We start from the raw sequence: 69,194 nt of genomic DNA, 5'->3' as shown, positions 1-69,194 counted from the left end.
GATGTGTGTGAGGAAATCAGTGTTCAGGGTCAGGAAAAATGTGGGTAATGTGTGTCAGTATTCTCCAATATTTGTTCAAGGTCAAACCTTGGGTTGATGGTGACATGCCATTGAGGAGAGAAGAAGAGATTTGGCAGGAATGTGCCATAAACCCTATAGCCTGAAAAAATCAGCCTGGCCTCAAGTTAACTTGAATTGGGGTGATCCTAAAGAGACAGAATTGGTCAAAGGATGGTTAGAAACTGATGGAAGTTGTCAAAGAGATAAGAGCCAATGGAACTAGAGTACAGAAATGTAGGCAGGGGCAAGAGGAACAGCCCAGCAGCTGCGAGGGAAGATTGCAACAGGCCTTGTGAATGCATGGGGAACAAATCTCCAGGGTTTTCATCATGAACTGGCAGCAAGTGTGTGTGGGGGGGGCTCAGACTCTCTCATCTCCATTGAGTGAGGTTGTTGCAAATGTGCTGGGGCAGAAAAACTTCTCTACACCAAGTCAGATCAGCAGAGACATCCTTTATGTGACGATGTGCCGGGGACACGGGATGGTTCCCAGAGAGGCTGGAAGCTCCTCGCTTCTGCTGCCATTGGTGCAGGGAGGGAAGGCCCGTGCAGGAAAAAGCCCCCGTGATCCCTTGTGCCCTGCAGCGCTGCTCCCGAGGGCCACCCCCAGCGACTCCTGGAGGGCCGCCGGCGCGGCGCTGCTGCCGTACCGCAGCTGGGCAGGGTCCCGGCACAGCTCCATCCGTGGCCTCCGCCGTGGCTCTGAGCCACGTTCAACGGGGGCCCTTTGTCCCTGAGGGCTTTAGTGCAGCACTTGGATGGTCGTCTCCATCCGGCAGATTTCCTCTTGTCCAGTCTAGGAGGGGGAGTTTGCGACTTGGTGGGCACCTGGCACCCAGCCAGGGCTAAAGCAGCACGTTTGATCACAGCCCCGTGCTGCAGAGCTGCTCCTCCTTCACTGCCTCCGCTGATGTTTCTTTTTGGCAGCCCTGAATATGAGAAACACATTGAACGTGATCCTGAAGGGCCCTGGAGCTACTTTGTTCCTTGGGCCTTCGTCATAACATGGAGGACTTGCTCTCCTCTTTCTCCTTGCTGAGCTGCAATAATCAGTGAACTCCACGAAACGGCTGCGGAGATCACGGCCCCGTGTCGCAGATCTGCTGCTCTCTCTCTGCATCTGCTGAGTTTCCTCCTTGGGTGTGGGAACCCCCATGGAGGGGACCTTGGAGGACCCTGGAGCTGTGTCATTGCTGGGAGCATGGCCAAGAATGTCAGGACTGCTCTTCCTCTTTCTCCACCTTCCTGCTGAGTGCTCATAGTCCCCAGGCTCAACGCTCCAGCTGTGATCACCGCTGCCCCACTGTGGGGATCTGCTGCGAGCCCTCTGCCTGGCGCTGCTGCTCTCATCGGGGGATGAAGGGCTGTGTGTGTGCTTCTGTCTGTTGCTGCCTGCTGTCTGCTGACCAGACAGCGCAGCACCAATGTGTTGGCCGGGGCCTGAGCAGTGGCATTTCCCGCTGCTGGGGGTCCGTGGCCAGGTGAGGTGCAGACGGCCTGCACGTGCCACTGGGGCAGCTGCCTGGCTTAGCTGGCTTCTGCTGGCTGTTGCAGGGGAGCTGCTGCCCTGTGCAGAGTGCACTGCCGTGTCCTGCAAAGAGAGCTGTGAAAAGGTCCTGTCCTTTGCTCCTGAAAGGACCACAACTGTGGGGACTCTCCAGAAGCTGTGCGAGGGGACAGCTCAGGCCCTCCCAAAGCCTCCCCTGGAGGGGGAAAGAAGGGTCAAAGGCCAACAAGCAGGATGCATCTAGGTGGGATGCTTTGAGAGGGAGAAGAGTTGTGGCTGTCAAGAAAGCTGCAGCGTGGGAGGGTGAAGAGTTGCAATGCAAGAGCCCAGAGAGAAACCCACTGTCCCTTTGGCGCCCTGAGCCACCTCACCAGAGTTACCTTGGTGTGTGAAGGCAGACCCCGTGCTCCTACAGAACCTGCCTTCTGGGTGCTAGACTGCAACAGCCTGAAGAAGGAAGAGATATATAATGCCATGATGAAGGAAGAAGCTCTTTCTGCAGGTTTCAAATCAGAGCTCCTGGGGAGAAGAAAAGACAAAGGATCTTGCTTTAGGGCTGTTCTGGACTGTTGAGTCATTTCCTTGGAGCAGCTTCTGCGACAGAGTGAAGACTTAACCAAGTCTACAAATGGGAATTGTGATTGGGGTCTTGCCACCAGTTCTGCCCCTGTCACAGCACGTCCTCATCTTTCTGCCCCCCACAGCCTCCATTCCTTAGACACATAGAATTACAGAAGGGTTTGGGTTGGAAGGGACCTGAAAGATCATGGTCCAACTCTCCTGCCACATGCTCTGGGCCACTTTCCTCTAGAAGAGGTTGATCAAAGCCCACTCCAACCTGGCCTTGAGCACCTCCAGTGAGGAGGCACCCACAGCTTCTCTGAGCAACCTGTGCCAGGGTGTCAGCACCCTCAGAGAAAGAATTTCTTCCTAATATCTAACATCAATCTTCCCTCTTTCCACTTAAAATCATTATTCCTCCTCCTATCACTACCTTCCCCAAGAAAGAGTCTCTCCCTGTCCTTCCTGTAGGCCCCCTTGAAGGGCTCTTCTCTACATTAGCCAGCTGCAGAGAGTAGACAAGTAGAGGCTGACAGCATGGCAACAGCCCAAAGTCCAGGAAGGGATGAGAAGGACTGCGGTGGGAGAGTTCAGACTGCTCAGCACTGAATGCTACAGGGAGTTAATTAGCTAATTGTCTCCTAGGACAGAAAGAGAAACACTCAAGGGGATAAGAAGAAACACAGCAAGGCTGGGGAAAGGAAACATATTCTGGACACATTCTTGTAAGACTTGCCATTACCTGACATAAAACAGTAAATAGGCTTGCTGCCTCTGAACTGTATTGATGTCACAAGGAGTCACAGACTCATCATCCATCTTGTACCACTGCCCATTGCCGTCCTGTGAAGAAAGACGTTGCTGTCTGCAGAGGAGCTGCAGGGTTTCTCCACAGAGACACCAGCAGACAGCTGTAGGAGCAAGAGGAGGACCAAGCAAATCCAACCCAGCTCCTAAGGAGTCCTTCTCCCCCCAGACCTGGGCTGCCAGGAGCCCTGCCCTGCCAGCTGCTCTTCATGGCACACGTCTCTCCCCTGCTGGGAAGGCTGTTGCTCGGTACCTTTGTGTAGCAGAAATAGTGTCCCGAGTCACACGTGGAACCGGCGTGCACCAGGACAGCGTATAAGCTGTAGACGAGCGGCTCTGCAGGCACCTCAGACACGTAGGGCCGAAGATCCAAGCGCTCAGGGTACCCCACAACCTACAGAGAGACCAAGAGGGATCAGAAATGATCCTGAACTACTAGATGCAATAGCCCCCAGAACGTCATGGTTTGGGTGTCAGCAAACTGCTCTGGGCCAAAGCCGCCCTCTCAGAGCAGAGGAGATGCTCATCTCCCCACGGGAACTCTGGTCTGCCCACGGCAACTCTCGTGTCCCCAGCAGGCAACGGCAAGAACCAAACACCAGCAACGTGTGCAAGAGCATCCTGCTTTGGGGAACCTGCTGCTCCAGGGAGAGAAGGTTGTTGCCCTCCAGTTGTGTACATGCCTTGCAGATCTTCCTGCCAGTGACAGCGTCAAAGCGTTTCAGGCACACTGTGAGAACCCTGGGTGCACGATGGACTGTGACCCTCTTGGAGGCGGCAGCCAGCTTGTCACACCTTGGAAGCAAGCACAGAGACCAGTGCCTAAATGCACCCACTTCTCCCCCAGGAAGGCCAGGCAAGCGCTCATGGCTTACACAGCCTTGTGTCACTGTCAGCCTTAGCCAGTAGCAGAAGGCCTGGTGACAAACAACCTGCCTCTCACTCCTGTGCAAGAAACCTACATGACAAGGCAACTTCTGCTGGAGGCCATGCAGCACCTTCACGGCAAACCTGCTGTTAAGATGGCATCAGGGATCATCTTACCTGCTACAGTGAAAGCAGTTTCCACCATCCAGCTGCTCTGGTTTCACAAAGTCCTTCAGAGCTGTGGTGACAGATGAGGCTGCCTGGAGGAATGAGAAAGGAGAGCCCTGGACTTGGAGCAACACCCTTGCCCAAACACTTACAAGAAGGTGACAAGGAGCCCCAGGCAGCTGACACAAAGGAGACCCCTTGGGAGCCCACAAGCAGTGTCCAGGGGAGGCAGAGAGAGGGTATTCTCCTCCCCAGAAGGACACAGCCGTTCTTCTTCCCATGAGCCACCAAGCTCTCTGGTGTTCACAGCACACGTTGTTGAGCCAACTGCATGGATTCCAGAAAGCAGCAGGGGCCTTGGGATACCCTGGAGTGCAATGATAAAGCCTCTTACCTTTATATCCACAGGGACATCCAGGAAGGCCTCGTAGGAATCAGAAACTGCATTGCAGCTCAGGCACGTGACTGGAAGGCAAGGGAAAAGGCTCAGCCATAGGGCAGGTCGAGCAAGGCTGCCAGTCCTTCCTACCCACTACGCCAGTCACACCAGCAGCTGTTCCTCACCAGCTGGCAGAAGGACACAGACAATCCCAAGGAGAGTAATAGTCATGGGAAAGTACCTCTGGATCTCATCTGTCCTCCAAAGATTTGATGGACGATGGTGGTCTCTTCAGAGGCGGCGTCCAAGCTGGAAAGAAACAGCAAGGGCAGAGAGTTACCAGCTGCGTGGGACTGGCTTTGTCTGAAAGCCCTGAGAGTAGGGTTTCCTTGACGAGAGCCCATCAAGGAGCCCAAAGGGGCTGGGAACGTGGGAAAGGCCGTTTGCTTGTGCTTACTCGCTGATTCCTCTCAGACAAACTTTCTGCATGGCATCGACAGCAGAGCGTAGGAACTCGTGGGCATCTTCCTGCCTGCCCCGCTGGAATTGTTCTCCTATCACTAAGAAAGAAGTTAGTAGTTCTCTCCTCCAAGAAGGGAACAAAACCTCTAAAAGCAGCTTCTGCCGTGAAAGGACTTACGTGGAAGGACATTGATGAAAGCCAAAGGCTGGAGCACCTTGCCTGAGGAATGCAGGACCATGTTAGCGTGGGCTTCCATTCTGCACATCATGCAGAAACCTTGCTGAAGACCTGAAGAGGGAGAGAAGAGGGAGGGCAGGAAGATCCTCAAGTCAGCCAAATCTCCATAGCAATGGGAAATCCGTCTGAGACCTGGGAGCTGTAAGGAGTCTCCACTCCTCCCCAGGTGTCAACATCCCCAGGAGCCCTGGACAGTTTAATGACTAGAAAACTTTCTTGAGAGAGATGCCAAACTGACACAAGTGTCTGTGCAACCAGACAAGAGAGTGGAAGTGAGAGGAACAAGAGAGCCAGGGCTAGAAAGAGGTGCCTTTCTGAAGAGGAGCACACCTAGACGGGAAAAGAGGCTTCTAGGCTTGAGTGTTCCAAGCACAGCAAGTGGTGACTTTGACCCAGCAGGGCTGCTTTTCTCCTCAATCAAATGCCAGGCTCTGGGAGCCCTTGAGAAGTGCCCAGGGGACTGCCAAGGAGATGTTCCTGCAAGTACTCACAGGACTGGCTGTGCTCCCGAGACAGCAGGTAGTTGGCCAGAGGCGGGGTGTGCGTCAGGCACTGCAGCACGGAGTTGAGGAAGCACGTGTTGCCCATGTTGTAGAGTCCTGCTCCGATGCTCTGTCCTGGCTGCCAGTCCATGCAAAGCTTCTCCGGGGGAAAGAGGATCCGTTCTGGTGGAGCCATTCCCTCGGCAATGACTGCACAGAGATGGAATTTGTCAGAGGATGTGACCACACTGTGACATCTTCAAGGCACATTCAAGGCTTTTGACACTGTCTCCCACAACATCCTCATCAGAAAGCTCAGGCAGTGTGGCTGGGATGAGTGGACAGTGAGGTGGATGGAGAGGTGGCTGAGTGACAGAGCCCAGAGGGTGGTGATCAATGGCACAGAGTCAAGTTGGAGGCCTGTGGCCAGGGGAGTTCCAAAGGGATAGATTCTGGGGCCAGTCTTATTTAACATCTTCATCAACCACCTGGATGAGGGGACAGAGGGACCCTCAGCAAGTTCCCTGCTGGCACCAAACTGGGAGCACTGGCTGATTCCCCAGAGGCTGTGCTGCCAGTCAGTGGGATCTCGACCGGCTGGAGAGTTGGGCAGAGGAACCTCCTGAGGTTCAACAAGCACAAGTGCAGAGTCCTGCAGCTGGGAAGGAACAACCCCCTGCACCAGGACAGGCTGGGGGTGACCTGCTGGAGAGCAGCTCTGCAGAGACAGACCTGGGAGTGCTGATTGATAATAAAATAAATATGAGCCAGCAATGTACCCTCGTGGGCAAGAAGCCAATGGCAGCCTGGGAGCATCAAGAAGAGTGTGGCCAGCGGGACGAGGGAGGTTCTTCTCCCCCTCTACTCTGCCCTGGTGAGGCCTCATCTGGAGTCCTGTGTCTAGCTCTGGGCTCCTCAGCTCAAGAGGGACAGAGAACTGCTGGAGAGAGGCCAGTTCAGGGCCACCAAGATGATCAGGGGACTGGAGCATCTTCCTCATGAGGAAAGGCTGCGGGAGCTGGGACTGTTTAGTCTGGAGAAGAGGAGACTGAGGGGTAATCTTATTAACATTAATAAATATCTAAAGGGTGAGTGTCAGGAGGTTGGGACATCCCTCTTTTCTACAGTAGCTAGTAACAGGACAAGGGGTGATGGGATGAAGCTGGAACACAACAAGTTCCACTTAAACATAACACTATTTCACCGTGAGGGTGAGGGTGAGGGAGCCCTTGCCCAGGCTGCCCAGAGGGGTTGTGGAGGCTCCTTCCTTGGAGGTCTTCAAGACCCGCCTGGACATTTTCCTATGTGACCTGATCTAGGTGACCCTGCTTCTGCTGGGGAGTTGGACTGGATGGTCTCTAAAGGTCCCTTCCAACCCCCACCATGCTGTGATTCTATGATTCTATGATCTTTGACAAGTCGAGTTCTGTGGAGTGGGACTTGGGGCGCCCAGCTCTAACCTCCAAGCCAGAAACCTTGGGGACACCTAAAACTGCTGTGGGCATTTACTGGGGAAGAAAGCGTTCTGGAAGAGAGTCTGTTCCCCTGCTGACGTTGCTGACAGTCACACCTCCCTTTTCCATCTTGTCTGCAGCAGTGACTGACTGTCAGCCTCTCCTTGAACAGCTGCCTCTGCCCTGCCTCTGTCTCCCTTCCAACCACCTCAGTCAGGGTGGGCTTCCTGCACCTCTTGGCTGAGCCCAAAGCCTCAGATGGTGCCGCAGCCCCACTTTTGACCTGTTCTACTCTGTTGTAAAGAAAGAAGGTTTAGCAAATAGGAGCTCCACCCTGGTCAGCCCAGAGAAATCTCAGCCTCGACATCAGGAGGTATAGACCAACCTCTGCTCTCACCCCCTGTCTACCTGCTCTACAGTCTGTCCTGAAAGTTAAATCATAGTTACCTTTGGAAGAGGATGGTAGTTGAGGAGAAGTGAGGAGGAAACAACAAACAGTGTAAAAAAGCTGGAAGGCGAGTAGCGAGGGAAGGAGCTGAGTTGTCCCGAGGGCAGCTCAACTGTCCTGCTGGGAGGCCCAACTGGCTCTGGCTGTCCCGCTGGGAGGCTTTATAGTCCCTGGCCAGCTGAGGTCACAAACGCCGGGTGGGGTCTGGAACAGCCCCTGTGTGACAGCAGCAGCGCCCAACTTTCTCTGTCTCCCTTGGTGACGGCCACAGCGCTGCCCCTCCCCTGGGATGGCCTCTGGAATCACAGAAGGGCTGCAGGGAGGAGGCAGCTGGGGAGCAAGAAATCCGCTCCACAGTGGCTCCCTGGGACACCAGCACGGAGGCTGGGACAGAGCAGAGACTGTGTGGGCAGCCCTGTGAGCTCTTGCAGAAGAAGGGAGCTGCAGGGTGCTGTGGAACTCACAAGCTGTATGTTTGTGATGCCAGGAAAGTGCCAACCAGGACTCAGCAGCCAATGTGACTGTCAAGCAGGTGTTTCTGGCAGCGCTGGGCACACAGGGGTGGCTCCACCAAGTGTGTGCCCTGCTTAGAGCAAAACTTTCCACATGTCCCAGACTAGATCTGCATGTTCATTGCACTTCTTCATGAGTTCCCCCCATTGTCCTGCCTCAGCCTGCCCAGGCCACAGCTCCCTCACGCCTCCTTCGCTGGGCCTCAGGGGCCATTGAGGATGAAGGTCTGAGTCTTCCTCACAGTGTATTCTTCACCTTTGGCTTCCTGGTGTTTGTCCATACATCAGGACAGGCTTGAGCAGTTGCTGATTCACTTCTCTCACTCTGATTGGTCCAGGATAAGTTCTGCTCTTGCCAGATAACAACAGGAGTGAGATGTGCTGCAGTGACGGCTTCTTGCAGCTCTACAAGATCAGCAATGTCCTGAAGCTTGTACTGCCACAAGGGAACAAGTTCCTAACGCCAATATTTCAGATACCAAACACTTACAAATGTGTTCTTGCAGATTTCTGGCTGAATGACGCTTCTGTGCTCTGAGGCTTCTGTAACATCTGCAATTCATTTGACACCTGGGCCAACAGCCTGTCATTGTCTGAAAAAACGCTGGGTTTTGGGTGAACTTTGCTCATTAGACTCTGATTATAACACCTAAACACAGCTCCATCCCAAAGCCCACACAGCTCCAAGGTGCCACCAGCCCTCACTCAGCATGTGCTCTGCATTCTCCTTACCTCACACCTTTAAAAGCAAAGTGAGAGCATTACACAGCAATCCAGATGAAGGTCTGTGTGACCAGAGTCACTCCAGCCCCACCTCGAAGGGAAAGAGAGTGTAAAAATGGCTTAAGAAAGGGGGCTGTTGGGGAAGACACCATCGTGAATCAGTCAGGGAAGGTTCCAGCTCAGGCTGCCTCTGACTCCTGGGAGCAGCTGACGGCTGCACCTCTCTGCCCCCACAGGGATGCCTCTGGCTCAGAGCTGGTTGTGCCAAGGGCTGGCTGAGGAAGCTCAGAAATCTCCCTGCACAGTCGCTTCTCTTCTCTCCTGCTGCACTATTCGCAGCCTCAACATCTGCACGAGCTTGGACTCGATCATCTGAGAGGCCTTTTCCAACCATAACAATTCCATGGTTGTATGACAGAGGTAGGAAAGCTGCGGCTGGGTTCTTCCTTGTGTGCCTCAGTGCCCACCCCATCTCTCTGGCCTGTGCCCTGCATTTGTTCATCTGGGCTGAGCAGACGAACTGCACACGACTGAGGGCAGCTCCCACACCTAAAGGGCTGGGAAGGTAGAACTTGGCTGGCTCAGTCCTCAGTCTGGGGCCCAAGACCTCCTGGTTGGCATCCAAAACCTCATTTTTAGCTTTCAAAGTGGTACTTTTTGGAACAAATCCTCATTTTCACCATCCAAAGCAAAAGGCTTTGCTTCCAAACCCTCCTCTGGGGGACCAAACTCTTCTTTTTTAGCTTCCAATGCCTTATTTTGAGGCCTAGGCCACCATGTAAATCTTTCAAACCTCACTTGGTGACCCAAACCCTAATTTTCTCCCAAAGCCCAGTTTTCACCTTCCAAACCTTGGGATTAGATTTCAAATCATCCTCTTCTAGGTCCAAACCATCACCTTTCTTTTCAAAGTCTCATTTTTGTGCACAAACCCACATTTCTTAGCTTCCAAACACTCAATTTTAACCTCAAAAGGCTCGTTTTGAGGCCCAAATGCTCATTTTGAGCTTCCAAAGCCTCCTTTTTGCCTTTTTCAACCTTATTGCTTGGAGCACAGTCCTCCAGTTTTTGATTCCAAAGTCTCACTTTGTGGCCCAAGTTCTTCTTTTTAGCTTTACCCTGTTCCTTTTCAGCTTTCAATCCCTCATTCTCGGGTCTCAACCTCAGTTATCAGCATCCAAAGCCTCGTTTTAGCTTTCTAACACACCTTGTTGGGTAAACCCCCTCCTTTTGAGCTGCCAAGGCCTCCCCTTGGAGGGCACAAGCAGGAGCTGGGCAGATGCTGCCCTTGTGTGTCTCTGTGCCCGTGCGGCCGCTGCGTGCCGCGTCCCCTCACACCCCAGGCTGCACATGGGCAGTGCCTGGGGGTACCCAGGGAGGGCCTTGGGTGGCCGCCCCTGTGTCAGCGTGTGCCCGGCACCCCGTGTCCCGTCCCTGCCCACCACACAGCACACACCGGCCCCAGCCTCTCGCCCCCCGCCCTGCAGGGAGCCCTCAGCGCTGAGAAGGGCCCCTGAGCTCAGCCTTCTCCTCTGCAGGGCCACAGCAGCTCTGGCTGGGATCTCTGTGCTGTCTCAGTGCCCCACAGAGAGCACAGACACACTGAGGCACAGACAGTGCTGCTGGGCGGGGAAAGGACCCCTCAGTGCCCCACGGAGAGCACAGACACACTGAGGCACAGACAGTGCTGCTGGGCGGGGAAATGAGCCGTCAGTGCCCTTGGCTGGCCGTGGGGGGCTGAGAGCTTGAGCAAGGGCGAGACACGGAGTGGTGTGAGGGGGATCCCTCTGCTCTCAGCAGGGGCTGGGGCTGTGCAGGCTCACAGGGGACGGGCACAAAGGGGCAGGAACAGGGCGCTGGGCAGCAGGCAGGGGCACAGCCCGGCTGCCCTGGCTCTACTCTCACCCACAGCCCGTCCTCTGGCCTCGCAGCCCTTGCTCAGTTCTCCCTAAGGGCAGCAGAAACGCTGAGGGCTCCTGTGCAAATCCATCCCTGCACAGACACTGCTCTCTCCTGCTACACTCAGTGCAACTGAACCCCCCTCAACGTCCCGTTTCTGCTCTGTCGCCGCTTCCTCTCAGAGATGCAGCGAGAGAACAGAGCAGGGCAGGAGCAACTCCTCAGCTGTTTGGTCTCTGCTGCACAAGTACCACAAAGATGAAGCCTGGACTACACTCCTTCCTTGAACCATCAGTCATCAGCAGAGGAAGACATCTTCAGCCAGTCGGTGCACCCCTGCTATTACATCCTTACACCAGAGACAGGACTCCAGTTTGGCAGCAAGAATCAGCTGCATTAGCTTATGGCAAGATCCTCCCCAGAAATGTGACACAGAGATGCCAGGGCACACGGCAGGCTACAGGAATGGCAGCCTTGGTGGTGACCTGCTGATCTGTGCTGATCCACCTGCTCATACACAGAGAGAAAGGGAACCGTCCTCAGGAAATAAAACCCCATCTGCCTGAGATCAATGCTGTAACCATGGCTCACAGAAATGCCACCATGAAGTACTCGGGTCACTGGGCCATGTCAAGCAACTCAGCTTTTGCTCTGGCACCAACACACTCAGCACGGGGCGGGCTCCCAGTAGCCCCCAGAAACCTCAGTGAGCTGCCCAGTAACGTCCAGTAACTCCCAGGACTTCCCAGTGCCCCCCAGTACCCCCCAGTTCACCCCTAAGGAGCCCCAAATAACTCCCCGGTAAATCCCAATTCACCCCCAAAACGCCACAAAAACCCCACTTTTTTCTCAAAACTCTACTGAAACCCCTTTTTTCCTAAAAACTCCATCAAAATCCCACTTTTTTTACTCTGATGCCCCCCAAACCCCCAGTTTTTCCCTCCAAACTCTGCCAAAATCTCACTTTTCCTTAAAAATTGCACAACTCCACCAAAAACCCCCTTTTCCCCTCAAATATCTACAAAACTCCCACTTTTTCCCTCAAAACCCCTTCAAAACTCAACTTTTTCCCACCAAAACATGCTTTTTCCTCTCAAACCTCCCCCCAGGAACCCCAAAGCCCCTCTCCCTGGGAAGCCAAAATCCTCTCCAGGTGTTGAACATGTCGGTGCTGGAGCAAATGTTTGCTTTTGGCTGGGAGTTTGGGGCCTTTTGAGGCCTTTTGAGTCCTTTTCAGACCTTGAGTCTTGGGGGTGTTGAAGACTTTTTAACTGGCACCTACTGGGGGCTACTGGACATGAACTGGGAAGCACAAGGAGTTACTGGGGGTGAATTGGGATTTACCAGGGAGGTTTTGGGATCTTAAGGGAGCATTTGGGGTTTTTAGGGCGGTACTTGGGGCTCCCAGCGGGTATTTGGGGTCCCCCTGTCCCTGCACAGGCGGAAGGTGAAGATGTTTCTGTTCCAGAGGCGCTGGCACATGATGTTATTGGAGACGGCAGCGCGGGGCTGGCAGCCGCCTCTGGAAATGCCAAACCCAACATCCCCTCCAAAGGGGTTTCAGCCACGGTGCAATTGTTCAGCTCCAGGGCCTGGGCAAACGTCTGGACCCGCACCGAGACGTTCAACACCTGGGGGGGAACTGGGGTGAGGGGGGTGGTGGTTTAGCCCTGGTTGTCAATAACCAAACCACACGGTTTGTTAACGGCTGCCCAGCTCAGCAGCACGGCAACGAGAACCAAGAGAGAGCTCTGGAGGCCTGTGGGTTGAGATAAGGACAGTGTAATAGAACACAGCCCGAGTGAGCAGCCACAGCCAGGGCCAAGGGACACAGCAATGAGCGCTGCCCGGTGTCACTGCTCAGCGCCCGCAGCCCGACGCTCAGCCCGAGGCAGCAGCTGCAGTTCCTGCACTCACCACAGAGCCACGGCCCCGCAGCTCCCTGAGACCCTGAACTCTCCTCAGAAAGCTCAGGCAGCGTGGCTGGGATGAGTGGAGGTGAGGTGGATGGAGAGCTGCTGAATGACAGAGCCCAGAGGGTGGGGATCGATGGCCTGGAATGGAGTTGGAGGCCTGTGGCCAGTGGAGCTCCACAGGGATGGGTTCTGGAGCCAGTCTGGTTCCACATCTTCATCAGCCACCTGTGTGAGGGGACAGAGGGACCCTCAGCAAGTTCCCTGCTGGCACCTGTCCTGGTTTGGCAAGGAGCTGCTTTTGCTTGGTACCGGGGGAGCGGGTTGCAGTGATGACCCGGTAAAGAGTTTGTGGACTCTCCCCTGGCTCCTGGATTCAGACCCACCTCCGGCCCGGCTGGGCCAATCCAGCGCCTCTGCCACAATATTTAGGGACGGGGATTGGAAATGCTGGGCAGGAGGTTTAAGAGTGATATAAGATAGAGGCGACCATGTGGATCCCACAGGCAGAGGAGGAGGAAGGAAGGAGGAGCAGACCAGAGACTCCTCTGCAAGCCGTGGTGAGAATGCAGCTGTGCCCCTGTAAGCCATGGGGGGCAATGGCAGGACTGAGAGCCACCAGCAGCTCCATGTGAGTGAGCCTGGACGGGCGAGAGACTGTGTGAGGAGGGGCCATGGCCCAGGCCGTGCTGGAGCCTGCGGGCCCAGAGCAGCCCCACACGAGAGGCAGAGAGGAGCTGGAGTAAAAACACTGGGATCGGGACTCTGAGCCCGGGAAGAGGGCAGGAGTGGGGAGAAGGTGGTCTTAAAGGGCTGGTCGGACTCTCCATCGTTGTACCACTCTGTGTTGTGTTCTCTTTGTTATGTTTTGGGGTTTTATGGTTTTGCTTTAGTTGGTGTTGCATTCAATTCTTTTCTGTTTCCTTCCCCAGGCCCAGCAGCCTGCTCGGTTTTGTCCTGGACCTGAAGCAGCAACTAAGCTCTCCCTGCCCTTTAGCAATCCTCAGGTCTTTGGTACCTGAAACCAATCGTGGTCTTTTGTTCCCTGATGGGCCTAAACCACAACACAGATGTGGGAAGTGCCCGACAGCAGCAGAGCCGCAGGGAAGGTTCCAGAGAGCAGCGCAGGGCCTGGCACAGGGACTCGTCCCCGCCTGGGTCCCCATCGCCATGGACACGGGGCCCCTCCCGCCCGGCGCCGTGTCACAATGGGCCCTGTGACACCCCCAGAGCCAGGGCAGCTGTGGCCCTGCAGTGTCTGAGGAGACAGTGACGGGAGAGGGCAGGAGCAGGGGGCTGCCCAGGAGACCCTGAGAGCAGCCCCTGGCTTTGCCTGCTGTGCCCGGCAGCCCACGCTGTGAGGTGTTCGCCTTCAGCTGCTCTCCCCTCTAACCCACACGTGCCTCCATCTGGCACAGAGACTCCCCAGCCGCCCCAGGATGGCTTGTGAAGAGGATGAGGCTCCCCTAAGGATGGTGGAGAGACCTCCTAGCCACCTCACGAGGGCCTGGGAGGACAGGACTCCCCAAAGGATTATGGAGACACCCCCCAGACACCCCAGGACGGTCTGGAAGAAAAACAGGGCTCCTCAAAGGATGGTGGAGACAACCCCCAGACACCCCAGGAGGGCCAGGAAGAAAAACAGGGCTCCTCAGGGGAGCAGCTCTCTGCCAGAGCCCTACGAGGTGATCCAGGGCCGGCTGCTGCAGATGGGTGAGTGAGGGGCCCCAGGGCTGGGCAGGCCGGGGCCAGCGAGCGCGGCCGGCTCGGTGCCGGGAGCCCGTTTCTTTGGCTCGCTGGCAGCAGCCGTCCCGTGGGCAGGGGCATGGCAGCGTTTCATCCCCCCACACAGCCTCCCCCTGCTCAGTCACGCTGGCTTCAAAGCTCTTCCCACCCTCTGGGGAGGTGGTTGGCAAAGATGATGCGTCCCACTGACTCTGCTGTTTCCCCTCCACGTAGATGAGACACTGCCAGAGCAGCATCCAGAGGGTGAGGAGCTGCAATTGGATCCTGAGAGCATCCCCTCTGTTTCTTCAAGCAGCAGCAGCATCAACTCTGGGATTGAGGTACTGAGCTTTGGCCTTGCTGGGACTCTTGTGTGTGGCATCTTCAGGATGCTTCTGTGAGCAGAGGGGCTCAGAGTCGCTGGGATCCTCCACCCTGCAGAGGCTGCAGCCCCTGCTTCCAGCTGTCCTGGGCGCTGCAGCCAGCACTGCCTGGCACCTCTTGCCAGAGCTGCTCGTGCTGCTCAGCCAAGCAGCACCATGGGGGTGCTGGGCAGGATGTCTCTTCATTCACTCCCTTCCTTCCTTCCTCCCTCCCTCCCTCCCTCCCAACCTGCAGGCTGCTCTGAGGAGAGACAGTGTCCTCGCAGCCATTGAGGCCTTAACATCAGCACAAGCCCATGACAGGCAACTGGGCAGCGACATGCTGGACGTGGCCATGAGTGACCCAGACTCCTGGCTGTGGGATGTAAGTGCCCTGGGGCTGGCTTGTCCTGCCCGTGAGCCCTGCCAGGCCTTGGTCCTCCTCCCCTCCCTGACCCAGCTCTCTCGGGTATCTGAGGCTGTTTCAAGGCAGCAGAGAGGGCTGGGAAGGGCAGAGGTTCCAGAGGCAGACGGTGGCACCACCATCCTCCCCTGTGTCCCCTGCAGGTGCCAAGCATCATGAGGTGCATCCACAAAGCCATGGAGCGTGTGCACACAGACACATCGTGGCACAGACTGAAGTCGCTCCTGCTCCTGCTGAGCAACAGGAACCCCAGCGAGGTGGGCAGGAGCCTGCTGAGCATCTCTCCAGCATGGGACAGGTACCGACCCCAACAGCCATCAGGGCTCGTTCCCCGTGGGGAGAGGGGCTGGGTGGCTGCCAGAGCCATGGCGGTGCCGAGGCCGGGCGGGCACGGCACGGTGGCTGCGGCAGCCCTGCTGACAGAGGCTCTGGCTCTGCAGCACTGCCCTGGCCATGCTGGAGGTGATCTTCTCGGCCCCTGGCCCTTTGCACGGCACCCTGAGGGTGGCAATGGAGGTGATGGACGCGCTGCAGGTGCGGCAGCCACACAGGGTGTTGGGCTCTGGTGTGGAGGACACCGGCATCTGTCCCTTTGCGGTGAGTGAGGAGTCGGTTCCTGCAGCCTCCTCTGCGGGCTGGAGCCCTGGGGCTGGGGCAGGGCTGGGGCTGGGAAGGGACGGGAGCCAGAGGCAGAGCAGCGGCTGGCTCTGGGGCACAGCTCTGCACGGCCCCTGCACAGGCCGGGACCCCGGACACTCGTCAGCACCCGCATTGGTGCCACCTTTGTGCCGGCTCTCGGGAGGGCAGGAGGAGCTGGACCAGACACCAGGTCCCATGGGCCCAGCCGCCCCCACGACGGGCTGTCTGCCCCGCTGCCCTGGCGCTGAGATGCCGCTGCGAAGCGGGAGCCGCACGGAGCCCGGCCGGCTCTGCCGCTCCCTCACTGCCATCTCTCCTGCAGCTGCTGGCCTACATCGACAGGGGCACAGAGGACTTGGCCAAGCTGTACAGAGCCTGGAGGTTCCTGAGGTGTCCCCGCACGCCGGTGCTCTCACTGCTGCTCAGAGGCCTCGTCACCTTGTCAGAGGACCCCGAGCTGGTGAGCAGCACATAGTTCAAGTGACCCCAGGGCAGGGAGAGTCTCTCAGCACTTCACAAAGACAAAACTGTGTGTTTCCTACAGGCCAGAAACATGCAGATGCTGCTGCCAGACATCATGGAGATCATGTCGCATGGCAGCGCTGACATCAAGCTGAAGGCTCTGGCTGTCTTCAGGAATGTGCTGGTGGCTGTGCAGGCGCACGAGGCCAGCCCCATCGCTCTCCAGCTCTCTGAGAAGCTCCTGCACCTCTTTGATGATGTAAGGAGCTGTGGAGCCTGAGCCCCACTGATGGCCCCTCTGGGAGGACGACTCTGCTCCCCTCCTCACTCCTCTTGTGTGGCCTTTCATGGGCCCGGGGCTGTTCAGCCAGGGTTGCAAATAGGTCCCACGGCTCCTGCCTCGAGGAGCTGACCCCAAAGCTTCTCCCTCCCCATGGGCCACAGCAATGCCCCGCTTGCCTGGGCAAGGGAGCGGCTGTTGCTCAAGTCCTCCTGTCCTGCTCCCTCCCAGGAGTCCAGCCAGGTGCGAGACGTCTCCATCAGCCTCTTTGGAGACGTGATGCACATGGTGAAGGGGGACAGCAGGAGTCAGCTGAAGCAGATGGTGAGCGAGAGCCTGATCCCGCTGTTGTTCCATATGAATGATGAGGACACGGCCGTGGCCATGGTACGGATGTCACAGAGTCCCAGTGGTGTGGGGAAGGGTCTGCTGGCAGCACGGGGCGGGCTGGGGCCTCGGGGGCTGGGGCTGGTGGCAGTCAGCCCGCTGGAATGTGTGTCACCTTGGGGTCCTGAGGCAGGGGGGACTCCCAGGATCAAAGCTCTGCTGCCAGCAGCCTGGGTGGGAGGAGCTGGGGCAGCCGCTGCCGGCAATGCCCATGGGGAGCTGCTGCTGCGTCCTGCTCAGGCTCTCTGGCATCCAGCCCTCGTTGCCTGCAGCCCTGGGCTCTCCTCTCCTGTGCCCTTGGGCCTGCCCCATCCCCAGCGGCAGCTCAGCAGCTTTCAGGATCCCTGTTCTGCAGTCATCAGCAGCAGATCCCGGAGGTGGTGGCTGCCCCGTATCCTTCCCTGCACCCTGCGCCCAGCTCAGCCTCTGTCCACCGCTGCCTCTCCTCACAAGGGGCTGGCAAGGGCTCCCAGCCTGGCCCAGAGGAGGAGGAGGATGACCAGTCGTCCCTTCCCTGGGCCCTGGTGCCATCTCTAGCCTCTGCTTTTCTGCAGACCTCCAAGGACACCCTCCTGGCCTGTGCAAGCTTCCTGGGCTGGAGGAAGCTCAGCTACTCGCTTGCAACAAGTCAGATGCACTGGGCTGCAGAGTGCTTGGTAAGGGAAACTCACAAGGCCCCGGCCAGGCTGGAGGGGGCTGCCCCACGGGCAGTTCTGTGGTGAGGGCTGTGCTGCTGTGCCTCGCCTGCCCTGCTCCAGCCCGGAGCCCACAGCCCAGAGCTGCACCCTCCTTCCAGCACAGGCCCACCAAGGACTCTTCTCTCTCCCCTCCCCAGCCCAGGGTGCTGAAGGAGACCCAAATGAGCCCTGGCAGTGGGACAGAGGGGTCTCAGTACCCCCAGACCCCCTCTGCCTGCGTCTCTTACGTCAGCCCCACAGGGCTCCTGGCTGGGAGACGGCAATCGCCAGGGGCCAGGAGGGTGCTGGGAGGAGGGATTGGTGCAGATGGCTGGGGAGGGTCTGTACCAGCCCCTGTCCTTGTGCTCTCTCCAGCTGGGGCAGGACAGCAGCAGGGCAGAGAAGTGCCTGCGTCGGAGCGCGCTGTACCTGGAGGACACTCAACCAACCCTGCGAGCGGCGGCCATCAGGTTCCTGGGTGAGCCACAGCCCCTGGGGCCCCTCTCCTGGCAGCCTGGCCCTGTGCCTTCCTGCCTTCCCCCTGCCCACACGCCTGGCTTGGAGGCTGCCTGTCAGTCCCACTGCCCTGCTCCCCCTTCCTTCCCTGGGGCCGTCCCTGCTGAGGGGGAGGAGGGGGCCGGGCCCGGGGCAGCTCTGACAGCAGCTCTGTCCCCAGGTGTTGCTGCACAGCACCCAAAGCCCCTGAGACGCCAGAAGCTGCAGGACATCTGCACCGGTGAGTAGGGCCAGTGCTGTGCTGGTCGGGACTGGTGGGGCAGGGCACAGAGCACGGCCCTGCTCCAGGAGAACACTGGAGGGGCAGAGAGATGCCAGGGGCACAGGGGGCACTCCTGGGCAGCAGCTTCCAGCAGGTCCCTTTGTCTCACCCGCTCCTCCTGGCCAGGGCAAGAGGCGGCTGGGTGGGCACGGTCTGGAGGGCACTGCTGGGGCTCTCTGCAGGCAGGGGGGTTCATGTCTGTGCTCTGCTCCCTTCTCTTGCAGCCCTCCAGCCCTTGACACGGGATGCTGAATGCTCAGTCAGCTCCCTGGCAACTCAGACCATCTCTGTCCTGGCATCTCTCCAGGAGAAGCCACCCTCAGGGTGGAGCCGGTGGTGGCGATGCCTCAGGCCCCGCTGAGCCTGGCAGAAGGGAGATTCTCTTCTGGAATGCAGCCACCTGAGAAGCTGTTGGTTTACATTAAAGCTGGAACAATCAGCCCTGTCTCCAGGTGTCCTTCCCATGGCCCCTGAGTGTGCTGAGCTGGGCCACTCCTGGCCTCTGCTGCTGCCTGCAGGATGGCCCAGCCGGACCCAGGTTGTCCTCACAGCAGAGCCCCAGCTCCCCTGCTGGAGCACGCAAGCTGGAGGGGAGCAGGAGAGAAGCTGTAGCCCACCCTGTCCCTCTGGAGACAGCTCAGCTCACACAAAGGCCCCCGCTCTCTGCCAAGCTGGCAAGCCATCGTTTGTGCCAGCAGCCAAATGCTCTCTGCTGCTGGGGAGCCCAGAACTGGCCACAGCCATCCAGGGGCCTCAGCGGTGCCAGGTCAGGCCAGGGGTCACCTCCTCCACCCTGCTGCCCACACTGTGCCGCCACAGCCCAGGATCCCGTCAGCTGCCTCTGTGGCAAGGGCACGGGGCTTCTGCCCCACTCCCGCTTGTGGCCCCGGGCACGAGAGATGCAGAGGAGCTGGAGGGGCTCTGAGGAGGGCAGCGCGGTGCTGGGGCTGCAGCAGGAGCTGCTCTGGCCAGGCGAGAGCCACAGCCCCACCAGCTCTCGCTGCCTGTCTGCGTCTGCTGGGGATGGAGTTTCATTTCCCCAGCGCAGCCCTCACAGGGCTCTGCTTGGTGTTTGTAGCTGGAAAGGTGTTGCTGACACATCAGCCCTTTGGCTCTGGCTGAGCAGGGCTGGCACAGCAGCAAAGCTCTTTCCAAGTGCCCTGAGCAAAGGCCAGTGGGCTGGGGCTGGGCCAGAGCTTGGCAGGGGACAAAGCCAGAAGAGCTGCCCCAAGCTGACCCCAGCGGGATTCCATGCCCTGGGGTGCCCTGCTCAGCAACACAAGCCCAGAGGAAGAAGGAGAAGTCATTGAGTCATTTGTCTTCCAAAGCAGCTGCAGGGCATCCTGAGGCCCTTCTTCCCACAAAGGGGCTGGGCAGCAGGAGTCAAAGGGAAGGAGAGAAGGAACTGTTGTTGTTCCCCTTTGCTGCCACACACAGCCTTTGCTTTTTTTCTCTGTTAAACTGTCTTTCTCAGGATATGGATCATTCCTGCTGTTGCTGGTGGTGTCTGTGCTTACAATGTTGCTCTGGAAATGTTTGGGTTCCTCTCCCTGCAGCTCAGGCCTGAACCTGCTCTGTCCCAGCTGCAGCCCATCGAGCAGCGTGTGCGAGGCTTCCTCAGAGCTGGCTCGCTCACAGCATCTCTCTGTTGGAACGGGATGCAGTGGGTTTGTGTGGGCAGGTTTGGCACTGGGGCTCCAGGGGTGGCTGCTTTGAACTAATTACTGCCAGGAGCTTCCCCTGTATCTGCCAGGGCCAGGGCCAGTCGGCTCTGGGATGGACTCGCTGCTGCCCAAGGCCTGGCCAGTGAGTGATGGAGGTAAGGCCTCTGTGATGAACAGACTGGAGAAGGGGAAGAAGCTGCTGCAGCAGAAGGGAGTGAGAATGTCAGAACAACATCTGCACAGACACCGAGGTCAGTGGGGAAGGAGGGGGAGGAGGTGCCCAGGCACTGCAGGAGATTCCCCTGTGAGCTGGTGAGGCAGGTGAGGCAGCTGTGCCCCTGCACACCCACTGATCTTGTCAATTCCCCTCTTTGGAAGCCGTTTCTCTCAAATTCCCTGTCTTCTTCTCGCTGCCTCTTTTCATCCACCCCATGCAAACTCTAACAACAACAGTGACTGTGACCACAAAGATGATTCCTTCCATCAGGGCAGCCAGCCGGGCTTTCAAGGACCATCCACCCAATTCCTGGGGCATGTTGTTCCATTCATCTCTGGGTGCTCTCCTGCCTGCTGCTGCTTTTCTCATCTCATTCAGCTGTTCCTGCAAGGTGCTGGTTGCATTTGGGAGCTGGATGCAGCAGTGGTCTTGGTCTCATTTAAGATAGCCACACATTCCTTGTTCTTTCACTAAGAGCAAAGCTAGGCCTGGCCTGTTTTGCAGTGTCGTTTTATTCTTAGCTTGGGCCTGTTTATTAATACTATGGAATCCCTTTTGAGTGGCTCCTGACACAGTTTTTTCTTGCCAAGTCACATTTGCTTTCAAGACTCGGTTTTCTAGAGCCCTTAGTCCTGGGAAGAGGAGACTCTGCAGTCCCCGACCAAGCTGTGCTGCTGTGCAAGGCCCTGTGCAAGGATCAGGGTCTTTGTCTGTTTCAGGAGCTCTTTTCATTCGCCCCCAATATTGGCCTTTGCCTGGACTCCTTTCCCATGCAGGACAGAGGGTCAATAACGCTCCAGTGACTTGTCTGGCTCCTGTGCTAAGCTGTAGCTGGCCAGTCCAAGATCCATCCGGCCTGACCCACGTCGTGTCACCCAGGGACGGAATTTCTTGTTCACAATGTTCATTTCAGAAATGGTGTTTCTTGCCACACCCATCACCATCAAAGCAGAGTTCGGGGTGGATGTTTTATGAGGACTTCACACACGGAGGCAGCTGCAGCTGGCTGTGCTGACGTTAGAAATGGGCTTCGTGCCCCAGTTAAAGCACCAATCTACAGCCCTGCACACTTCCAATGGCCTCCCCCAGCTCTGGGCTGAGTGTGGAGCTTCTCTCCAAGCTCAGCACACCCGGGAGTGCTGGACACAGTAGGGACTGTGCCCACAGTCACACAGAGTGTCCCTCATGCTGCAGCCCGTGCGTGGCCTCAGTCAATGGCAGCGCAGGAGGCGGGCACAGCCCTGATTGACGTGTGAGCAGCAGCCAGTCAGAGGCACAGAGGGAAGGTGAGGCCAAGGAGCCCAACATGGCAACAGGGGAAAAGAGGAGAGGAAGGAGGAGAGGTCACTTGTGAGTGATCAAACTCCAATGGGGGAGTGAGAGGAGAGAAGAAATAACTGCTGAGCCTGTCCTGTGGTTTGGCCAAACACCAGGAAGCCAAAGGTGAAAAACACACTGTGAGGAAGACTCAGATCTTCATCCTCAATGGCCCCAGGCCCAGCGAAGGAGGCGTGAGGGAGCTGTGGCCTGGGCAGACTGAGGCAGGACAATGGGGGGAACTCATGAAGAAGTGCAATGAACATGCAGATCTAGTCTGGGACATGTGGAAAGTTTTGCTCTAAGCAGGGCACACACTTGGTGGAGCCATCCCCTGTGTGCCCAGCGCTGCCAGAAACACCTGCTTGACAGTCACATTGGCTGCTGAGTCCTGGTTGGCACTTTCCTGGCATCACAAACATGCAGCTTGTGAGTTCCACAGTACCCTGCAGCTCCCTTCTTCTGCAAGAGCTCACAGGGCTGCCCACACAGTCTCTGCTCTGTCCCAGCCTCCGTGCTGGTGTCCCAGGGAGCCACTGTGGAGCGGATTTCTTGCTCCCCAGCTGCCTCCTCCCTGCAGCCCTTCTGTGATTCCAGAGGCCATCCCAGGGGAGGGGCAGCGCTGTGGCCGTCACCAAGGGAGACAGAGAAAGTTGGGCGCTGCTGCTGTCACACAGGGGCTGTTCCAGACCCCACCCAGCGTTTGTGACCTCACCTGGCCAGGGACTATAAAGCCTCCCAGCGGGACAGCCAGAGCCAGTTGGGCTGAGCTGCCCTAGAGAGGACTCAGCTCCTTCTTTGGCTACTCGCCTTCCAGCTTTTTTATGCTGTTTGTCGTTTCCTCCTCACTTCTCCTCAACTACCATCCTCTTGCAAAGGTAACTATGATTTACCTTTCAGGACAGACTGTAGAGCAGGTAGACAGGGGGTGAGAGCAGAGGCTGGTCTATACCTCCTGATGTCGAGGCTGAGATTTCTCTGGGCTGACCAGGGTGGAGCTCCTATTTGCTAAACCTTCTTTCTTTACAACAGAGTAGAACAGGTCAAAAGTGGGGCTGCGGCACCATCTGAGGCTTTGGGCTCAGCCAAGAGGTGCAGGAAGCCCACCCTGACTGAGGTGGTTGGAAGGGAGACAGAGGCAGGGCAGAGGCAGCTGTTCAAGGAGAGGCTGACAGTCAGTCACTGCTGCAGACAAGATGGAAAAGGGAGGTGTGACTGTCAGCAACGTCAGCAGGGGAACAGACTCTCTTCCAGAACGCTTTCTTCCCCAGTAAATGCCCACAGCAGTGTTAGGTGTCCCCAAGGTTTCTGGCTTGGAGGTTAGAGCTGGGTGTCCCAAGTCCCACTCCACAGAACTCGACTTGTCAAAGATCATAGAATCATAGAATCACAGAATGGTGGGGGTTGGAAGGGACCTTTAGAGACCATCCAGTCCAACTCCCCAGCAGAAGCAGGGTCACCTAGATCAGGTCACATAGGAACATGTCCAGGCGGGTCTTGAAGACCTCCAAGGAAGGAGCCTCCACAACCCCTCTGGGCAGCCTGGGCAAGGGCTCCCTCACCCTCACCCTCACGGTGAAATAGTGTTCTCTTATGTTTAAGTGGAACTTGTTGTGTTCCAGCTTCATCCCATCACCCCTTGTCCTGTTACTAGCTACTGTAGAAAAGAGGGATGTCCCAACCTCCTGACACCCACCCTTTAGATATTTATAAATGTTAATAAGATCACCCCTCAGTCTCCTCTTCTCCAGACTGAACAGCCCCAGGTCCATCAGCCTTTCCTCTTATGAAAGATGCTCCAGTCCCCTGATCATCTTGGTGGCCCTGAACTGGCCTCTCTCCAGCAGTTCTCGGTCCCTCTTGAGCTGAGGAGCCCAGAGCTAGATACAGGACTCCAGATGAGGCCTCACCAGGGCAGAGTAGAGGGGGAGAAGAACCTCCCTCGTCCTGCTGGCCACACTCTTCTTGATGTCCCCAGGCTGCCATTGGCTTCTTGCCCACGAGGGTACATTGCTGGCTCATATTTAGTTTATTATCACCCAGCACTCCCAGGTCTGTCTCTGCAGAGCTGCTCTCCAGCAGGTCACCCCCAGCCTGTCCTGGTGCAGGGGGTTGTTCCTTCCCAGCTGCAGGACTCTGCCCTTGTCCTTGTTGAACCTCAGGAGGTTCCTCTGCCCAACTCTCCAGCCGGTCGAGATCCCACTGACTGGCAGCACAGCCTCTGGGGAATCAGCCAGTGCTCCCAGTTTGGTGCCAGCAGGGAACTTGCTGAGGGTCCCTCTGTCCCCTCATCCAGGTGGTTGATGAAGATGTTAAATAAGACTAGCCCCAGAATCTATCCCTTTGGAACTCCCCTGGCCACAGGCCTCCAATTCGACTCTGTGCCATTGATCACCACCCTCTGGGCTCTGTCACTCAGCCACCTCTCCATCCACCTCACTGTCCACTCATCCCAGCCACACTGCCTGAGCTTTCTGATGAGGATGTTGTGGGAGACAGTGTCAAAAGCCTTGAATGTGCCTTGAAGATGTCAGAGTGTGGTCACATCCTCTGACAAATTCCATCTCTGTGCAGTCATTGCCGAGGGAATGGCTCCACCAGAACGGATCCTCTTTCCCCCGGAGAAGCTTTGCATGGACTGGCAGCCAGGACAGAGCATTGGAGCAGGACTCTACAACATGGGCAACACGTGCTTCCTCAACTCCGTGCTGCAGTGCCTGACGCACACCCCGCCTCTGGCCAACTACCTGCTGTCTCGGGAGCACAGCCAGTCCTGTGAGTACTTGCAGGAACATCTCCTTGGCAGTCCCCTGGGCACTTCTCAAGGGCTCCCAGAGCCTGGCATTTGATTGAGGAGAAAAGCAGCCCTGCTGGGTCAAAGTCACCACTTGCTGTGCTTGGAACACTCAAGCCTAGAAGCCTCTTTTCCCGTCTAGGTGTGCTCCTCTTCAGAAAGGCACCTCTTTCTAGCCCTGGCTCTCTTGTTCCTCTCACTTCCACTCTCTTGTCTGGTTGCACAGACACTTGTGTCAGTTTGGCATCTCTCTCAAGAAAGTTTTCTAGTCATTAAACTGTCCAGGGCTCCTGGGGATGTTGACACCTGGGGAGGAGTGGAGACTCCTTACAGCTCCCAGGTCTCAGATGGATTTCCCATTGCTATGGAGATTTGGCTGACTTGAGGATCTTCCTGCCCTCCCTCTTCTCTCCCTCTTCAGGTCTTCAGCAAGGTTTCTGCATGATGTGCAGAATGGAAGCCCACGCTAACATGGTCCTGCATTCCTCAGGCAAGGTGCTCCAGCCTTTGGCTTTCATCAATGTCCTTCCACGTAAGTCCTTTCACGGCAGAAGCTGCTTTTAGAGGTTTTGTTCCCTTCTTGGAGGAGAGAACTACTAACTTCTTTCTTAGTGATAGGAGAACAATTCCAGCGGGGCAGGCAGGAAGATGCCCACGAGTTCCTACGCTCTGCTGTCGATGCCATGCAGAAAGTTTGTCTGAGAGGAATCAGCGAGTAAGCACAAGCAAACGGCCTTTCCCACGTTCCCAGCCCCTTTGGGCTCCTTGATGGGCTCTCGTCAAGGAAACCCTACTCTCAGGGCTTTCAGACAAAGCCAGTCCCACGCAGCTGGTAACTCTCTGCCCTTGCTGTTTCTTTCCAGCTTGGACGCCGCCTCTGAAGAGACCACCATCGTCCATCAAATCTTTGGAGGACAGATGAGATCCAGAGGTACTTTCCCATGACTATTACTCTCCTTGGGATTGTCTGTGTCCTTCTGCCAGCTGGTGAGAACAGCTGCTGGTATGACTGGCATAGTGGGTAGGAAGGACTGGCAGCCTTGCTCGACCTGCCCTATGGCTGAGCCTTTTCCCTTGCCTTCCAGTCACGTGCCTGAGCTGCAATGCAGTTTCTGATTCCTACGAGGCCTTCCTGGATGTCCCTGTGGATATAAAGGTAAGAGGCTTTATCATTGCACTCCAGGGTATCCCAAGGCCCCTGCTGCTTTGTGGAATCCATGCAGTTGGCTCAACAACGTGTGCTGTGAACACCAGAGAGCTTGGTGGCGCGTGGGAAGAACGGCTGTGTCCTTCTGGGGAGGAGAATACCCTCTCTCTGCCTCCCCTGGACACTGCTTGTGGGCTCCCAAGGGGTCTCCTTTGTGTCAGCTGCCTGGGGCTCCTTGTCACCTTCTTGTAAGTGTTTGGGCAAGGGTGTTGCTCCAAGTCCAGGGCTCTCCTTTCTCATTCCTCCAGGCAGCCTCATCTGTCACCACAGCTCTGAAGGACTTTGTGAAACCAGAGCAGCTGGATGGTGGAAACTGCTTTCACTGTAGCAGGTAAGATGATCCATGATGCCATCTTAACAGCAGGTTTGCTGTGAAGGTGCTGCATGGCCTCCAGCAGAAGTCGCCTTGTCATGTAGGTTTCTTGCACAGGAGTGAGAGGCGGGTTGTCATCAGGCCTTCTGGTACTGACTAAGGCTGACAGTGACACAAGGCTGTGTAAGCCACGAGTGCTTGCCTGGCCTTCCTGGGGGAGAAGTGGGTACATTTAGGCACTGGTCTCTGTGCTTGCTTCCAAGGTGTGACAAGCTGGCTGCCGCCTCCAAGAGGGTCACAGTGCATCGTGCACCCAGGGTTCTCACAGTGTGCCTGAAACGCTTTGACGCTGTCACTGGCAGGAAGATCTGCAAGGCATGTACACAACTGGAGGGCAACAACCTTCTCTCCCTGGAGCAGCAGGTTCCCCAAAGCAGGATGCTCTTGCACACGCTGCTGATGTTCGGTTCTTGCCGTTGCCTGCTGGGGACACGAGAGTTGCCGTGGGCAGACCAGAGTTCCCGTGGGGAGATGAGCATCTCCTCTGCTCTGAGAGCGCGGCTTTGGCCCAGAGCAGTTTGCTGACACCCAAACCATGACGTTCTGGGGGCTATTGCATCTAGTAGTTCAGGATCATTTCTGATCCCTCTTGGTCTCTCTGTAGGTTGTGGGGTACCCTGAGCGCTTGGATCTTCGGCCCTACATGTCTGAGGTGCCTGCAGAGCCGCTCGTCTACAGCTTATACGCTGTCCTGGTGCACGCCGGTTCCACGTGTGACTCGGGACACTATTTCTGCTACACAAAGGTACCGAGCAACAGCCTTCCCAGCAGGGGAGAGACGTGTGCCATGAAGAGCAGCTGGCAGGGCAGGGCTCCTGGCAGCCCAGGTCTGGGGGGAGAAGGACTCCTTAGGAGCTGGGTTGGATTTGCTTGGTCCTCCTCTTGCTCCTACAGCTGTCTGCTGGGGTCTCTGTGGAGAAACCCTGCAGCTCCTCTGCAGACAGCAACGTCTTTCTTCACAGGACGGCAATGGGCAGTGGTACAAGATGGATGATGAGTCTGTGACTCCTTGTGACATCAATACAGTTCAGAGGCAGCAAGCCTATTTACTGTTTTATGTCAGGTAATGGCAAGTCTTACAAGAATGTGTCCAGAATATGTTTCCTTTCCCCAGCCTTGCTGTGTTTCTTCTTATCCCTCCCGAGTGTCCTAGGAGACAATTAACTAATTAACTCCCTGTAGCATTCAGTGCTGAGCAATCTGAACTCTCCCACCGCAGCCCTTCTCATCCCTTCCTGGACTTTGGGCTGCTGCCATGCTATCAGCCTCTACTTGTCTACTCTCTGCAGCTGGCTAATGTAGAGAAGAGCCCTTCAAGGGGGCCTACAGGAAGGACAGGGAGAGACTCTTTCTTGGGGAAGGTAGTGATAGGAGGAGGAATAATGATTTTAAGTGGAAAGAGGGAAGATTGATGTCAGATATTAGGAAGAAATTCTTTCTCTGAGGGTGCTGACACCCTGGCACAGGTTGCTCAGAGAAGTTGTGGGTGCCTCCTCACTGGAGGTGCTCAAGGCCAGGTTGGAGTGGGCTTTGATCAACCTCTTCTAGAGGAAAGTGGCCCAGAGCATGTGGCAGGAGAGTTGGACCATGATCTTTCAGGTCCCTTCCAACCCAAACCCTTCTGTAATTCTATGTGTCTAAGGAATGGAGGCTGTGGGGGGCAGAAAGATGAGGACGTGCTGTGACAGGGGCAGAACTGGTGGCAAGACCCCAATCACAATTCCCATTTGTAGACTTGGTTAAGTCTTCACTCTGTCGCAGAAGCTGCTCCAAGGAAATGACTCAACAGTCCAGAACAGCCCTAAAGCAAGATCCTTTGTCTTTTCTTCTCCCCAGGAGCTCTGATTTGAAACCTGCAGAAAGAGCTTCTTCCTTCATCGTGGCATTATGTATCTCCTCCTTCTTCAAGCTGTGGCAGTCTGGCACCCAGCAGGCAGGTTCTGTAGGAGCAAAGGGTCTGCCTTCACACACCAAGGTAACTCTGGTGAGGTGGCTCAGGGCGCCAAAGGGACAGTGGGTTTCTCTCTGGGCTCTTGCATTGCAACTCTTCACCCTCCCACGCTGCAGCTTTCTTGACAGCCACAACTCTTCTCTCTCTCAAAGCATCCCACCTAGATGCATCCTGCTTGTTGGCCTTTGACCCTTCTTTCCCCCTCCAGGGGAGGCTTTGGGAGGGCCTGAGCTGTCCCCTCGCACAGCTTCTGGAGAGTCCCCACTGTTCTGGTCCTTTCAGGAGCAAAGGACAGGACCTTTTCACAGCTCTCTTTGCAGGACACGGCAGTGCACTCTGCACAGGGCAGCAGCTCCCCTGCAACAGCCAGCAGAAGCCAGCTAAGCCAGGCAGCTGCCCCAGTGGCACGTGCAGGCCGTCTGCACCTCACCTGGCCACGGACACCCAGCAGCGGGAAATGCCACTGCTCAGGCCCCGGCCAACATGTTGATGCTGCGCTGTCTGGTCAGCAGACAGCAGGCAGCAACAGACAGAAGCACACACACAGCCCTTCATCCCCCGATGAGAGCAGCAGCGCCAGGCAGAGGGCTCGCAGCAGATCCCCACAGTGGGGCAGCGGTGATCACAGCTGGAGCGTTGAGCCCGGGGACTATGAGCACTCAGCAGGAAGGCGGAGAAAGAGGAAGAGCAGTCCTGACATGCTTGGCCAAGCTCCCAGCAATGACACAGCTCCAGGGTCCTCCAAGGTCCCCTCCAAGGGGGTTCCCACACCCAGGGCTGCCAAGGAGGAAACTCAGCAGATGCAGAAAGAGAGCAGCAGATCTGCGACGCGGGGCTATGATCTCCGCAGCCGTTTTGTGGAGTTCATTGATTATTGCAGCTCAGCAAGGAGAAAGAGGAGAGCAAGTCCTCCAAGTTGTGATGAAGCCCCAGCGAACAAAGCAGCTTCAGGGCCCTCCAGGGTCAGGTTCAAGGGGTTTCGCTCATCCAGGGCTGCCAAAAAGAAACATCAGCGGAGGCAGTGAAGGAGGAGCAGCTCTGCAGCACGGGGCTGTGATCAAACGTGCTGCTTTAGCCCTGGCTGGGTGCCAGGTGCCCACCAAGTCGCAAACTCCCCCTCCTAGACTGGACAAGAGGAAATCTGCCGGATGGAGACGACCATCCAAGTGCGGCACTAAAGCCCTCAGGGACAAAGGGCCCCCGTTGAATGTGGCTCAGAGCCACGGCGGAGGCCACGGATGGAGCTGTGCCGGGACCCTGCCCAGCTGCGGTACGGCAGCAGCGCCGCGCCGGCGGCCCTCCAGGAGTTGCTGGGGGTGGCCCTCGGGAGCAGCGCTGCAGGGCACAAGGGATCACGGGGGCTTTTTCCTGCACGGGCCTTCCCTCCCTGCACCGATGGCAGCAGAAGCGAGGAGCTTCCAGCCTCTCTGGGAACCATCCCGTGTCCCCGGCACATCGTCACATAAAGGATGTCTCTGCTGATCTGACTTGGTGTAGAGAAGTTTTTCTGCCCCAGCACATTTGCAACAACCTCACTCAATGGAGATGAGAGAGTCTGAGGCCCCCCCACACACACTTGCTGCCAGTTCATGATGAAAACCCTGGAGATTTGTTCCCCACGCATTCACAAGGCATTCATCTTCCCCTGCAGCTGCTGGGCTGTTCCTCCTGCCCCTGCCTACATTTCTGTACTCTAGTTCCATTGGCTCTTATCTCTTTGACAACTTCCATCTCTTCTATCAGTTTCTAACCATCCTTTGACCAATTCTATCTGTCTCTTTAGGATCACCCCAATTCAAGCTAACTTGAGGCCAGGCTGATTTTTTCAGGCTATAGGGTTTATGGCACATTTCTGCCAAATCTCCTCTTCTCTCCTCAATGGCATGTCACCATCAACCCAAGCTTTGACCTTGAACAAATATTGGAGAATATTGACACACATTACCCACATTTTTCTTGACCCTGGACACTGATTTCCTCACACACATCACACCAGAGGGGCTTCAAACACCCTGGACACTGATTTCCTCACACACATCACACCAGAGGGGCTTCAAACACCCTGGACACTGATTCCCTCACACACATCACACCAGAGGGGCTTCAAACACCCTGGACACTGATTTCCTCACACACATCACACCAGAGGGGCTTCAAACGCCCTGGACACTGATTCCCTCACACACATCACACCAGAGGGGCTTCAAACCTTTTAGGTTCACACACTGGGCACAAATCATTTCCCACAGACACACACTGGCTGTAGCAGAACAGTTGGGAGAGCAGCAGGGAGGGTGCTGCAGAGGCCGGCTCTGCAGGAGGCCTCAGTTTGATCCCTCCCCAGTGACCTCTCCTCCTTCCTCTCCTTTCTTCCCCTGTCGCCATGTTGGGCTCCCTGGCCTCACCTTCCCTCTGTGCCCTGAGGCGCCGCCGCCTCTGATTGGCTGCGGGGCTGTCCCTGCCCTGGCTGGGCCCGCCCTCCCTGAGGCAGCGTTTTCTCTGATTGGCTGAGGAGCTGTCACTCTGTCCTGGGCTGGGCCCGCCCTCCCTGAGGCGATGATGTCTCTGATTGGCTGCGGGGCTGCCACAGCCGTGGCTGGACCCGCCCTCCCTGGGGCGCCGCCGCCTCTGATTGGCCGCCGCTCACACGTCAATCAGGGCTGAGCCCGCTTCCTGCGCTGCCATTGGCTGTGCGGGGCTCTGGCTCCCCTGTGGGCAGCCGCTGCCAGTTCACCAGCTCTGCCTCTGGGCTCGGCGCTGCCCGAGCCAGGCTGTAACAACGACGCGATGGACACGGAGGGACAGGAGAAAGCCCCCAGCCCTTCAGGAAGGTCTCAGAGCAGCCTGTCAGGCAGCAAGGGCTGGGAGGGTGGAGCTTGGCTGGCTGACATGGATCCTAGGACCTCTCTACAAGGGTAGGACACCCGGGGCTGAGGGCTTCCTTCTGTCCCTCAGCGTCCTGGCGTTTGCAGGGTGGGCTGAGCAGACTCGCTGTGCACCATGAGGGACACCTCACACCGCAAAAGAGGGAAGTGAGGCAGAGCTTGGCTGGCTGAAAGGGTCCCCCGGCATCTCTCTGGAGGGGAAGGAAAGCTGCGACTGCCGGCGTTCCTCTGCCGCTCAGGCTCTGCCGCTGATTTCTTGTCTCCGAGCCCCTCCTTCTGGCAGAGCAGCCGTCCTGCATGCGACTGACACCCCTCCCGCAGCCAAAGGGACGAGCAAAGTCCCTCACAGCCAGCCAGACTCCACATCTTGTCCCACAACACTCCAGCAAAAGACACCTTTCCCCTCAAAAACCCACCTGAACCCCACTTTTCCCCTCAAAACCTCACCCAAACGCCACTTTTCCCCTCAGAATCAGGAATTGTTTGGTGGTTAAAGCCCCTGAAGCTGCTGCAGTCCCAGCGCTCCCCACACCCTGCCCAGCCCAGCACTGACCCACGGCCTCAGCACCTCAGCCCCACGGCTTTGGGGTCCCTCCAGGGCTGGGCACTCCCCCAGCTCCCTGGGCAGCCTGGCACAGGGGCTCACACCCCTCTCAGGGAAACGGTTCTGCCTCAGCTCCAGCCTCAACTCCCACCCAAACTGCACTTATTCCCCTCAAAACTCCACCAATAACTCCACTTTGTCCTCAAATCTCTATTAAACTCCCACTTTCTCCCTCAAAACTCCACCAAAAACCCACTTTTTCCCCTCAAATCCCCACTAAACTCCCACTTTCTCCTCAAAACTCCTTCAAAACCGCACTTTTTTGCCTCAAATCTCCACTAAACTCCCACTTTCTCCTCAAAACTCCTTCAAGACCCCCTTTTCCCCTCAAATCTCCACTAAACTCCCACTTTCTCCCTCAAAACTCCTTAAAAACCCCACTTTTCCCCTCAAATCTCCACTAAACTCCCACTTTCTCCTCAAAACTCCTTAAAAACCCCGCTTTCCCCCTCAAATCTCCACTAAACTCCCACTTTCTCCCTCAAAACTCCACCAAAAACCCATTTTTTCCCCTCAAATCTCCACTAAACTCCCACTTTCTCCTCAAAACTCCTTCAAGACCCCCTTTTCCCCTCAATTCTCCACTAAACTCCCACTTTCTCCTCAAAATTCCTTAAAAACCCCACTTTTCCCCTCAATTCTCCACTAAACTCCCACTTTCTCCTCAAAACTCCTTCAAAACCCCACTTTTCCCCTCAATTCTCCACTAAACTCCCACTTTCTCCCTCAAAACTCCACCAAAAACCCACTTTTTCCCCTCAAATCCCCACTAAACTCCCACTTTCTCCTCAAAACTCCTTCAAGACCCCCTTTTCCCTTCAATTCTCCACTAAACTCCCACTTTCTCCCTCAAAACTCCACCAAAAACCCACTTTTCCCCCTCAAATCTCCACTAAACTCCCACTTTCTCCTCAAAACTCCTTAAAAACCCCACTTTTCCCCTCAAATCTCCACTAAACTCCCACTTTCTCCCTCAAAACTCCACCAAAACCCCACTTTTTCCACTCAAATCTCCACTAAACTCCCACTTTCTCCTCAAAACTTCTTAAAAACCCCACTTTTTCCCCACAAAACCCCCAAAGGCCCACTTTTCCCCTCAAAACTCTAACAAACACTTTTTCCTCTAAATTCCAATAAATCCTTTTTTTCCCCACAATACTCCACCAAAAACCCCCTTTCCCCTCAAATCTCTACTACCACTTTTTCCCTCAAAAGCCCTTCAAAACCCAACTTTTTCCCACCAAAACGCACCTTTTCCTCTCAAAGCTCCACTGAACTCCACCTTCTCCCCTCAAAACCCCCCTTTTATCCCTTAAGACCCCAAAACCTCCCCTCTTTCCTCTCAAAACCTCCGTTTTTCCCCTCAAACCCCCCCTTTCCCCTCAAAAACCCCTCTTTTAACCCTTAAGACCCCAAAACCTCCCATTTTCCCCTCAAAACCTCAATTTTTCCCATCAAACTCCCCTTTTCCCCTCAAAACCCCTCTTTTATCCCTTAAGACCCCAAAAACTCCCCATTTTCTCCTCAAAACCCCCTTTTTGCCCTCGAAGGACCCCTTTCATCCCTTAAGATCCCCAAATCTCTCCTTTTTCTCCTCAAAACCTTCCTTTTTCCTCCTAAAACCCCGTTTTTCCTCTCAAAAACTCCTCTTTTAACCCTTAAGACCCCAAAACTTCCCCCTTTTCCCCTCTAAACCCCCCTTTTATTCCTTAAGACCCCCAAACCCCCCTTTATCCCCTCAAAATCTCCATTTTTCCCCTCAATGCCCCCTTTTTCCCTTCAAAACCTCTCTTTTATCCCTTAAGATCCCCAAACCTCCCTTTTTTCACCTCAAAACCACCTTTTATCCCTTAAGATCCCCGAACTCCCCCCCTTTCCCCTCAAAACCCCCATTTTATCCTTTAAGACTCCACAACTCTCCCTTTTTCCCCTCTAAAGTCTCCTTTTATCCCTTAAGACCCCAAAATCTCCCCTTTTTGCCCTCAAAACCCTTTTTCCCTTCAAAACCTACTTTTTCCCTCAAAACACCACCAAAACTCCCCTTTTCCCCTCAAAACTCCTCTAAACTCCCACTTTTGCCTCAAAACTTCACCAAAACCTCACCTTTTGGCTCAAAACTCCCCCCAAACCCCCCTTTTTCCCCTCAAAAGCCCCCTTTCATCCCTTAAGATCCCCAAATCTCTCCTTTTTCTACTCAAAACCTTCCTTTTTCCTACTAAAACCCCCCTTTTCCTCTCAAAAACTCCTCTTTTAACCCTTAAGACCCCAAAATCTCCCCTTTTTCCCCTCAAAACCCCCCTTTTATTCCTTAAGATACCCAAACCTCCCTTTTTTCACCTCAAAACCCCTTTTTATCCCTTAACATCCTAAAACTCCCCCTTTTTCCCTTCAAAACCCCTTTTTTATCCCTTAAGATCCCCAAATCTCCTGTTTTTCCCCTCAAAACCCCCTTTTTCCCCCTCAAAACCCCTCTTTTATCCCTTAAGACCCCCAAACCTCCCATTTTCTCCTCAAAACCCCCTTTATCCCCTCAAAACCCCCTTTTCGACTCAACCCCCCCTTTTATCCCTTAAGACCCCAAAACCCCCCTTTTTCCCCTCAAAACCCCTTTTATCCCTTTAGACCCCAAAACCTCCCATTTTCACTCAAAACCTCCATTTTTCCCCTCAGAACCCTCCTTTTCCCCTCAAAACCCCTCTTTTATCCCTTAAGACCCCAAACCTCCTTTTTCCCCTCAAAACCCCTCTTTTATCCCTTAAGACCACAAAACCTCCCATTTTCCCCTCAAAACCTCCATTTTTCCCCTCAAACCCCCCCTTTTCCTCTCAAAAACGCCTCTTTTAACCCTTAAGACCCCAAAATCTCCCCTTTTTCCCCTCAAAACCCCCCTTTTATTCCTTAAGATACCCAAACCTCCCTTTTTTCACCTCAAAACCCCTTTTTATCCCTTAAGATCCCCAAATCTCCTGTTTTTCCTCTCAAAACCCCTCTTTTATCCCTTAAGACCCCTAAACCCTCCCATTTTCTCCTCAAAACCCCCTTTATCCCCTCAAAACCCCCTTTTTCCCGCCTTTAGACCCAAAGCCGCCCCTTTTCCCCTCAGCGCCAGGCCCCGCCCCTCCCCTCGGCCCGTCCATTTCTCACGGGGGGGGGTGCGAAACAAACCCCCCTCATTTTATACAAAACCTTTATTCTGTAACAGTGTGTGTTGGGGTGGGGGGGTCCCCCAAACCTCCCCCCGCGACCCCCCAACACTGAGAGGGGGCAGCACAGCGGGTGCCAAGGGGGGACACACGCATAGGTGCCCCCCCCCCCGCCATCATCCCGAGGGCCACAATGCCGCCCCCCCCCGCCTTAAATCTCTTTATCTACACAATAAATACGGCGGGGGGCGGCTCAGGCGCGGGGGAGGCAGCGGGGGGGCGTCGGCAGCGGCGGGGCCAGGCCGGGGGGGCACAGGCAGCGGAACGAGCCCGCGGTGTTGAGGCAGCGGCCGGGCTGGCAGCGGGGGGGGCCCGAACACTCGTCCACGTCTGGGGAGGGCGGCGGCACAGAAGGGGTTAATGGGGTATTGGGGGGGGGATGGGATGGGGGTGGGGATGGGGAGGGCTCAGGGTGCTGGGGAGGGGGTTTGGGTGCTGAGGAAGGAGTTTTGGAGGGGGGCTGGGTGCTGGGGAGGGCTCAGGGTGCTGGGGAGGGGGTTTGGGTGCTGAGGGAGGGGGTTTGGGTGCTGGGTTGGGCTCAGGGTGCTGGGGAAGGGGATAGGGAGGGGGTTTGGGTGCTGGGGAAGGAGTTCGGGAGGGCTCTGGGTGCTGGGGTGGGCTGGGTGCTGGGCAGGGGGTTTGGGTGCTGAGGAGGGGGATAGGGAGGGGGTTTGGATGCTGAGGAGGGAGTTTGGGAGGGGTGTGGGTGCTGGGGAGGGCTCTGGGTGGTGGAGTGGGCTGGGTGCTGGAGGAGGGGATTTGGGTGCTGGGGAGGGGGATAGGGAGGGGGTTTGGGTGCTGGGGAAGGAGTTTGGGAGGGGGGCTGGGTGCTGGGGTGGGCTGGGTGCTGGGAAGGGGGTTTAGGTGCTGGGGGAGGGGGTTTGGGTGCTGAGGAGGGAGTTTGGGAGGGGACCTCGGTGCTGAGGGAGGGGGTTTGGGTGCTGGGGGAGGGGGTTGGGTGCTGGGTTGGGCTCAGGGTGATGGGAAGGGGGATAGGGAGGGGTTTGGATGCTGAGGGAGGGGGTTTGGGTGCTGGGGAAGGAGCTAGGGAGGGGGTTGGGTGCTGAGGGAGGGGATCAGGGTGCTGGGGAGGGGGAGTTGGGTGCTGGGGAGGGCTGGGTGCTGGGGAAGGAGTTTGGGAGGGGGTTTGGGTGCTGGGGGAGGGCTCAGGGTGCTGGGGAGGGGGATAGGGAGGGAATTTGGGTGCCGAGGAGGGAATTTGGGTGCCGAGGAGGGAATTTGGGAGGGGGTTGGGTGCTGGGGCGGGCTCAGTCTTGAAAGGGGGCTCCTGGTGTTGGGGGGTGGTCAGGGTGCTGGGGGAGGGGTCAGTCTGGTTGGGGGGGTCAGACTGATTTAGGGGAGTCAGGCTGGTGTGGGGGTGTCTGTGTTTTGGGGGGCTCAGGCTAGTTTGGGGGCTCAGGCTGGTTTTGGGGGGCTCAGGCTGGTGTGGGAGTGTCTGTGTTTTGGGGTGCTCAGGCTGGTGTGGGAGTGTCTGTGTTTTGGGGGGCTCAGGCTGGTGTGGGGTGTCTGTGTTTTGGGGGGCTCAGGCTGGTGTGGGGGTGTCTGTGTTTTGGGGGGTTCAGGCTGGTGTGAGGGTGTCTGTGTTTGGGGGGTTCAGGCTGGTGTGGGGTGTCTGTGTTTTGGGGGGCTCAGGCTGGTGTGGGGGTGTCTGTGTTTTGGGGGGTTCAGGCTGGTGTGGGGGTGTCTCACCGACACAGTCGAGCTGCGCCGGGTCCAGCCGGTAGCCGGGGTCGCAGCTGCAGGTGAAGCCGTCGGGGAGCCGGACGCAGCGCCCGTGGCGGCACCCACTGAGCACCCCACACTCCTCCCCTGGGGCTGGGGGGGTCAGGCTGGGGGTCAGCACCCCAAAACCCACCCCCTCCACCCCCCCTCCCCTCCCCCCACCCCCAAACTCACCCTCCTCCTCTTCCTCCTCCTCTTCCTCCTCCACCAAGGCTCCGTGGGCTTGGTAGGACCAGGGATGGGGGTCGGGGTGGGGGTCAGGGTGGGGGTCAGGGTGGGGGTCAGGGTGGGGGTCGGGGGGTTCATAACGGGGTCCCCGAGGTCGGTGAGGGATGAAAGGTAAAGGGGGCGCCTCAAAATCATCCCCCTCGTACCGGGGGGGGGGCGTAAAGAGGATCGTGAGCGCCGATGCCGCCAAGCCCCGCCCCGAAGGAGTAAGGGTCGTATTCGGAACGGGGGGGCAGAGGTGGGGGGACGAGGTGGGGCCCCCCAAAATAGTCGGGGCTGTAAGGGGGGGGGTAGGGGGGGGCGTAAGGGGGGGGGTGCTCGAAGGGGGGTGCAGCGTAGCCCGGGGGGCGCAGAACGTTGCACAGGAACTCGAAGTCGTCTGGGGAGGGGGGAGGAGAGAGAGAGGAGAGAGGGGGGTTATGGGGGACCCCCACACACAGTAAACGGGAATGGGAGGGGGTTGGGGGGCTGCGGAGGGGGTTGGGGTGGGGGTTTGGGTGCTGGGGGTGGGCTCAGGGTGCTGGGGAGGGGATTGGGGAGGGGGTCTGAGTGCTGGGGAGGGGGTTGGGAAGGGTTTGGGGGCTGGGGGTGGGATCTGGGTGCTGGGGGTGGGGGAGGGGGTCTGGGTGCTGGGGAGGGGGTTTGGGTGCTGGGGGAGGGCTCTGGGTGCTGTGGAGGGGATTGGGGAGGGAGTTTGGGTGCTGGGGATGGGGTTTGGGTGTTGGAGGTGGGCTCAGGGTGCTGGGGATGGGGTTGGGGAGGGGGTTTGGGTGCTGGGGAGGGGGTTGGGAGAGCTCAGGGTGCTGGGGAGGGGGTTGGGAGGGCTTGGGATGCTGGGGAGGGGGTTATGGGTGGGCTCAGGGTGCTGGGGAGGGGATTTGGGTGCTGGGGGTGGGCTCAGGGTGCTGGGGAGGGGGTTGGGGAGGGGGTTTGGGTGCTGGGAGTGGGCTCAGGGTGCTGGGGAGGGGGTTGGGGAGGGAGTTTGGGTGCTGGGGAGGGGGTTTGAGTGCTGGGGGTGGGCTCTGGGTGCTGGGGAGGGGGTCTGGGCACTGGGGTGGGCTCTGGGTGCTGGGAGGGGAGTCAGGGTGCTGAGAGGGAGGGGGATTGGTGCTGGGGGGATAACAACACCCCCCAAAGGGGTCCTGAGATGAGGGGGTGGGGGGCTACGTGCGACCTTCTTAGTGAGGCACTTGGGGTCCCATCATGGGGGTGCATGGAGGGGTCAGCTGGATCCCTCCCATCGCCACGGGGTGAGTGGGGGATGTTGAGGGGTCCCTGTGTTAGCGGGGGGGTGCCCCGAGGCTCCCACCTGAGCGGCGCTCGGGGCACAGGGCGCAGTCCATGCCCCAGGCGTGTCCGTACAGGCAGCAGCACTCGCTGTACGTCACCTGCCCGTCCCGCCGCGGCCGCCCGCACACCAGGTCCGGCCCCACCTCCTGCCAGCACACGGCCCGCGCCGCCGCTGCGGGGAGCTGCCGTCACGCAACGCCACCACCCCCCAGCGGCCCCGCGCAGCCCCAGAGCCGCGCCTGGGGACTGCAAAGAACCCCCCCAAAAACAACCCTTTTATCCCTTAATGCCCCAAAGCTCCCCCTTTTGTCCCTCGGAACTCCACCAAAACTCAACTTTTCCCCTCAAAACTCCTCTAAACTCCCACTTTTGCCTCAAAGCTTCACCAAACCTCACTTCTGGACTCAAAAGTCCCTCAAAACCCCCCTTTTATCCCTTAAGACCCCAAAACTCCCACTTTTCCCCTGAAAACTCTGCCAGAACCCAACTTTTTCCCTCAGAACTCCACCAAAACTCCCCTTTTCCCCTCAAATCTCCTCTAAACTCCCCCTTTTGCCTCAAAGCTTCACCAAACCTCACTTTTTGACTCAAAACACCCCCAAAACCCCCTTTTTCCCCTCAAAACCCCCCTTTTATTCCATAAGGCCCTTGAAACTCCCCCTTTTTCCCTCAAAACTCCCCCAAAACCCAACTTTTTCCCTCAAAACTCCTCTAAACTCCCACTTTTTTCCTCAAAACTTCACCAAACCTCACTTTTGGACTCAAAACTCCCCAAAACCTCCCCTTTTTCCCCTCAAAACCCCCCTTTTCTCCTTTAAGGTCATTGAAACTTCCCCTTTTCCCCTCAAAACTCCACCAAAACTCCCCTTTTCCCTCAAATCTCCTCTAAACTCCCACTTTTTCCTCAAAGCTTCACCAAACCTCACTTTTTTACACAAAACCCCCCCAAACCCCCCTTTTTCTCCTCAAAACCCCCCTTTTCCCCCTCAAGACCCCCAAACTCCCCATTTATCCCCTCAAAACTCCCCCAACCCTCACTTTTTGGCTCAAAACTCCACCAAAACCCCCCTTTTTCCCCTCAAAACCCCCCTTTTTCCCCCCCAAACCCCCCTTTCCCCTCCCCCCATCATCCGTCTCAGCTCCCCGTGGGGAGGGGGCTCCGGGACCCCCGGCCCGGCCTCACCCGGCTGCGAGTCGTTGGCGACGCAGCGGCGCTGGGCGCCGTCCAGGACCAGCGGCGCGGGGCAGGAGCAGCGGTACGAGCCCACCGTGTTCACGCAGCGACCCCCCTCGCACGGCGCCTCCTCCGCCGCGCACTCGTCGTTGTCTGCGGGGGCGGGACCGAGGGAGGGGGCGTCAGGCGGGGAGGGGGTGCGGGGGGGTTGGGTAGGGGTAGGGGTGCGGGGATTGGGGGGTCAGGTGGGGATTGGGGTGCAGGGGGAGCTCAGGCAGGGATTGGGGTGCAGGGGGGTTGGCCAGGAATAGGGGGTGCAGGGATTGGGGGGTCAGGTGGGGATTGGGGTGCAGGGGGAGCTCAGGCAGGGATTGGGGAGTCAGGCAGAGATTGGGGTGCAGGGGGGTTGGCCAGGAATAGGGGGTGCAGGGATTGGGGGGTCAGGTGGGGATTGGGGTGCAGGGGGAGCTCAGGCAGGGATTGGGGAGTCAGGCAGAGATTGGGGTGCAGGGGGGTTGGGCAGGGGTAGGGGGTGCGGGGATTGGGGTGTCAGGTGGGGATTGGGGTGCAGGGGGAGCTCAGGGATTGGGGGGTCAGGCAGATTGGGGTGCCAGGGGGGTTGGGCAGGGATAGGGGGTGCAGGGGGCATCAGACAAGGATTGGGGCATCAGGCAGAGATTGGGGTGCAGGGGGGTTGGGCATGGGTACGGGGTGCAGGGATTGGGGGGTCAGGTGGGGATTGGGGTGCAGGGGGAGCTCAGGGATTGGGGGGTCAGGCAGAGATTGGGGTGCAGGGGGGTTGGACAGGGATAGGGGGTGCAGGGATTGAGGGGTCAGGTGGGGATTGGGGTGCAGGGGGGGTCGGGCAGGGATTGGGGTGCAGGGTGGTTGGACATGGGTAGGGAGGGCAGGGATTGGGGGGTCAGGTGGGGATTGGGGTGCAGGGTGGTTGGACATGGGTAGGGAGGGCAGGGATTGAGGGGTCAGGTGGGGATTGGGGTGCAGGGGGGGCTCAGGGATTGGGGGGTAGGGCGGGGATTGGGGTGCAGGGATTCGGGGCCGGGTGGGGATTGGGGTGCAGGGCTGGGGTGCACTGAGCAGTGTTGGGGTGCCCTGGTCAGTGTTGGGGGGCCCTGGGCAGTGTTGGGGGGCTGTTCGGGGCTGGGGTGCCCTGGTCAGTGTTGGGGGGCCCTGGGCAGTATTTGGGTGCACTGAGCAGTGTTGGGGTGCACAGGTCAGTGTTGGGGTGCACTGGTCAGTGTTGGGGTGCACTGAGCAGTGTTGGGGGGCTGTTCGGGGCTGGGGTGCACTGAGCAGTGTTGGGGTGCACAGGTCAGTATTGGGGTGCACTGGGCAATGTTGGGGTGCACAGGTCAGTGTTGGGGTGCACTGGGCAGGGTTGGGGTGCACTGGTCAGTTTTGGGGTGCACAGGTCAGTGTTGGGGGGCCCTGGACAGTGTTTGGGTGCCCTGGTCAGTGTTGGGGTGCACTGGGCAATGTTGGGGTGCACAGGTCAGTGTTGGGGTGCCCTGGTCAGTGTTGGGGTGCACAGGTCAGTGTTGGGGGGCCCTGGGCAGTGTTTGGGTGCCCTGGTCAGTGTTGGGGTGCACAGGTCAATGTTGGGGTGCACAGGTCAGTGTTGGGGTGCCCTAGGCAGTATTGGGGTGCCCTGGTCAGTGTTGGGGTGCACTGGGCAGTATTGGGGTGCATTGAGCAGTGTTGGGGGGCCGTTCGGGGCTGGGATACACTGGGCAGTGTTGGGGTGCACTGGTCAGTGTTGGGGTGCACTGGGCAGTGTTGGGGTGCACTGGGCAGGGTTGGGCTGCCCTGGTCAGTGTTGGGGTGCACTGAGCAGTGTTGGGGTGCACAGGTCAGTGTTGGGGGGCACTGGGCAGGGTTGGGGTGCACAGGTCAGTGATGGGGTGCCCTGGTCAGTGTTGGGTGGCCGTTCGGGGCTGGGGTGCCCTGGGCAGTGTTGGGGTGCCCTAGGCAGTATTGGGGTGCCCTGGTCAGTGTTGGGGTGCACTGGGCAGTATTGGGGTGCATTGAGCAGTGTTGGGGGGCCGTTCGGGGCTGGGATACACTGGGCAGTGTTGGGGTGCACTGAGCAGTGTTGGGGTGCCCTGGTCAGTGTTAGGGTGCACTGGGCAGGGGTTGGGGTGCCCTGGTCAATGTTGGGGTGCCCTGGTCAGTGTTGGGGTGCACTGGTCAGTGTTGGGAGGCCCTGGGCAGTGTTGGGGTGCACAGGTCAGTGTTGGGGGGCTATTATGGGCTGGGGTGCCCTGGGCAGTGTTGGGGTGCATTGAGCAGTGTTGGGGGGCCGTTCGGGGCTGGGATGCACTGGTCAGTGTTGGGATGCACAGGTCAGTGTTGGGGTGCACTGAGCAGTGTTGGGGTGCACTGGTCAGTGTTGGGGTGCACTGGTCAGTGTTGGGATGCACTGGGCAGTGTTGGGGTGCACAGGTCAGTGTTGGGATGCCCTGGTCAGTATTGGGGTGCACAGGTCAGTGTTGGGGTGCACTGGGCAGGGTTGGGGTGCACTGGGCAGGGTTGGGAGGCCGTTCGGGGCTGGGGTGCACAGGTCAGTGTTGGGGTGCCCTGGGCAGTGTTGGGGTGCACTGGGCAGTATTGGGGTGCACAGGTTAGTGTTGGGGGGCCGTTCGGGGCTGGGGTGCACTGAGCAGTGTTGGGGTGCACAGGTCAGTATTGGGGTGCACTGAGCAGTGTTGGGGTGCACTGGTCAGTATTGGGGTGCACAGGTCAGTGTTGGGATGCACTGGGCAGTATTGGGGTGCCCTGGTCAATGTTGGGGTGCACTGGGCAGTATTGGGGTGCCCTGGTCAGTGTTGGGGTGCACTGGGCAGTATTGGGGTGCCCTGGTCAGGGTTGGGATGCACTGGGCAGTGTTGGGATGCACTGATCAGTGTTGGCAGGCCGTTCGGGGCTGGGGTGCACTGGGCAGTGTTGGGGTGCCCTGGTCAGTGTTGGGGTGCACTGGGCAGTATTGGGGTGCACAGGTCAGTGTTGGGGTGCACAGGTCAGTGTTGGGGGGCCGTTAGGGGCTGGGGTGCACAGGTCAGTGTTGGGGGGCCGTTCGGGGCTGGGGTGCACTGAGCAGTGTTGGGGTGCCCTGGTCAGTGTTGGGGTGCACTGGTCAGTATTGGGGTGCACTGGGCAGTATTGGGGTGCACTGGTCAGTATTGGGGTGCACTGGGCAGTATTGGGGTGCACAGGTTAATGTTGGGGGGCCGTTAGGGGCTGGGGTGCACTGGGCAGGGTTGGGGGGCTGTTCGGGGCTGGGGTGCACTGAGCAGTGTTGGGGTGCACAGGTCAGTATTGGGGTGCACTGGGCAGTGTTGGGGTGCACTGGGCAGGGTTGGGGTGCACTGGTCAGTGTTGGGGTGCACTGAGCAGTGTTGGGGTGCACAGGTCAGTATTGGGGTGCACTGGGCAGGGTTGGGGTGCCCTGGTCAGTGTTGGGGTGCACAGGTCAGTGTTGGGGTGCACTGGGCAGTGTTGGGGTGCACAGGTCAGTATTGGGGTGCACAGGTCAGTGTTGGGGTGCACTGGGCAGGGTTGGGGTGCCCTGGTCAGTGTTGGGGTGCCCTGGTCAGTGTTGGGGTGCACAGGTCAGTGTTGGGGTGCACTGGGCAGTGTTGGGGTGCACAGGTCAGTGTTTGGGGCTGTTAGGGTTGGGGTGCACTGGGCAGGGTTGGGGTGCCCTGGTCAGTGTTGGGGTGCACAGGTCAGTGTTGGGGTGCACTGGGCAGGGTTGGGGTGCCCTGGGCAGTATTGGGGTGCCGATAGGGGCTGGGGTGCACTGGGCAGAGTTGGGGTGCACAGGTTAGTGTTGGGGTGCCCTGGTCAGTGTTGGGGTGCACAGGTTAGTGTTGGGGGGCCCTGGGCAGTGTTTGGGTGCACTGGTCAGTGTTGGGGGGCCCTGGGCAGTGTTGGGGTGCCCTGGGCAGTATTGGGGTGCACAGGTCAGTGTTGGGGGGCCGTTCGGGGCTGGGGTGCACTGGGCAGGGGTTGGGGTGCCCTGGTCAATGTTGGGGTGCACTGGGCAGTGTTGGGGTGCACAGGTCAGTGTTGGGGTGCACAGGTCAGTGTTTGGGGGCTGTTAGGGTTGGGGTGCACTGGGCAGTGTTGGGGTGCACAGGTCAGTGTTGGGGTGCCCTGGGCAGTGTTGGGGTGCACTGAGCAGTGTTGGGGTGCACAGGTCAGTGTTGGGGTGCACTGGTCAGTGTTGGGATGCACTGGGCAGTGTTGGGGGGCCGTTCGGGGCTGGGGTGCACTGAGCAGTGTTGGGGTGCACTGGGCAGTGTTGGGGTGCCCTAGGCAGTATTGGGGTGCACTGATCAGTGTTGGGGGGCCGTTCGGGGCTGGGGTGCCCTGGTCAGTGTTGGGGTGCCGATAGGGGCTGGGGGGCCCTGGGCAGTGTTGGGGTGCACAGGTCAGTGTTGGGGTGCCCTGGTGAGTATTGGGGTGCCCTGGGCAGGGCTGGGGTGCACAGGTCAGTGTTGGCGTGCCCTGGTGAGTATTGGGGTGCCCTGGGCAGTGTTGGGGTGCACAGGTCAGTGTTGGGGTGCCCTGGTGAGTATTGGGATGCCCTGGTCAGTGTCGGGGTGCACAGGTCAGTGTTGGGGTGCCCTGGTGAGTATTGGGGTGCCCTGGGCAGGGCTGGGGCTCACCCACACACCGCAGCTCCTGGGGCTCATAGTAGTACCCGCTGGGGCAGTAGCAGCTGAAGCCGGGCGCCGCGTTGAGACACAGCCCCCCCTGGCACAGCCCCGGCGCGAACAGCCGGCACTCGTCCACATCTGGGGGGCAGCCGGGTCAGGGGGGCACGGGGGGGGGCACAGGGGGGCACGGGGAGGGGGATATGGGGGGGGACAGGGGGTGCAGCACACACCTGAGGGCAGCTCCTGGGGGCCGGCGGCAGCTTGGCCGTGCCCGTGGGGGCAAAGGGACGCGTGGGCAGCTGGGGCAGAGGGGGAGGGATCAAAACGGGGGGCTGCTGGTGCCCCCCAACCCCTGGCCTTGCCCCCCCCCAGTCCTGGCCTTGCCCCCCAACCCCTGGCCTTGCCCCCCCAGTCCTGTCTGTGCCCCCCAACCTCTGTCCTTGCCCCCCCAGTCCTGTGCATGATCCCCAACCCTACCCATGGCCCCCCAAACCCCTGCCCATGCCCCCCCCAACCCTCCCCATGCCCCCCAGTCCTGTGTGTGCCCCCCCTCCCCCTGCCCCCAACCCCTGGCTCTGCCCCCCAACTCTCTCCATGCCCCTAACCCCTGGCTGTGCCCCCCAACCCTCCCCATGCCCCCCAACACCTGCCTGTGCCCCCCAATCCTCCCCATGCCCCCCCAACTTCCCTGTGCCCCCCAACCCTCCCCATACCCCCCAACACCTGCCTGTGCCCCCCAACCCTCCCCATGCCCCCCCCAACTTCCCCATGCCCCCTCAACACTCCCCATGCCCCTCAACCTCTGCCCATGCCCCCCCCCAACCCTCCCCATGCCCCCCCCAACTTCCCTGTGCCCCCCAACCCTCCCCATGCCCCCAACCCCTGACTGTGCCCCCCAACCCTCCCCATGCCCCCCCCCAACTTCCCCATGCCCCCCTCAAATCCCCATGCCCCCCAACCCTCCCCATACCCCCCCAACTTCCCTGTGCCCCCCAACCCTCCCCATGCCCCCCACAACTTCCCCATGCCCCCCACAACCCTCCCCATGCCCCCAACCCCTGGCTGTGCCCCCCAACCCTCCCCATGCCCCCCCCCAACTTCCCCATGCCCCCCCCAACTTCCCCATGCCCCCCAACCCTCCCCATGCCCCCCCCAAACTTCCCCATGCCCCCCAACCCTCCCCATGCCCCCCCCAAGCTTCCCCATGCCCCCCAACCCTCCCCATGCCCCCCCAAGCTTCCCCATGCCCCCCAACCCTCCCCACACCCCCCAACCCCTGGCTGTGCCCCCCAACCCTCCCCATGCCCCCCCAAACTTCCCCATGCCCCCCAACCCTCCCCATGTCCCCCCCAAACTTCCCCATGCCCCCCAACCCTCCCCATGCCCCCCAGCCCTGTGTGTGACCCCCAACCCCTCCCCATGCCCCCAATCCCTGGCTGTGCCCCCCAACCTGTTCCCCCTTTCCTCTCCCCATGCCCCCTCCCCCAAACCAAAGAGGGGGTCCTAACCCCCACCCCCACCCCCAGGCTGTGAAAGGGGGGGGGTTTGGGGGTCTTTTGGGGGTCACCTACCGGTGCCAGGGGCTGGGCAGAGCTGGTCAGAGCAGTGGGTGCCCCAAGCCCAGCCCAGGCTGCAGCAGCACTGCTGGTGGGTGACGTTGGGTGCCAGCACCCCACAGGCTTTGCTGAAGCAGCTGGAGGGGGGCAGGGGGGGGTTGGGGAGGGGAGGGGGTGGGGTGGGGGCAGGGGGTGCCAGGCAGCGCCCACTGACAGGGTCGAACTCGTGGCTGGGGTCTGGGCACAGGCACAGGAAGGAGCCTTCGACGTTCTCACAGCGCTCAGCCCCACAAACCCCCTGCAGGCTCTGGCACTCGTCCACATCTGGGGAGAGGGGGCAGAGAAAGGGGTCACAGGGGGGGCTGGAGGGAGCTGTAGAGCTCACCCAGCCCAAGTCCCACTGCAGGAGCAGCTCCCAGCTAGAGCAGGGGCACAGGAACGTGTCCAGGGGGGTCTTGAAGAGCTTCAAGGACCTTTAGAGCTCCTCCACCCTAAAGCAGGTTCCTCATGCTCAGGGGGCACAGGGATGAGTCCAAGGGGGGTCTTGAGGAGCTCCAAGAGCTCCTTCAGCCCAACCCTCACTGCAGGAGCAGCTCCCAGCTAGAGCAGGGGCACAGGAACGTGTCCAGGGGAGTCTTGAGGTGCTCCAAGGACCTTTAGAGCTCCTCCAGCCCTAAAGTAGGTTCCTCATGCTCAGGGGGCACAGGGATGAGCCCAAGTGGGGTTGGGAAGCTCCTGAGGAGCCTCCAAACCCTCCCTGGGCAGCCTGGGCAAGGAGTTTCTCCTCCTGTGCCAGAGGAACCAGAGGATCACACAGTGATGGGGGGTGGGAAGGAAGCTCCAGAGCTCCTCCAGCCCTAAAGCAGGTTCCTCATGCTCAGGGGGCACAGGAACATGTCCAGGGGGGTCTTGAGGTGCTCCAAGGAATGGTTGGGGTTGGAAGGGACCTTTAGAGCTCATCCAGCCCAACCCTCACTGTAGGAGCAGCTCCCACCTAGAGCAGGGGCACAGGAACATGTCCAAGGGGGTCTTGAAGAGTTCCAAGAGCTCCTCCAGCCCAACTCTCCTGCAGAAGCAGATTCCCCTGGCTCAGGGGGCACAGGGATGAGGCCAAGTGGGGTTGGGAAGCTCCTGAGGAGCCTCCAAGCCCTCCCTGGGCAGCCTGGGCCAGGAGTTTCTCCTCCTGTGCCAGTGGGACCAGAGGATCACACAGTGATGGGGGTGGGAAGGAAGCTCTGGAGCTCCTCCAGCCCTAAAGCAGGTTCCTCATGCTCAGGGGGCTCAGGGATGAGTCCAAGAGGGTCTTAAAGAGCTCCAAGAGCTCCTCCAGCCCAACCTCACTTGCAGGAGCAGGTTCCTCTGGCTCAAGGGGCACAGGAACGTGTCCAGGGGGGTCTTGAAGAGCTTCAAGGACCTTTAGAGCTCTTCAAGCCTAAAGCAGGTTCCTCATGCTCAGGGGGCACAGGGATGAGTCCAAGGGGGGTCTTGAGGAGCTCCAAGAGCTCTTCCAGCCCAACCCTCACTGCAGGAGCAGCTCCCAGCTAGAGCAGGGGCACAGGAACGTGTCCAGGGGAGTCTTGAGGTGCTCCAAGGACCTTTAGAGCTCCTCCAGCCCTAAAGTAGGTTCCTCATGCTCAGGGGGCACAGGGATGAGCCCAAGTGGGGTTGGGAAGCTCCTGAGGAGCCTCCAAATCCTCCCTGGGCAGCCTGGGCAAGGAGTTTCTCCTCCTGTGCCAGAGGAACCAGAGGATCACACAGTGATGGGGGTGGGAAGGAAGCTCTGGAGCTCCTCCAGCCCTAAAGCAGGTTCCTCATGCTCAGGGGGCACAGGAACATGTCCAGGGGGGTCTTGAGGTGCTCCAAGGAATGGTTGGGGTTGGAAGGGACCTTTAGAGCTCATCCAGCCCAACCCTCACTGCAGGAGCAGCTCCCACCTAGAGCAGGGGCACAGGAACATGTCCAAGGGGGTCTTCAAGAGCTCCAAGAGCTCCTCCAGCCCAACTCTCCTGCAGAAGCAGTTTCCCCTGGCTCAGGGGGCACAGGGATGAGGCCAAGTGGGGTTGGGAAGCTCCTGAGGAGCCTCCAAAGCCTCCCTGGGCAGCCTGGGCCAGGAGTTTCTCCTCCTGTGCCAGTGGAACCAGAGGATCACACAGTGATGGGGGTGGGAAGGAAGCTCTGGAGCTCCTCCAGCCCTAAAGCAGGTTCCTCATGCTCAGGGGGCTCAGGGATGAGTCCAAGAGGGTCTTAAAGAGCTCCAAGAGCTCCTCCAGCCCAACCTCACTTGCAGGAGCAGGTTCCTCTGGCTCAAGGGGCACAGGAACGTGTCCAGGGGGGTCTTGAAGAGCTTCAAGGACCTTTAGAGCTCTTCAAGCCTAAAGCAGGTTCCTCATGCTCAGGGGGCACAGGGATGAGTCCAAGGGGGGTCTTGAGGAGCTCCAAGAGCTCTTCCAGCCCAACCCTCACTGCAGGAGCAGCTCCCAGCTAGAGCAGGGGCACAGGAACGTGTCCAGGGGAGTCTTGAGGTGCTCCAAGGACCTTTAGAGCTCCTCCAGCCCTAAAGTAGGTTCCTCATGCTCAGGGGGCACAGGGATGAGCCCAAGTGGGGTTGGGAAGCTCCTGAGGAGCCTCCAAACCCTCCCTGGGCAGCCTGGGCAAGGAGTTTCTCCTCCTGTGCCAGAGGAACCAGAGGATCACACAGTGATGGGGGTGGGAAGGAAGCTCCAGAGCTCCTCCAGCCCTAAAGCAGGTTCCTCATGCTCAGGGGGCACAGGAACATGTCCAGGGGGGTCTTGAGGTGCTCCAAGGAATGGTTGGGGTTGGAAGGGACCTTTAGAGCTCATCCAGCCCAACCCTCACTGCAGGAGCAGCTCCCACCTAGAGCAGGGGCACAGGAACATGTCCAAGGGGGTCTTCAAGAGCTCCAAGAGCTCCTCCAGCCCAACTCTCCTGCAGAAGCAGTTTCCCCTGGCTCAGGGGGCACAGGGATGAGGCCAAGTGGGGTTGGGAAGCTCCTGAGGAGCCTCCAAAGCCTCCCTGGGCAGCCTGGGCCAGGAGTTTCTCCTCCTGTGCCAGTGGAACCAGAGGATCACACAGTGATGGGGGTGGGAAGGAAGCTCTGGAGCTCCTCCAGCCCTAAAGCAGGTTCCTCATGCTCAGGGGGCTCAGGGATGAGTCCAAGAGGGTCTTAAAGAGCTCCAAGAGCTCCTCCAGCCCAACCTCACTTGCAGGAGCAGGTTCCTCTGGCTCAAGGGGCACAGGAACGTGTCCAGGGGGGTCTTGAAGAGCTTCAAGGACCTTTAGAGCTCTTCAAGCCTAAAGCAGGTTCCTCATGCTCAGGGGGCACAGGGATGAGTCCAAGGGGGGTCTTGAGGAGCTCCAAGAGCTCTTCCAGCCCAACCCTCACTGCAGGAGCAGCTCCCAGCTAGAGCAGGGGCACAGGAACGTGTCCAGGGGAGTCTTGAGGTGCTCCAAGGACCTTTAGAGCTCCTCCAGCCCTAAAGTAGGTTCCTCATGCTCAGGGGGCACAGGGATGAGCCCAAGTGGGGTTGGGAAGCTCCTGAGGAGCCTCCAAACCCTCCCTGGGCAGCCTGGGCAAGGAGTTTCTCCTCCTGTGCCAGAGGAACCAGAGGATCACACAGTGATGGGGGTGGGAAGGAAGCTCTGGAGCTCCTCCAGCCCTAAAGCAGGTTCCTCATGCTCAGGGGGCACAGGAACATGTCCAGGGGGGTCTTGAGGTGCTCCAAGGAATGGTTGGGGTTGGAAGGGACCTTTAGAGCTCATCCAGCCCAACCCTCACTGCAGGAGCAGCTCCCACCTAGAGCAGGGGCACAGGAACATGTCCAAGGGGGTCTTCAAGAGCTCCAAGAGCTCCTCCAGCCCAACTCTCCTGCAGAAGCAGTTTCCCCTGGCTCAGGGGGCACAGGGATGAGGCCAAGTGGGGTTGGGAAGCTCCTGAGGAGCCTCCAAAGCCTCCCTGGGCAGCCTGGGCCAGGAGTTTCTCCTCCTGTGCCAGTGGAACCAGAGGATCACACAGTGATGGGGGTGGGAAGGAAGCTCTGGAGCTCCTCCAGCCCTAAAGCAGGTTCCTCATGCTCAGGGGGCTCAGGGATGAGTCCAAGAGGGTCTTAAAGAGCTCCAAGAGCTCCTCCAGCCCAACCTCACTTGCAGGAGCAGGTTCCTCTGGCTCAAGGGGCACAGGAACGTGTCCAGGGGGGTCTTGAAGAGCTTCAAGGACCTTTAGAGCTCTTCAAGCCTAAAGCAGGTTCCTCATGCTCAGGGGGCACAGGGATGAGTCCAAGGGGGGTCTTGAGGAGCTCCAAGAGCTCTTCCAGCCCAACCCTCACTGCAGGAGCAGCTCCCAGCTAGAGCAGGGGCACAGGAACGTGTCCAGGGGAGTCTTGAGGTGCTCCAAGGACCTTTAGAGCTCCTCCAGCCCTAAAGTAGGTTCCTCATGCTCAGGGGGCACAGGGATGAGCCCAAGTGGGGTTGGGAAGCTCCTGAGGAGCCTCCAAACCCTCCCTGGGCAGCCTGGGCAAGGAGTTTCTCCTCCTGTGCCAGAGGAACCAGAGGATCACACAGTGATGGGGGTGGGAAGGAAGCTCCAGAGCTCCTCCAGCCCTAAAGCAGGTTCCTCATGCTCAGGGGGCACAGGAACATGTCCAGGGGGGTCTTGAGGTGCTCCAAGGAATGGTTGGGGTTGGAAGGGACCTTTAGAGCTCATCCAGCCCAACCCTCACTGTAGGAGCAGCTCCCACCTAGAGCAGGGGCACAGGAACATGTCCAAGGGGGTCTTGAAGAGTTCCAAGAGCTCCTCCAGCCCAACTCTCCTGCAGAAGCAGATTCCCCTGGCTCAGGGGGCACAGGGATGAGGCCAAGTGGGGTTGGGAAGCTCCTGAGGAGCCTCCAAGCCCTCCCTGGGCAGCCTGGGCCAGGAGTTTCTCCTCCTGTGCCAGTGGGACCAGAGAATCACACTGATGGGGGTGGGAAGGAAGCTCCAGAGCTCCTAAAGCAGGTTCCTCATGCTCAGGGGGCACAGGGATGAGCCCCAGTGGGTTTGGGATGTCTCCAGAGCAGGAGCTGTTGGAGAGGGTTGAGAGCTGAGCTCCTGCAGCTCCTACAAGCAGGTTCCTGGTGCTCAGGGGGCACAAGAACGTGTCCAAGGTGGGTTTGAGATGTCTCCAGAGCTGCTGGAGAGAGCTCAGAGCAGGTTCCTCATGCTCAGGGGGCACAGGGATGAGGCCAAGTGGGGTTGGGAAGCTCCTGAGGAGCCTCCAAACCCTCCCTGGGCAGCCTGGGCCAGGAGTTTCTCCTCCTGTGCCAGTGGGACCAGAGGATCACACAGGGATGGGGGTGGGAAGGAAGCTCCAGAGCTCCTCCAGCCCTAAAGCAGGTTCCTGGTGCTCAGGGGGCACAGGGATGAGCCCAAGTGGGGTTGGGAAGCTCCTGAAGACCCTCCCTGGGCAGCCTGGGCCAGGGCTCCCTCAGCTCAGCACCAAAGGAGCTTCTCCTCCTGTTTCAATGGGACTGTTTGTGCTCCAGCCTGTGCCCATCAGCCCTTGTCCTGTCCCTGGAGACAACCAAGTGCTGCCCCAAGCTCCTGACACCCCCCATGTAGCTCTGGGTGAAGCTCCTGCCCTTGGCCCAGCCCTGCAGCCTGCCCAGGTCCCTCTGCTCACACATGTCCCAGTGCCCTCAGCACCTTGGGCCTCTCTCCAGCCCTTCCCTGTCCCTCTGGAGCTGGGCAGCCCAGAGCTGGCCCCAGGAGCCCAGCTGAAGCCCCAGCAGAGCAGAGCAGAGGGGGAGCAGAAGCTCCCTGGCCCTGCTGCCCACACCCTGATGCCCCCCAGGCTGCCACTGCCCTTCTTGCCCCCTCAGGGGCAGTTTCTGCTCCCCCAGCAGTGCCAGGTCCCTCTCCTGGAGCTTCTCTCCAGCAGCTCAGCCCCAGCCTGGGGCTGCCCATGGCTGCAGGGCTCTGCCCTCGCTCCCCCTCACCACCATCCCCAGTGCCCAGCTCCCCCTGAAGCAACCAGTGCTCCCAGTTTGGTGTGGTGCCGCCTCAGCAGCCAGCCCTGGCACCCCCCTGGCACTGCCCTGGCACCCCCCAGGCCGGGGGCCGTACCCACGCAGCGGTGCCCGTGGGGGGTGGTCTCGTAGCCGGGGTCACAGACGCACTGGAAGGATCCCGGCAGGTTGTGGCACGAGGCGTGGGCACCGCACAGGGTCCCGTTGGCACATTCATCCACGTCTGGGGGGGCAGAGGAGAGGGTGGGGAGGGGATTTGGGGGGTGTCCCAGTAAAGGGTGGCACATGTGATCATAGGGGGGGGGCTGAGTGCCCCCCAACCTGCCCAATGCCCTCAAGCCCTGCCTGTGCCCCCCAACACCTGCCTGTGCCCACCACCCCTGTCCAATGCCCCCCAAGCCCTCCCCATGCTCCCCAACCCTACCTCTGCCCCCCAAACCTGCCCAATGCCCCCCAACCTTGTCTGTGCCCCCCAACCCTGCCCAATGCCCCCCAAGCCATGCCTGTGCCCCCCAACCCTGCCCAATGCCCCCCAACACCTGCCTGTGCCCCCCAAGCCCTGTCTGTGCCCCCCAAGCCCTGCCTGTGCCCCCCAACCCTGCCCAATGCACCCCAAGTCCTGCCTGTGCCCTCCCACCCAGCCCAATGCCCCCCAAGCCCTGCCTGTGCCCCTCAACCCTGCTTGTGCCCCCCAAGCCCTGTCTGTGCCCCTCAACCCTGCCCAATGCCCCCCAAGCCCTCCCCATGCCCCCCAACCCTACCTGTGCCCCCCAACCCTGCCCAATGCCCCCCAACCTTGTCTGTGCCCTCCAAGCCCTGCCCAATGCCCCCCAAGCCCTACTTGTGCCCCCCAACCCTCCCCATGCACCCCAAGCCCTGTCTGTGGCCCCCCAACCCTGCCCAATGCCCCCCAAGCCCTCCCCATGCCCCCCAACACCTGCCTGTGCCCCCCAACCCCGTCCAAGGCCCACCAAGCCTTGTCTGTGCCCCCCAAACCCTGCCCAATGCCCCCCAAGCCCTACCTGTGCCTCCAACCCTCCCCGTGCCCCCCAAGCCCTGCTTGTGCCCCCCAACCCTCCCCATGCCCCCCAAACCTGCCCAATGCCCCCCAACTTTATCTGCACCCCCCTACCCTGCCCAATGCCCAATGCCTGCCTGTGCCCCCCAACACCTGCCTGTGCCCCCCAACACCTGCCCAATGCCCCTCAACCCTCCCCATGCCCCCCAACCCTGCCCAATGCCAACCAAGCTCTGCCTGTGCCCCCCAACACCTGACTGTGCCCCCCAACCCTGCCCAATGCCCACCAAGCCCAGCCTGTGACTCTCAAGCCCTGCCTGTGCCCCACCAACTGTGCCCAATGCCCCCCAACCCTGCCCAATGCCCCCCAAGCCCTACTTGTGCCCCCCAACCCTCCCCATGCACCCCAAGCCCTGTCTGTGCCCGCCAATCCTGCCCAATGCACCCCAACACCTGCCTGTGCCCCCTAACCCTGCCCAATGCCCCCCAACCCTGCCTGTGCCCCCCCAAACCTGCCCAATGCCCCCCAACCTTGTCTGTGCCCTCCAAGCCCTGCCCAATGCACCCCAAGCCCTGCCTGTGCCCCCCAACCCTCCCCATGCACCCCAAGCCCTATCTGTGCCCCCCCAACCCTGCCCAATGCCCCCCAACACCTGCCCGTGCCCCCAACCCTGCCCAATGCCCCCCAAGCCCTGCTTGTGCCCCCCAACCCTGCCCAAGGCCCCCCAAGCCCTGCCTCTGCCCCCCAACCCTGCCCAATGCCCCCCAACCTTGTCTGTGCCCTCCAACCCCTGCCTGTGCCCCCCAACCCTCCCCATGCCCCCCAATCCTGCCCAATGCCCCTCAAGCCCTGCCTGTGCCCCACCAACTGTGCCCAATGCCCCCCAACCCTGCCCAATGGCCCCCAACCTTCCTCATGCTCCCTGGTACAGACCTCGATGTCCCCCATCCCAGTCCCATCCATGTGCCCACTCCAGTGCCCATGTGCCTGTGCCAGTCCCATCCCAGTGCCCATGTGCCCATCCCAGTGCCCTCCCAGTGCCCATGTGCCCATCCCAGTGCCCATGTGCCTGTGCCTGTTCCATCCCAGTGCCCATGTGCCCATCCCAGTGCCCTCCCAGTGCCCATGTGCCCATCCCAGTGCCCATGTGCCTGTGCCAGTCCACCCCAGTGCCCATGTGCCCATTCCAGTGCCCATGCCAGTGCCCATGTGCCCATCTCAATGCCCTCCCAGTGTCCATGTGCCCATCCCAGTGCCATCCATGTGCCCTTCCAGTGCCCATATGCCCATCCCAGTCCCACCTCGGTGCCCATGTGCCCACCCCAGTGCCCATGCCAGTGCCTGTCCCATCCCAGTGCCCATGTGCCCATCCCAGTCCCTCCCAGTGCCCATGTGCCCATGTGCCCACCCCAGGGCCCATGTGTCGATCCCAGTGCCCATATGCCGATCCCAGTCCCATCCCAGTGCCCATGTGCCTGTGTCTGCCCCGTCCCAGTGCCCATGCCAGTGCCTATATGCCCATCTCAGTGCCCATCCCAGTGCCCATGTGTCCCAGTGCACATCCCAGTGCCCATGTGCCCATCCCAGTGCCCATGTGTCCATCCCAGTGCCCACCCCAGTGCCCATGTGCCCATCTCAATGCCCTCCCAGTATCCATGTGCCCATCCCAGTGCCATCCATGTGCCCTTCCAGTGCCCATATGCCCATCCCAGTCCCACCCCAGTGCCCGTGTGCCCATCCCAGTGCCTATGCCAGTGCCCATATGCCTATCTTGATGCCCTCCCAGTGCCCATGTGCCTATCCCAGTCCTGCCCATGTGCCCACCCCAGTGCCCATGTGCCCATCCCAGTTCCACCTATGTGCCCATCCCAGTGCCCATGTGCCTGTGCCTGTCCCATCCCAGTGCCCATGTGCCCAACCCAGTGCCTATGCCAGTGCCCATATGCCCATCTCAGTGCCCTCCCAGTGCCCATGTGCCCATCCCAGTGCCCATGTGCCTGTGCCTGTCCCATCCCAGTGCCCATGTGCCCATCTCGATGCCCTCTCAGTGCCCATGTGCCCATCCCAGTGCCCATGTGCCCATCTCGATGCCCTCCCGGTGTCCATGTGCCCATCCCAGTGCCATCCATGTGCCCTTCCAGTGCCCATATGCCCATCCCAGTCCCACCTCGGTGCCCATGTGCCCATCCCAGTGCCCATGCCAGTGCCTATATGCCCATCTCGATGCCCTTCCAGTGCCCATATGCCCATCCCAGTCCCACCTCAGTACCCATGTGCCCACCCCAGTGCCCATGTGCCCACCCCAGTGCCCATATGCCCATCCCAGTCCCATCCCAGTGCCCATGTGCCCACCCCAGTGCCCATGCCAGTGCCTATATGCCCATCTCGATGCCCTCCCAGTGCCCATGTGCCCACCCCAGTGCCCATGTGCACATTCCAGTGCCCATGCCAGTGCCCATGTGCCCACCCCAGTGCCCTCCCAGTGCCCACATGCCCGTGCCAGTGCCCCCAGGAGCTGACCAGCGCAGTGGCCGCCGTGGCCGGGCCGGTAGCCGGGCTGGCAGTCGCTGACGCAGCGGTAGGAGCCGGGGACGTTGTCGCAGCGCTGGGCACCGCAGAGGCTGGCACCGTACTCCTGGCACTCATCCACGTCTGTGGCCACAGGGGGGCACAGCAGGTTGGGGGCACCAGGGGCACCCCCTGGCCCCAGGCCAGCAGCAGCCCTGGGCCCCTATCCCCATTCCCAGCCCAGTGCCCATGTGTCCATCCCAGTCCCTGTGCCCATCCCAGTGCCCATCCCAGTCCCTGTGCCCATCCCAGTGCCCATCCCAGTGCCCCTGTGCCCACCCCAGTCCCAGTGCCCATCCCAGTCCCTGTGCCCATCTCATTCCCCATGCCCATCCCAGTCCCTGTGCCCATCCCAGTCCCTGTGCCCATCTGAGTGCCCATGTGTCCATCCCAGTCCCAGTGCCCCAGTGCCCAGCCCAGTGCCCATGTGCCCATCCCAGTCCCTGTGTCCATCCCAGTCCCAGTGCCCATCCCAGTCCCTGTGCCCATCCCAGTGTCCATTCCCATCCCAGTCCCAGTGCCCATCCCAGTCCCTGTGCCCATCCCAGTGTCCATTCCCATCCCAGTCCCTGTGCCCATCCCAGTCCCCTTGTGCCCATCCCAGTCCCTGTGCCCATCCCTGTGCCCACCCCAGTCCCAGTGCCCATCCCAGTCCCTGTGCCCATCCCAATCCCTGTGCCCATCCCAGTCCCCCTGTGCCCATCCCAGTGCCCATTCCCATGCCAGTCCCAGTGCCCATTCCAGTCCCTGTGCCCATCCCAGTGTCCATTCCCATCCCAGTGCCCATTCCCATGCCAGTCCCAGTGCCCATTCCAGTCCCTGTGCCCATCTCAGTGCCCATTCCCAGTGCCCATGTGCCCATCCCAGTCCCAGTGCCCATCCCAGACCCTGTGCCCATCCCAGTGCCCCTGTGCCCATCCCAGTGCCCATTCCCATCCCAGTCCCCATTCCCATCCCAGTCCCAGTGCCCATCCCAGTCCTTATGCCCATCCCATTCCCCATGCCCATCCCAGTCACCCTGTGGCCATCCCAGTGCCACTGTGCCCACCCCAGTCCCCCTGTGCCCATCCCAGTCCCAGTGCCCATCCCAGTCCCAGTGCCCATCCCAGTGCCCATGTGCCCATTCCAGTCCCTGTGCCCATCCCAGTCCCCATTCCCATTCCAGTGCCCCTGTGCCCATCCCAGTCCCAGTGCCCAGCCCAGTGTCCATGTGCCCATCCCAGTCCTTATGCCCATCCCAGTGCCCATGTGCCCATCCCAGTCCCCATTCTCATCCCAGTGCCCATGTGCCCATCCCAGTCCCCATTCTCATCCCAGTGCCCATGTGCCCATCCCGGTGCCCATGTGCCCATCCCAGTCATTCCCATCCCAGTGCCCATCCCATGCCAGTCCTTGTGCCCATCCCAGTTATTCTCATCCCGTTCCCCGTGCCCATCCCAGTCCCTGTGCCCATCCCAGTGTCCATGTGCCCCCCTCCAATGCCCATGTGCCCATGTGCCAATGCCACTCCAGTGCCCATGTGCCCATGTCAACCCCACTCCAGTGCCCATCCCAGTCCACAGTCCCATCCCAGTGTACATGTCCCCACATCCATCCCCAGTGCTCATGTGCCCATCCCTGTGCCCATGTGCCCATCCCAGTGCCAACCCAGTGCCCATCCCAGTGCTCATGTGCCCATCCCAGTGCCCATGTGCCCATGCCAGTGCCACCCCAGTGCCCATGTGCCCATCCAGTGCCCATGTGCCCATCCCAGTGCCCACGTGCCCATCCCAGTGCCACCCCAGTGCCCAACCCAGTGCCCATGTCAGTGCCTATATGCCCATCCCAGTGCCCATGTGCCCCCCTCCAGTGCCCATGCCAGTGCCACCCCAGTGCCCATGTGCCCACCATAGTGCCCATCCCAGTGCCACCCCAGTGCCCATCCCAGTGCTCATGTGCCCACCCCTGTACCCATGTCCCCATTCCACTGGCCATGTGCCCATTCCAGTGCGACCCCAGTGCCTATGTGCCCATCCCAGTGTCCATGTGCCCACCACAGTGCCCATGTGCCCATCCCAGTGCTCATGTGCCCATCCCTGTGCCCATTTGCCCATTCCAGTGCTACCCCAGTGCCCATTCCACTGCCCATGTGCCCACCGCAGTGCCCATGTGCCTGTGTCAGTCCCACCCCAGTGCCCTCCCAGTGCCCACATGCCCACCCCAGTGCCCTCCCAGTGCCCACATGCCCGTGCCAGTGCCCCCAGGAGCTGACCAGCGCAGTGGCCGCCGTGGCCGGGCCGGTAGCCGGGCTGGCAGTCGCTGACGCAGCGGTAGGAGCCGGGGACGTTGTCGCAGCGCTGGGCACCGCAGAGGCTGGCACCGTACTCCTGGCACTCATCCACGTCTGTGGCCACAGGGGGGCACAGCAGGTTGGGGGCACCAGGGGCACCCCCTGGCCCCAGGCCAGCAGCAGCCCTGGGCCCCTATCCCCATTCCCAGCCCAACCCCTGTGCCCATCCCAGTCCCTGTGCCCATCCCAGTGCCCATCCCAGTGCCCCTGTGCCCATCCCAGTCCCTGTGCCCATCCCAGTGCCCATCCCAGTGCCCCTGTGCCCACCCCAGTCCCAGTGCCCATTCCCATCCCAGCCCCTGTGCCCATCCCAGTGCCCATCCCAGTCCCTGTGCCCATCCCAGTGCCCATTCCCATCCCAGTCCCTGTGCCCATCCCAGTCCTTATGTCCATCCCAGTCCCTGTGCCCATCCCAGTCCCTGTGCCCATCCCAGTGCCAATCCCAGTCCCCCTGTGCCCACCCCAGTCCCAGTGCCCACCCCAGTGCCTGTGCCCATCCCAGTCCCTGTGTCCACCCCAGTCCCAGTGCCCATCCCAGTCCCCCCGTGCCCATCCCAGTCTCCTAGTGCCCACCCCAGTCCCAGTGCCCATCCCAGTGCCCACCCCAGTCCTCCCGTGCCCATCCCATTCCCTATTCCCATCCCAGTCCCCCCATGCCCACCCCAGTCCCAGTGCCCACCCCAGTGCCTGTGCCCACCCCAGTCCCCGTGCCCACCCCAGTCCCAGTGCCCACCCCAGTCCCAGTGCCCACCCCAGTGCCTGTGCCCACCCCAGTCCCAGTGCCCACCCCAGTGCCTGTGCCCATCCCAGTCCCTGTGCCCACCCCAGTCCCAGTGCCCATCCCAGTCCCCCCGTGCCCATCCCAGTCTCCCAGTGCCCACCCCAGTCCCAGTGCCCATCCCAGTACCCATCCCAGTCCCCCCATGCCCATCCCATTCCCTATTCCCATCCCAGTCCCCCCATGCCCATCCCAGTCCCCATGTGCCCACCCCAGTCCCAGTGCCCACCCCAGTGCCTGTGCCCACCCCAGTCCCAGTGCCCACCCCAGTCCCCGTGCCCACCCCAGTCCCAGTGCCCACCCCAGTGCCTGTGCCCATCCCAGTCCCCCCATGCCCACCGCAGTCCCAGTGCCCACCGCAGTGCCCGTGCCCACCAGCCCCTCACCCTGGCACGCCGCCTGCGTGGCATCGGTGCGGAAGCCGGCGGGGCAGCGGCACTCGAAGGAGCCGTCGGTGTTGGCACAGCGGCCGCCCTCACACACCCCCCCACGCTGGCACTCGTCCACGTCTGCCAGGGCAGGGGGAAGGGGCATGGGCACAGGGGCAAGGGGATGGGGGTGGGCATGGGGACAATGACTGGGATGGGCATGGGGACAAGGGACTGGGATGGGCATCTCATGGTGGGGACAGGGGTACAGGGATCAGGGTGGGCATGGGGATGTGGGGACTGGGATGGGCATCTCATGGTGGGTACAGGGATACAGGGTGGGCATCTGGATGTGGGGACTGGGATGGGGATCTCATGGTGGGCATGGGGACATGGGCACTGGGGTGGGCATCTCATGGTGGGTACAGGTGTACAGGGACCAGGGTGGGCATGGGGACATTGGGACTGGGATGGGCATCTCATGGTGGGCATGGGGACATGGGGATGGGGGTGGGCATCTCATGGTGGGTACAGGGGTACAAGGTGGGCATCTGGATGTGGGGACTGGGATGGGCATCTCATGGTGGGTACAGGGGTACAGGGACCAGGGTGGGCATGGGTACTGGGATGGGCATCTCATGGTGGGCATGGGGACGTGGGCACCAGGGTGGGTATGGGGACATTGGGACTGGGATAGGGCATCTCATGGTGGGCATCTCATGGTGGGTACATGGATACAGGGATCAGGATGGGCATGGGGATGTGGGGACTGGGATGAGCATCTCATGGTGGGCATGGGGACATGGGCACCAGGGTGGGCATCTAATGGTGGGTACAGGGGTACAGGGATCAGGGTGGGCATGGGGATGTGGGGACTGGGATGGGCATCTCATGGTGGGCATGGGGACATGGGACTGGGATGGGCATCTCATGGTGGGTACAGGGATACAGGGACCAGGGTCGGCATGGGGACATGGGCACCAGGGTGGGCATCTCATGGTGGGTACAGGGATACAGGGATCAGGATGGGCATGGGGATGTGGGGACTGGGATGGGCATCTCATGGTGGGCATGGGGACATGGGCACCAGGGTGGGCATGGGGATGTGGGGACTGGGATGAGCATCTGATGGTGGGCATGGGGACATGGGGACTGGGATGGGCATCTCATGGTGGATACAGGGGTACAGGGATCAGGGTGGGCATGGGGACGTGGGGACTGGGATGGGCATCTCATGGTGGGCATGGGGACATGGGCACCAGGGTGGGCATCTAATGGTGGGTACAGGGGTACAGGGACCAGGGTCGGCATGGGGACATGGGCACCAGGGTGGGCATCTCATGGTGGGTACAGGGATACAGGGATCAGGATGGGCATGGGGATGTGGGGACTGGGATGAGCATCTCATGGTGGGCATGGGGACATGGGCACCAGGGTGGGCATGGGGATGTGGGGACTGGGATGGGCATCTGATGGTGGGCATGGGGACATGGGGACTGGGATGGGCATCTCATGGTGGATACAGGGGTACAGGGATCAGGATGGGCATGGGGATGTGGGGACTGGGATGAGCATCTCATGGTGGGCATGGGGACATGGGCACCAGGGTGGGCATCTAATGGTGGGTACAGGGGTACAGGGATCAGGGTGGGCATGGGGATGTGGGGACTGGGATGGGCATCTCATGGTGGGCATGGGGACATGGGACTGGGATGGGCATCTCATGGTGGGTACAGGGATACAGGGACCAGGGTCGGCATGGGGACATGGGCACCAGGGTGGGCATCTCATGGTGGGTACAGGGATACAGGGATCAGGATGGGCATGGGGATGTGGGGACTGGGATGAGCATCTCATGGTGGGCATGGGGACATGGGCACCAGGGTGGGCATGGGGATGTGGGGACTGGGATGGGCATCTGATGGTGGGCATGGGGACATGGGGACTGGGATGGGCATCTCATGGTGGATACAGGGGTACAGGGATCAGGGTGGGCATGGGGACGTGGGGACTGGGATGGGCATCTCATGGTGGGCATGGGGACATGGGCACCAGGGTGGGCATCTAATGGTGGGTACAGGGACCAGGGTGGGCATGGGGATGTGGGGACTGGGATGGGCATCTCATGGTGGGCATGGGGACAAGGGGATGGGGATGGGCATGGGGACAAGGGACTGGGATGAGCATCTCATGGTGGGCATGGGGACATGGGCACCAGGGTGGGCATCTCATGGTGGGTACAGGGATACAAGGTGGGCATCTGGATGTGGGGACTGGGATGGGCATCTCATGGTGGGCAACTCATGGTGGCCATGGGGATGTGGGGACTGGGATGGGCATCTCATGGTGGGTACAGGGGTACAGGGACCAGGATGGGCATGGGGACTGGGATGGGCATCTCATCCTGGACATGGGGTCATGGGCACCAGGGTGGGCATCTAATGGTGGGTACATGGATACAGGGTGGGCATCTGGATGTGGGGACTGGGATGGGCATCTCATGGTGGGCATCTCATGGTGGGTACAGGGGTACAGGGGTACAGGGACCAGGGTGGGCATGGGGATGTGGGGACTGGGATGGGCATCTCATGGTGGGCATCTCATGGTGGGTACAGGGATACAGGGACCAGAGTGGGTATAGGGATGTGGGGACTGGGATGGGCATCTCATGCTGGACATGGGCACCAGGGTGGGCATCTAATGGTGGGTACAGGGATACAAGGTGGGCATGGGGACGTGGGGACTGGGATGGGCATCTCATGGTGGGTACAGGGGACATGGGCACCAGGGTGGGCACAGCCGATGCCAACCACCTCACACAGGGGCATGAGGACGGGCACCAGCCTGGGAGTGGCAGTGAGGGGGGTGAGGAGGGATACAGAGGCAATCAGAGGCAGGTTTGGGTGCTGCCCACCGATGCAGGAGGTGCCCTGTGGCGAGCTGGCATAGCCCTGGGCACAGAGGCAGCTGTAGGAGCCCTCGCTGTTGAGGCACTCGCCGTGCGGGAAGCAGAAGTCGCCCTCCAGGCACTCGTTGATGTCTGTGGGCACCCAGGCTCAGCAAGGGCACCCCCAAGAAGCTCTTCACCCTCCCCCAAACCCTCTTCCCCCCCTCCCAGCTCACCAGCACAGGGCCCAGCGTCGGTGCCAGCCCGGTACCCGCGTTGGCACTCGCAGCGGAACGAGCCCTCGGTGTTGGCACAGCGCCCGCCGGCGCCACAGGGGGACCCCACCGAGCACTCGTCCACATCTGGGGTGGGGGGCACAGGAGAGGGGAGAGATGCTGAGGGCAAGGGAAGGGAAGGGGGTGCCCCTTGGCACGGGGGTTGGGGAAGGGGGCACCTGCGCAGCGGCCGTGGCGCAGCTGGAAGCCCTGGCGGCACGGTTGGCAGCGGAAGGAGCCGGCGGTGTTGACACACTCCTGGCCAGGGCATGCCAGCTGGTTCTCACACTCATCGATGTCTGCAGGGGAAGGGGAGAGGGGAGGTGGGCACAGGAATGGCTGGCACACTGAGCACAGGGCATGGGGAAACGCCGCAGGGTGGGGGGTGCAAGTAGTTGCTGGTGTGGTGGGCACTGGGAGGTGCTGATGTGATGGGCACAGGGAGGTGGTGGGCACTGGGAGCCCATGGCATGGTGGGCACTGGGAGCTCCTGGTGTGGTGGGCACTGGGAGGTGGTGGGCACTGGGAGCCCCTGGTATGGTGGGCACAGGGAGGTGGTGGGCACTGGGAGCCCCTGGCACGGTGACCCCAGGGCATTGGAATGTCCCAGGGTGGTAGGCACTGGGAGGTCCTGGTGTGGTGGGCACTGGGAGCTCCTGGTGTGATGGGCACTGGGAGGTGCTGGTGTGGTGGGCACTGGGAGCTCCTGGTGTGATGGGCACTGGGAGGTGCTGGTGTGGTGGGCACTGGGAGCTCGTGGTGTGGTGGGCACAGGGAGCTCCTGGTGTGGTGGGCACTGGGAGGTGCTGGTGTGATGGGCACAGGGAGGTGGTGGGCACTGGGAGCCCCTGGCACGGTGACCCCAGGGCATTGGAATGTCCCAGGGTGGTAGGCACTGGGAGGTCCTGGTGTGGTGGGCACTGGGAGCTCCTGGTGTGATGGGCACTGGGAGGTGCTGGTGTGGTGGGCACTGGGAGCTCCTGGTGTGATGGGCACTGGGAGGTGCTGGTGTGGTGGGCACTGGGAGCTCGTGGTGTGGTGGGCACAGGGAGCTCCTGGTGTGGTGGGCACTGGGAGGTGCTGGTGTGATGGGCACAGGGAGGTGGTGGGCACTGGGAGCCCCTGGCACGGTGACCCCAGGGCATTGGAATGTCCCAGGGTGGTAGGCACTGGGAGGTCCTGGTGTGGTGGGCACTGGGAGCTCCTGGTGTGATGGGCACTGGGAGGTGCTGGTGTGGTGGGCACTGGGAGCTCCTGGTGTGATGGGCACTGGGAGGTGCTGGTGTGGTGGGCACTGGGAGCTCCTGGTGTGATGGGCACTGGGAGGTGCTGGTGTGATGGGCACAGGGAGGTGGTGGGCACTGGGAGCCCCTGGCACGGTGACCCCAGGGCATGGGAATGTCCCAGGGTGGTAGGCACTGGGAGCTCCTGGTGTGGTGGGCACTGGGAGCTCCTGGTGTGATGGGCACTGGGAGGTGCTGGTGTGGTGGGCACTGGGAGCTCCTGGTGTGATGGGCACTGGGAGGTCCTGGTGTGGTGGGCACTGGGAGCTCCTGGTGTGATGGGCACTGGGAGCTCGTGGTGTGGTGGGCACTGGGAGCTCCTGGTGTGATGGGCACTGGGAGGTCCTGGTGTGGTGGGCACTGGGAGCTCCTGGTGTGATGGGCACTGGGAGGTCCTGGTGTGATGGGCACTGGGAGCTCCTGGTGTGGTGGGCACTGGGAGCTCCTGGTGTGGTGGGCACTGGGAGCTCCTGGTGTGATGGGCACTGGGAGGTCCTGGTGTGGTGGGCACTGGGAGCTCCTGGTGTGATGGGCACTGGGAGCTCGTGGTGTGGTGGGCACAGGGAGCTCCTGGTGTGGTGGGCACTGGGAGGTGCTGGTGTGATGGGCACAGGGAGGTGGTGGGCACTGGGAGCTCCTGGCATGGTGAGCACTGTGAGCTCCTGGTGTGGGGGGCACAGGGAGCCCCTGGTGTGGTGGGCACAGGGAGCCCCTGGTGTGGTGGGCACTGGGAGCCCCTGGCACGGTGACCTCAGGGCATGGGAATGTCCCAGGGTGGTGGGCACAGGGAGCTCCTGGTGTGATGGGCACAGGAAGGTGCTGGTGTGGTGGGCACTGGGAGCCCCTGGCACGGTGACCTCAGGGCATGGGAATGTCCCAGGGTGGTGGGCACTGGGAGCTCCTGGTGTGGGGGGCACAGAGAGCTCTTGGTATGATAGGCACAGGGAGGTGGTGGGCACTGGGAGCCCCTGGCATGGTGGGCACTGGGAGGTGCTGGTGTGGTGGGCACTGGGAGGTGGTGGGCACTGGGAGCCCCTGGCACGGTGACCCCAGGGCATGGGAATGTCCCAGGGTGGTGGGCACAAGGAGCCCCTGGTGTGATGGGCACAGGGAGCCCATGGCATGGTGGGCACTGGGAGCTCCTGGTGTGGTGAGCACAGGGAGCCCCTGGCATGGTGGGGCACTGGGAGGTGCTGGTGTGGTGGGCACAGGGAGCTCCTGGTGTGGGGGGCACAGGGAACCCCTGGTGTGGTGGGCACTGGGAGGTGCTGGTGTGGTGGGCACTGGGAGCTCCTGGTGTGGTGAGCACTGGGAGCTACTGGTGTGGGGAGCACTGGGAGGTGCTGGTGTGGTGGGTACAGGGAGCCCCTGGCATGGTGGGCACAGGGAGCTCCTGGCATGGTGGGCACAGGGAGCCCCTGGTGTGGTGGGCACAGAGAGCCCCTGGTGTGGTGGGCACTGGGAGCTCCTGGTGTGATGGGCACAGGGAGGTGGTGGGCACTGGGAGCCCATGGCACGGTGGGCACTGGGAGCTCCTGGTGTGGTGGGCACAGGGAGCTCCTGGTGTGGGGGGCACAGAGAGCTCTTGATGTGATGGGCACAGGGAGGTGGTGGGCACTGGGAGCCCATGGCACGGTGGGCACTGGGAGCTCCTGGTGTGGGGGGCACAGGGAGCTCCTGGTGTGGGGGCACTGGGAGCTCCTGGTGTGGTGGGCACTGGGAGTCCCTGCTCTCATGACCTTGGGGCACAGGAACCCTACAGGAAGCTCCCAGCATGGTGACCTTAGGGGTGCCAGGGGTGGTGGGCACAGGGAACCCCTGACATCGTGACCCTGGGGCACAGGGAATCGTGTCACAGTGATGTCATGGTGACCCCTGACATGGTGCCCTCCTGGTGACCCCATGGCACAGTGACCTCATGGCACAGTGCCCTCACCTCATGGTGACCCCTTGGCACAGTGAACCCATGGCACAGTGCCCTCACCTCATGGTGACCCTTTGGCACACCAACCCCATGGCATGGTGCCCTCATGATGACCCCTGGCATTGTGCCCTTACCTCATGGTGACCCCTTGGCACAATGACCCCATGGCACAGTGCTCTCATGATGACCCCATGGCACAGTGCCCTCACCTCATGGTCATCCCATGGCACACCAACTCCATGGCACAGTGCCCTCATGGTGACCCCTTGGCATGGTGCCCTCACCTCATGATGACCCCATGGCACAATGACCCCATGGCACAGTGCCCTCACCTCATGGTGACCCCTTGGCACAGTGAACCCATGGCACAGTGCCCTCACCTCATGGTGACCCTTTGGCACACCAACCCCATGGCATGGTGTCCTCACCTCATAGTGACCCCATGGCACAGTGAACCCATGGCACAGTGCCCTCACCTCATGGTGACCCCTTGGCACACCAACCCCATGGCATGGTGCCCTCATGATGACCCCTGGCATTGTGCCCTTACCTCATGGTGACCCCTTGGCACAATGACCCCATGGCACAGTGCTCTCATGATGACCCCATGGCACAGTGCCCTCACCTCATGGTCATCCCATGGCACACCAACTCCATGGCACAGTGCCCTCATGGTGACCCCTTGGCATGGTGCCCTCACCTCATGATGACCCCATGGCACAATGACCCCATGGCACAGTGCCCTCACCTCATAGTGACCCCATGGCACAGTGTCCCCATGGCACAGTGCCCTCACCCCATGGTGACCCCTTGGCACAGTGAATCCATGGCACAGGGGCCCTCACCTCATGGTGACCCCTTGGCACAATGACCCCATGGCACAGTGCCCTCACCTCATGGTGACCCCTTGGCACAATGACCCCCATGGCACAGTGCCCTCACCTCATGGTGACCCCCTTGGCACAGTGAATCCATGGCACAGTGCCCTCACCTCATGGTGACCCCTTGGCACACCAACCCCCATGGCACAGTTGCCCTCACCTCATGGTGACCCCTTGGCACACCAACCCCATGGCACAGTGCCCTCATGGTGACCCCTGGCATGGTGCCCTCACCTCATGGTGACCCCATGGCACACCAACCCCATGGCATCGTGCCCTCATGGTGACCTCCTGCCATGGTGCCCTCACCTCCATGATGACCCCATGGCACAATGACCCCATGGCACAGTGCCCCTCACCTCATGGTGACCCCATGGCACACCCAACCCCATGGCACAGTGCCCTCATGGCGACCGCTGGCATGGTGCCCCTCACCTCATGGTGACCCCATGACACAGTGATCCCACGGCACAGTGCCCTCACCTCATGGTGACCCCCATGGCACAACATCCCCTTGGCATGATGCCCTCATCTCATGGTGACCCCCATGGCACAACATCCCCTTGGTATGGTGCCCCTCACCTCATAGTGACCCCATGGCACAAGCAACCCCATGGCACAGTGCCCTCACCTCATGGTGACCCATGGCACAATGACCCCATGGCACAGTGCCCTCATGGTGACCCCGGGCATGGTGCCCTCGTCTCATAGTGACCCCATGGCACAGTGCCCTCACCTCATGGTGACCCCTTGGCACACCAACCCCATGGCATGGTGCCCTCCCCCTGCCCTCACCTCCTGGCATCCCCACAGCACCCCCACCCCCTCCCACCACTATGCCACCCCCCCTCCCCACCTCCCCCCACTCACCCTGGCAGGGCTGCTCTGGCTCTGCCCCCTGGTACCCGCTGGGGCAGGGGCAGCGGTACCCCCCCCGGCAGGTTCTCGCAGCGGGCACAGGGCGGGGGGCTCTGGGCACACTCATCCACGTCTGGGGGGGGACAGAGAGAGGTGGCAGGCCGTGTGTGGGCAGGGGGGGGGCACGGGGGGGCACAGGGGGGGTCTGACCTTGGCAGTGGGTGCCCCCAGGGCCGGGCTCGAAGCCGCTGGAGCAGACGCAGCGGAAGGTGCCCGGCGCGTTCTCGCAGCGGCCGTGGGCACAGGGCGGGGGGCTGCGGCGGCACTCGTCCACGTCTGGGGGCACAGGGGGGGGGGCTCTGAGGGGTGGGCACACACACAGACCCTCACAGGTCCTGGGGGGACCCCCCTCCAGAGCAGGTGCCCTCCACAGACCCCCACCAGACGGTGCCCACCCTGCACAATGCCCTGGTGGGCATGGTGGGTGCCCCCCTCCCCAGGGCAGTGTGTGCCCCCCCAGTGACCAGTGTGTGCCCCCCAGTGACCCAGTGTGTGCCCCCCTCCCCAGGGCAGTGTGTGCCCCCCCATTGACACAGTGTGTGCCCCCCTCCCCAGGGCAGTGTGTGCCCCCCCATTGACCCAGTGTGTGCCCCCCATTGACCCAGTGTGTGCCCCCTCCCCAGGGCAGTGTGTGCCCCACACTGACTCAGTGTGTGCCCCCCAGTGACCCAGCGTGTGCCCCCCTCACCCATGCAGTGTGTGCCCCCTCCCCAGGGCAGTGTGTGCCCCCCAGTGACCCAGTGTGTGCCCCCGACCTTGACAAGGGCAGTGTGTGCCCCCCACATTAACCCAGTGTGTGCCCCCCACTGACCCAGTGTGTGCCCCCCACTTTGACCCAGTGTGTGCCCCCCAGTGACCAGTGTGTGCCCCCCATTGACCCAGTGTGTGCCCCCCAGTGACCCAGTGTGTGCCCCCTCCCCAGGGCAGTGTGTGCCCCCAGTGACCCAGTGTGTGCCCCCCAGTGACCCACTGTGTGCCCCCTCCCCAGGGCAGTGTGTGCCCCCCATTGACCCAATGTGTGCCCCCCACATTGACCCAGTGTATGCCCCCCACTGACCCAGTGTGTGCCCCCCATTGACCTTCTGTGTGCCCCCCACTGACCCAGTGTGTGCCCCCTCACCCACGCAGTGTGTGCCCCCCAGTGACCCAGTGTGTGCCCCCCAGTGACCCACTGTGTGCCCCCTCACCCACGCAGTGTGTGCCCCCCAGTGACCCAGTGTGTGCCCCCCACCTTGACCCAGTGTGTGCCCCCCAATGACCCAGTGTGTGCCCCCTCCCCAGGGCAGTGTGTCCCCCCCAATGACCCAGTGTGTGCCCCCTCCCCAGGGCAGTGTGTCCCCCCCAATGACCCAGTGTGTGCCCCCTGCCCAGGACAGCGTGTGCCCCCTCACCCACGCAGTGTGTGCCCCCACTGACCCAGTGTGTCCCCCCCCAATGACCCAGTGTGTGCCCCCTGCCCATGGCAGTGTGTGCCCCCTCACCCACGCAGTGTGTGCCCCTCCCCAGGGCAGCGTGTGCCCCCCAATGACCCAGTGTGTGCCCCCCAGTGACCCAGTGTGTGCCCCCCACATTGACCCAGTGTGTGCCCCCCAGTGACCCAGTGTGTGCCCCCCACATTGACCCAGTGTGTGCCCCCCAGTGACCCAGTGTGTGCCCCCCACATTGACCCAGTGTGTGCCCCCCAGTGACCCAGTGTGTGCCCCCTGCCCAGGGCAGTGTGTGCCCCCCAGTGACCCAGTGTGTGCCCCCCACTGACCCAGTGTGTGCCCCCTGCCCAGGGCAGTGTGTGCCCCCCATTGACCTTCTGTGTGCCCCCCATTAACCCGGTGTGTGCCCCCCAGTGACCCAGTGTGTGCCCCCTCACCCACGCAGTGTGTGCCCCCCAGTGACCCTGTGTGTGCCCCCCAGTGACCCAGCGTGTGCCCCCTCACCCACGCAGTGTGTGCCCTGGCTGCTGAGCCAGTAGCCCGGTTGGCACAGGCAGGTGTAGCCGCGCTGGCGCTGGACGCAGCGCCCGGGGCCGCAGACGAGCGGGTCGGTGTCACACACGCTGCCGCCTGCAGGGCACCGGGAGGGGGCGATGCTGGAGCGGGAGGGCACTGCCCGTGCCGTGCCCAACCCGTGCCGTGCCCAACCCGTGCCGTGCCCGCCGTGCCACGCTGCCCGTGCACAGGGGCTGTGCCCACTCGTGTGCGTGTGCAGCCGTGCCAGGGAGCCCACGCTGCCCCCCTCAACTCGTGTCACCCCCACTCGTGCCACCCCCCCAGTGCCACCCCCACCCGTGCCCACCCTCTCATTCACCCCCACCCGCACCCCTCCCAGTGCCACCCCCACTCGTGTCCCCCCCACTTGTTCACTCCCACTCGTGCCCACCCCTACTCGTGCCCATCCCTCTCTTGCAGACCCCCTAGTGCCACCTCCATCTGTGCCACCCCCACTTGTGCCCCCACTTCTTCACCTCCACCCGTGCCACCCCCACTCGTGCCCATCCCCTCTCTTGCAACCCCCCACCCGTGCTAGCCCCCCAGTGCCACCCCCACCCGTGCCCACCCCTCTCTTTCAGCCCCCCCAGTGCCATCCCCCCAGTGCCACCCCCCACTTGTGCCCCCACTTGTTCACCCCCACCTGTGCCACCCCCACTCGTGCCCACCCCTCTCTTGCAGCCCCCCCAGTGCCACCCCCCACTTGTGCCCCCACTTGTTCACCCCCACCTGTGCCACCCCCACTCGTGCCCATCCCCTCTCTTGCAGCCCCCCCAGTGCCACCCCCACTCACGCCCATCCTACTTGTTCACTCCCCCAGTGCCATCCCCACTCGTGCCCACTCCTCTCTTGCAACCCC

General features: G+C 60.5%; 1 protein-coding gene across 1 annotated transcript; it reads right to left on the bottom strand.

Moving 5' to 3' along the window:
- Positions 1 to 34,470: 34,470 nt before the first annotated feature.
- LOC133629487 (latent-transforming growth factor beta-binding protein 4-like) lies at positions 34,471 to 68,410 on the bottom strand (the record flags this gene model as incomplete). The annotated part of the gene is given in 20 exon segments (XM_062020151.1): positions 34,471 to 34,759; positions 36,140 to 36,265; positions 36,347 to 36,538; positions 36,540 to 36,779; positions 37,710 to 37,862; positions 38,874 to 39,017; positions 43,556 to 43,684; positions 43,777 to 43,845; positions 45,118 to 45,426; positions 51,221 to 51,346; positions 54,663 to 54,794; positions 56,962 to 57,093; positions 58,204 to 58,326; positions 61,100 to 61,225; positions 61,309 to 61,434; positions 61,527 to 61,646; positions 66,312 to 66,369; positions 66,371 to 66,426; positions 66,504 to 66,629; positions 68,285 to 68,410. Coding segments are annotated over 20 exon segments (2,750 nt in total), but the record flags the coding sequence as incomplete, so codon positions are not given.
- Between the last annotated feature and the right edge of the window lie 784 nt (positions 68,411 to 69,194).

This window comes from Colius striatus, unplaced genomic scaffold (assembly GCF_028858725.1).
Source record: "Colius striatus isolate bColStr4 unplaced genomic scaffold, bColStr4.1.hap1 scaffold_46, whole genome shotgun sequence".
Taxonomy (NCBI): domain Eukaryota; kingdom Metazoa; phylum Chordata; class Aves; order Coliiformes; family Coliidae; genus Colius; species Colius striatus.
This window is presented reverse-complemented; position numbering and strand designations above follow the sequence as displayed.